Genomic DNA, 72,089 nt, shown 5'->3' on the forward strand with positions numbered 1-72,089 from the left:
CCTTTTCCATTTCATGGAATACTTTGAGGAGTATTGGTGTTGATTCTTTTTTTCAGGTTTTGTAGAACTCAGCTGAGAATCTGTCTGGTTCTGAGGTTTTCTTGGTTGGTAGGTTTTTGATGGCATTTTCTATTTCCTTGCTTGAAATTATCTGTTTAAATTGTGTATGTCTTCCTGATTCAGTTTGGGTAGACTATATGTCTCTAGAAATTTGTCAATATTTTCAAGATTTTCTATTTTGTTGGAGTACAAATTTTCAAAATAGTTTCTAATTATCTTCTGTATTTCAAGTGTCTGCATAATATTTCATTTTTCATCATGAATTTTAGTAATTTGAGTTTTCTCTCTCCTCCTTGTTAGTGTGGCTAAGAGTTTATCAATTTTATTTATTTTTTCAAAGAACCAACTTTTCGTTTTTGTCAATTGTTTCTTTTGTTTCAATTTCATTGATTTCAGCTCTGATTTTAATTATTTCCTGTCTTCTACTCCTTTTGGTGTTGATTTGTTCTTCTTTTCCTAGGGCTTTGAGCTGTAGTGTTAGGTCATTTATTTGTTGACTTTTTATTCTTTTAATGAATGAGTTCAATGCAATGAACTTTCCTTTTAGTACTGCCTTCATAGTATCCCAGAGATTTTGATATGTTGTATTGGTAAACTCATTTATGTCTAAGAATTTTTTATCTTCTCCCTGATGTTATTCATGCATCATTCAATAGCATATTATTTAGTCTTCAGGTTTTGGAGTAGCTTCTACTTTTTATCATTGATATCTAATTCCATTGTGATCTATAGAATGCAGGGTATTATCTCTATTTTTTTGGTATTTGCTCAGAGTTGCCTATTGGCATAACATGGTCTATTTTAGAAAGGGATCCATGTGCTTCTGAGAGAAAAGTGTATTTGTTCGTTGATGGATGGAATATTCTATGTATGTCTGTTAAGTCTAAGTTATTGATTGTATTATTGAGTTCTGTAGTTTCTTTGTTTAGTTTTTGTTTAGAAGATCTGTCCAGTGGTGTGAGAATTATTGTAATCTATTTGATTCTTGAAATGGAGAAGCATTTGTTTGATGTATGTACATGCATTGTTTGGGACACAAATATTTATAATTGTTATGTCTAATTGATATATGATTCCCTTCTAATTTTGGCTTGAAATCCATTTTATCTGATATGAGGATGGAAACCCCTGCTTGTTTACACAGTCTGTGTGAGAGAAATGTTTTTTCCCATCCTTTTACCTTTAGTCTGTAGATGTCTTTTCCTATGAGATGAATCTCCTGAAGGTAGCATATTGTTGGGTCTTTTTATAAAATCCAATCTGCCAGTCTATGTCTTTTGATTAATGAGTTTAGAACATTAACATTCAGGTTATTACTGAGATATAATTGGTATTCCAGGTCTTTTTGGTTCATTTTTGTTTTTTTAACTTGGCTTGGTTTCTCCTTTGATTGACTTTTCCTTTAGTGTAGTTCCTCCCTTTGCTGACTTTCATTGTTATTTTTCATTTCCTCCTCATGGAATATTTTGCTGAGAATGTTCCGTAGAACAGGCTTTCTAGTTGTGAATTCTTTTAACTTTTATCATGGAAGGATTTTATTTCATCATCAAATCCAAAGCTTACTTTTGCTGAATATAAGATTCTTGGTTAGCATCTCTTTCTTTCAAGAGCTTGATATATGTTTTTCTAGGATTTCCTAGTTTTGAGGGTCTGGGTTGAGAAATCTGCTGAGATAAGAATTTCCCTGTATATGTAAGCTGATACTTTTCTCTTGTGACTTTTAAATGTCTCTCCTTATTTTGTATGCTAGGCATTTTCCTTATAATGTGCCTTGGCATGGATCTGTTGTAATTTTGTACATTTGGTGTCCTGTAAGCCTCTTATATTTGGTTTTCCATTTCATTCTTCAGATTTGGGAAATTTTCTGATATTATTTCATTGAAAAGATTGTGTATTTCTTTATCTCTGTGCCTTCCTCTATCCCAGTAATTCTTAAATTTGGTCTTTTCATGTTATCCCATATTTCTTGGAGGTTCTGTTCTGTTCTTACCATCTTCACTGTGTGGTCAACTTTATTTTCAAGATCATTTATTTTGTCTTCATTGTCTGAGGTTCTATCTTCCAAGTGATCTAGTCTGCTTGTGATGCTTTCTGTTGAGTTTTAAATTTGGTGTATTATTTCCTGCATTTCAAGGATTTGCTTTTTTTTTTTCTTTCAGAATCTCTATCTCTTTATTGAAGGAATCTTTTGCTACCTGCATTTTCTCTTATCTTTTTATTGAAGTGATCTTTTGTTGCCTGTATTTACTCTTTTATTTCATCCTTTACTTCACAGATCATTTTAATTATGTACATTCTGAACTGCTTCTCTGATATCTCTTCTACTGTGCTGTCAATGCATTCTATTATTGTATCATCTTGGTTTGTTTGGGGCACTTTCTTCCCTTGTTTTTTCACGTCGTTCATGTGCCTTCCTCTCTAGTAGAGCAGATCCAAGGTATTACATTTTCTACTCTAAAGATTTATAGTGTTCCTGCAGGTTTCCAATACCACACTCTTAAAGGGGATATCAAACCTTGATATTGGGCTTCCAGGCCCCAGCTGGTGTAGCACAATGTACGCTGCCCCCACTAAAGATGGTAGTCATGGCAGTTGAGGTAATTCAAGATGGTGGTAGAGGTATTCCAGGATGGAGGCGACCACTTTCAGAGATGGGGCTGTGAGGGCGGGCCATGCAGTGGCATTGGGCAGCCAGTTTGGAGATGTAGTGCTGCGGCGGGCACTGTTGTGGTGGGCAATTGCCTCCAGGTCCTGTCCATTGTCCTGAGGTGATGGGTACCACATGGAGGATGCTATGGCAGCAGCTAAAGTGTCCCAAACTGGAGGCAGATTGGAGAGACACACGTTGGTTTATGGGGAGCTGCACAGTGGTCAGTCCTCTGTACAGTGTGCTGGGTGGGGTGGTTCCATTATGTTTCTTTGTGTTATTCCTCCTTCTGTGGTGAATCCAGTGCTGCTATTGGTGCTGCTGCCACAACCAGTGTGACTCCAATGTATGATTTTTTTCTTTCTTTAGTGTACTTGGGTACTTGGATACTCAGACATTTCTGAGTCTCTTAGACACTCTGATCGTCCAATATTGAGTTTTTTATAACTACCTAGTTTCACTTACTTTTAGGAGGACTGATGCAAATATACATCACAAGATTGTCATCTTCATGTTGTGATGGCTCCAAAGTAGACTAGAATGAAACACATTTGAGGGTATGTTCCTCCTCAGAATACTTGTAATGGGACCACCATTTGGCCCAGTTAGCCCACTCCTTGGCATATATCCAAAGGACTTAAAATTAGCATACTGTAGTGACACACCACATCAATGTTTATAGCAGCTCAATTCATAATAGCTAAGCTATGGAACCAACCTAGGTGCTCTTCAACAGATGAATGAATACAGAAAATGTGGTATATATATACAATGGAATATCACTCAGCTATAAAGAAGAATGAAATTATGGCATTTGCCAGTAAATGGATGGAACTGGAGATCATCATGCTAAGTAAAATAAGCCAATTCCCCCAAATCTAAGGCTGAATGTTCTCTCTGATGTGCGATGCTAACACACATTAAGGGGCAGAGAGGGAAGAATAGAAGCTCATTGGATTAGACAAAGGGTAATGAAGGGAAGGGAGAAAAGATGGGAATAAGAAAGACAATAGAATGAATGGGATATAACTGTTCCTATGTTCATATATGAATACAAGACCAGTGTAACTCCACATCAAGTACAACTACAAGGATGGAAAGTCATATTCTATGTATGTATAATATGTCCAAATACACTACTGTCATGTATATCTAAAAAGAACAAATAAAAACTAAAAAGGTAAACTCATAAAAAGATAAAGCTATGTTCAGAAGATAGATTTTTGTTGTAAAGATTACTGAGATTTCAAAATAAAAGGGGATATAAAACAAAATTAAGTAAAGGTTTTGGGTAAATTATAAAAGACATGTAAATTTTGTAAAAGTTTTAAAATAAAGAAAAATTTGTAAAGGATTTTATATGTGATTGAGTTGATAAATATATGGATCTTTGCAGAACAAATATATGGGTCTTTATGGAGGCTAAATAGATACCAAAGATACATTTGTGTTTTTATAGAAGTAATGTATCACGTTCCCTCTGCCCGCAGAGAGAGACACGACAAACTGGTTGTTCCTCAGAGCTCTTTATTGTTCTTCTTCCTTGTTCTTCTTGTTCTCCTTGTTCTTCTTTCTCCTTCTCTCCTCAACAAGGAAGTCACGGTCATTATATATGAATCAAGAGCCAATCATGTTACAGAGCATGTGGGGAGAGCATGATTACTAAATAGAATACACTAGGGGCAAGAAGAGAGCACGCAGCGAGCACGAGTCACCTTGTCCAATCAGGTCAGCTTCCTTAAGCAGTGTCAGCTGTTTGTTGCAAACCAGGCCGCCCCGGCTCAGTGCCAGGCGCCATATTGAAGTCCCTGAAAGCCAGGCTAGGGTGGGGTCCGCGGTACCCCGACAGTAATGCTTCTTGGTTCAAAGGTATTATACAACCTTTTTGCTTTTGTTAATTTCATTTTGTATTTTCCTTGTAAAACTTTATAGACATTGTCTGTTAGTGTTTTGCAGAACTACTACTTCTAACAGAACAACCTGAATTAATTTAAGGCAATAAGTCATCACCTACAAGATTGAGAGAATATAATACTGACTTCTAATACTAATAATTACCCTAAATACTGACCCTAAGTAGATGAAAGGGGTAACTGTAAAATTATAGACATTAAAGTTAAAATCCATTATTCCCACTTCAAGTCTTGTGAAACTGGTCTATTAGATATTTAACATCAAAATTTGAAGACCAAAGCCAAGGAAGTAAAAGGGCTAAAGAAAAAGCAGTCACTATTTTGACCCTTGCCTTCCTAGGCCAACCAGGACCCAGGGAATAATGGAACTACTCTAAGGGTCCTCAACTCTGGCAGGTCACCTGAACTCCTGATCAGGGGGATGTGAGAACCCTAGAGAACAAAAACAACCAGTGCACATTCTGCATAGAGGAGGATCATTGGAGAGGGAAATGTCCCTGATGCTTCCAAAGGAAGCCGTGAGCAGTCAGCAAGACTCTGACCCATCCTGGCAGATGACATGACTGGTAGAGGAAAGCTAAAGAAGCCAAGATTCTTCTCACAAGTTCCCAAGAGTGATCCCTGAGGAATCTCAACTGACCCAAAGAGAAGATAAGAACAAGGTCTATTTTGGACCAATCTGATGTTAAAACTCCTGGCAGTCAAGTATAACTAAAGCACAGCCATGCATAGACATTTAAAAGGAAAGACAATCTTGTGATGTATATTTGCATCAGTCCTCCTAAAAGCAAGTGAAACTAGGTGGTTATAAAAAAAAGGGTTCTTGTGCAGGAGAGCCTAATAACTAACACAAAGAACTCTATTGACAGAGTGGCAAGTTTGTCCTGAGTTCATTTGAGCCTAATCTCACAAACCTACAAATCTTCCTCACCTCCTATATAGACTGGCTTGAGCTGTGTTTCTGGCTTTTAATCTAGTCCCAAACATAGCATCCATTAGAGCTAAAAGGGCTATACAACTAATTCCTCTTCTGGTCAGATTGGGAATAACTGCTGGAGCGGATACAGTGATAGGAGGGTTATCCACCGCCCTCTTCTCTCTTCAGGTTTTATCTAAAGTTTTCTCTATTAGTCTAGATGAAATAGCAACAGGCATAATTACCCTCCAGAACCAGGTTAGGGTTAACAGCAGTCACTCTCCAAAACTGGAGATGGTTAGATTTATTTACTACCAAAAGAGGGAACTAAGTCTCTTCCTGGAAGAAAAATGTCATTTTTTGGTAAACCAATCTGGTATCATTAAAGATGCAACAAAGAAATTAGTAGACTGTACCTCCAGGATTAGACAGCAACTGTCAGGTTCATAAGGGATCATGGCCAAAATTTACAGCTGGATGTTTTGGGGCCATCCTTGGTGGGATCCCTTCTGATGCTCCTTTTAGCTCTATTGTTCCTTCCTGTTAAACCTACTATCAAAGTTTATCTCTTCTCATGCAGAGGCTGTCAAACTCCAGCTGGTGATATAAGCAGGGCTTCAAACTAATCCCACAAATGGACCCAAATGCCCCACTGTCTCATCTTGACCAGATAGGGTGAGAGGGTCATGATCCCCAATTGGAATGACCCCTAGCATGCCTGAAGCAACTACAGGAGATGAGACCTCCAGCTCCTCAGTCACCCCAAAAGAATTCTGGGATCATGTCTCTCAGGGGAAAGGGAGGTAGGAGTTTAGGGATGTTAAGATAGTAGAGGCAGGGTACAAGAAAAATGTAGGTTGGAGTACAATGTGGATGAGTTAAGGTAATAAGTCCCATTACCACGACAACTTAACTCCCATCACAGGTTCTGTATTGTAATTAGGTAAAAACAAAGTAATCAGTGGGAACCTACAGGACATGATCTTCAATCAGACCCGGGCAGAGAGGGGACCAAGGCACAGATCAGCACGTGAGAGAAGATTCACCAGACATCAGGACCTTGTGTCACACTCTAGCTTGACCCAACCTGCTCTACTTTAGGGGGATTACTTTTCCTTTCCCTTTCAATAAATCTATGCTCTGCCTGTTATTTCTGTGTGTCTTGCTCACTTGTTTGTTTGGGAAGCCAAGAACCTGGGCCTCAACTGGACATCCCACCAGTAACAGTTTTGAGACATGATTTTTGTCAGTAATAGGAATTCCTGGTCTCCAAGACCATGTTTCTTGCTTTTCAGCATTAATTGATTGACATCATAAGCTGCAAAATGCGTGGATTGACCTAGATCATCTACATTGTCCTTTCTAGCCCTTATGTCCTGTGATTAGATCCATGCAAAGCAGGAGGGCTCTTACATCTTATTGGAATATGTTTAATACTATCAGTATTAAATACATAGTAAATACATATTCAGTATTAAACATAATGAATATTTTATATACTGTCCCTTCATCCTTTCTTAGACAGTTAGCCAGAAGAGAACTGAAGAGGGTATTTTCTTTTTGTTTATGGAAAGGTCTCACTTGAATTATTTATATTTCCTTTCTTCCATCTTGACCATATTCATTAGAGTCCTCTGTCCTTTCCTGTCATCCTGGTGTTTAATACATCACAAGATAGAATAAGATTCTATAAAATGCCCCTGACAGCAAATATTTCACTCAGAATTTGGCTTGAAGGTGCACTTCTGTCATCGTATTTCATCAGAAGGTTTCATTTTCATCATTGTCCCAGGGAGGTGTGGGGACCTCTTGGGTTTCTGACCCAGAATGTGCTGAGGGAGAGGGAAGGTAAGGTGGGAGAGAGACAGTTTCAGGTATTCTGAGGGTGGTGTTTTGCGGGGTATAAAGATCTCATCTCTAGTATCCTTAAATGGGATATGAGCTAAAAGAAGATTGAGTTTTCATTTCATAATGAAGGGCACAGTCAAGATGCTATAGTAAATACTGAATAAAATTCCGGAAGAAAGAAGTTTAGAAACTTTGGTTAGAGGTGTAGCTCAGTGGCAGAGTGCTTGCCCAGCAGGCCTGGGTTGAATCGCCAACTTCCTTAAAAAAAAAAAAAAGTTCAGAAGCTCAATCTTGCACTTGAGTCCCGGTCCGCTATGTAACGTTCCCAGTCATTGCTCCAAGAAACAGTGGGGCACTTCCACCAACAGATGGCGACGGAGACCGAAGTTTAAGTAGTTTTTCCTTGACATTCGCTAGTGGCGAGAGTCCCCGTGGAACCCGACTCTTCATAGGGGCTTTCCGCACGCAGCCTTTGCGTCTCCTCTCTTTCTCAGATTACCTCAACCTGCGAGGTTCCGAAAGCGGCAACGGAGGGTTGTGGAAAACCAGGAACAGGAGAAGGGGTGGTGCGCGGCTTTCCAGACCAGCCCCGAAGCCCTCCTGCTTCCTGTGGACCCGATCAGAGGGCATCAGGGTCTCAGGACAGTGTAGATGATCTGGGTCTATCCGCACAGTTTGCAAGATCCTAATGTAGTCCTGCTAGAGCTGAGCTCCGCCAGGGCGGGAATTCTGCTCCTATCCCCCACCCCACCTTTCCTCCACTAATGTATTCCCACTGCCTAGACAGCTCCACCGAATAAATATTTGTTGAATGAAAAAGTGTAGAAAAATTGAGGCTATGCGCCTCTAAATTGTTTATCTGCGTTCATACAGGCACTTGGTGGCAGGGTCAGGTCTAGAAATCAGGTTTTTTTCATTTGCAGTTTGTTTCGCTTTTCACCAGCTTGTATAATCCCAATCGTATTTCCATTCAAATTCTTTTAGTCCTAATTACTGAGTGAAAGACTTCATCCTCTCTTAGAGCAGTTAGCCAGCTCTTTTTAAAGGTCTCACCTGAATTATATTTATTTCCTTTCCTCCATCTTGACCATATTCCTTAGAATCTTCTCTTTTCCTGTCATCTTCCCCAGATGAAGTATTTAGTTTTTACATCTCATCTGAAGTGTTTATCTATCACTGGTGTGTGTGTGTGTGTGTGTGTGTGTGTGTGTGAGAGAGAGAGAGAGAGAGAGAGAGAGACGTTTTAGTCTTTTCCTAACGTTTTTCTCCCCCTCCTCTTCCTCCTCCTCCTCCTCCTTCTTTTGCACTATAATTTTACATAAAGGTGGAATTCATTGTGATATATTCATACATGCATGTAACATATTTTGGTTGATTCCCTAAGGTTTTTCTTAACTCCTATAGTATGAATCCTACCAATCTGAGGGACAACTAGCATTTGTCTTCTCTGATAACATATAGGTATCACATATTCTGTAGGAAAAGGTGGGGTTGAGGTCAGAACTCTCCATTTCTCTCTGACTCAGGAAATGTTTAGAGCATATGATTTGAGGAACAGGATGGATACCACATAAAGGAAATTTCTTAATGATGTGAAACAGTCTGGGAGATAGTGCTGAAATCAGTTAATACCTATCATTAACTAAATTCATATTTGATATTAATACATGGAGTTTGGTGTTAATTTGCAGAACAATTATAGAGTATTGTGGTTACTATCACTCTTCAAATTAAATTGACAGCCCTAAGGCTTGTTCTTGGTAATGTATTTGATGGATTTACAAAAGCTATATTATTTGAAATTATGTAATTTCATTGTTTCAATATTTTGCTCAAACACTTATTAATATAAATGACTGAAGTATTTATATAAAGCTTAAGACTGGATTACCAAAGGCACATCTTTAAAACAAATGATAAACTGTGACGTTGGGCAAATTACTCAGACTGAAGCATGGCTTCTACATTTGAAAATTTAGATAATAATAATTACTCTATAGTTCATTCAGAAGATTACCTGAGACAACATATTTTAAATGTGCAGTGTCAGGTACATATTAAAATTTTAAAATGGTAACTATGATTGTTACACTAATAGAAACAATTGTGATAACTATAATAATAACTATATGTTTATTCTCTGGATTTGACTTAGATTTCAAAAAACTCCTATTAACTTTCAGTTTAACCTGTTTACTTCCTACTTTTTCACCTTCTGGTGGTTGCTGGAACTGGGGTATCAATAGGCTCAGAGATGTCAAGTCATCCTTGTGAAACTATTTCTTGAAGGGCATCCTCTGAGTGGCTATGTAAGATGCATGTGTTGATAATGAGCACAGCTGATTAAATAACTCAGTGAACCTTTCTCAACTATTTCCTCATCACAGCCTCTGTTTTGTCCCTTTTAAAAATGCATAACATAGCTTTGTCTTGGGATTCTAGCTCTTTGCCAAGATCTGTAATTAATATGTCATAGGTATAAAATTTTATTTTGTCTTACCATCAATGGTATCAAAGAGCAACTGTCTACATGGTAAAGGTAAAATGACTCAGGCTAACAGAGATTATGTAATTTGTCCAGAGTCACAAAGACAATAATTTCTTCAACTGTGATACAAATACATTTTTCTTAAAATCTGTTCCCTTTTATATTGTATCTCAATGCTCATAGTGTTAAGTCTAGGGGGAAAAAATGAAGAGCTCTTAGATAATAATTTTATGTCTCAAGGAATAGCATTCCACTTCTTCCTGCTGCCTGGCATCCTTAACCACCATCAAACCCCAAACATTGGAAACAGAAGTTAAATTAATGTCACAAGAAGAAAAGCCTTGATTCATATTCTGGTTCCTGAATCTTCCTAACATGTCTTCAGCATTTCATAAGTTGAATGATATTTTAAGATGATTTACCACTAGACACCTAGTAGATGATCAATGGATAATTTTTTATGCTTTTTTGTTTTATTTTTTATTTTTTAATTTCTTTTTAGATATGCCTGACAGCAGAGTGTATTTTGACATATTATAGACACATTTAGTATAACTTATTCTACTTAGGATCCCATTCTTGAGGTTGTACGTGATGTGGAGTTTCTCTGGTGATGTATTCAACAATGGATAATTTTTGAGAACTTTCATTTAAAATGTTTACCCAGAGACGAATGAGGACTTAAGCCTAGGGTTGATTGGTTTCTTCCCTAGGAACTGTCCAATCCTAAAATTCATAGGAGATTTCCTAGTTTTCATCTCTGTGAAGTGAAGCATCAGGTCAATTGGTAGCAGCTGTGCTGAATGCCAAGTGCTTTTGTTAAATTGCTTTTGTTCCAAGTTTGGAACGATGACTGTGATGACCCCCAGGAACCCTTGGAGAGAAACTGGAGTTGTGATGGTGGTTTTCATGGTGCTGAGGACTCCCATGGCTCACAGAAGAGATACCCCAAGTAAGTGCAAGACAGTTGCTATTCAGAGGCCAGATTTGGAAACTTTTTCTTGGGGGCTTTGGGGCTTAAGCTTGGGTCTGTTGTATTTTCAACAAACCACAGGTAGAATTTAGAAAGACTCCTACCAGAGTCCAGATTTCTCCTTCTTAGAGTTTTGCTAGATTCCTTTTTCTCAACCTCTGCAGTGGAAGGGAGGCTAATTTCTCTAAAGGACTTTGGGATCTCAGAATTGGAAGAAAAAGACAAAGTACATGTCCACACCCAGTACAAAATGCAAATGAGGTACTTAAGAAGCATCAGGTAAATTAAAAGAACTGGCCACTCTGGGGACTTTCTGGGCCCAAAAGTATTCATCTATTTCGAGGCTTGGGTTTAGAGAAATTCAAGACAGTTATGGTCCCTGGACCTTCAATACCTGAAGAGCACTATTACCCATGCCTTGCGGGTAAGCAGTGGGGTCATGGAGATGACACTGTGGGACTTGGGAGGAAGAATGGGATAAGGATAGGCAGTGATAGTTACTAATTCTGGGTTAATTAGGAACTTCTAGTATTGATGTGAATGGGGGCTATGACAATAGTGAAAGAAAAAGAATTGATATTTATTTTGCACCCACGAAATCCCAAGCCTTGTAGTGATAGTGTTACATCATCTGTCTCACTTAGTCTTTCTAAAATATACACACATACAAATCGAAGACTCTGGGGTAAAAATTATTCTATTTTTACACTAATTATTAGGAAAATCATACAACACAAACATTACAAAACACACACATATAAAAAGAATTACAAAGAAATATCCAAATAGTCACTAGATAGTTTAAACATATGTGAATACTACCAACACCCCAAATGACTCCTGTGTGCTTCTTTCCAATCATACCCATTTTCACTTTCCAGAAATAAGTACTATTATGACTCTTATAATCCTAATTTTTTTGCTTGTTATAGTTAGCATGTATTTGAATGTATCCTTAATCTATAGATTAGTATTTCCCCCTCTAAATGTTCTATAAATGCTGTATTCTTTCTTGCTTCTTTTGCTAAATATTATGTGTGAGAAAACTTGCCACAAATCTTTGATGTAACATTCATCCATTTTGTTGTTGGGTAGTATATTCCATTTTATGAAGGCATAGCAATGTACTTAACCTGTTCTTATGTGAATAGACATTTGGGCTGTTCTTACTTAAAAATGTATCCTGAAACATTTGGGTCTGCATTCCTCTAGACTGGAATATATTCTTAGATTGGAATTAATGGGTCAAAAGGTCTACCTATCTTCAACTTGACAATGTCCAACTATTATTCAAATTAGTTGTTTCATGAGCTGTTCATAGGAAAATCCAATTCTTGATGGCTTTTTGGTATCTTAGACTAGTTAATGTTTCCCTGTCTCTTGAGGGTGTAGTGGTATGTCACTTGAGTGTGTAGTGGTATGTATTTTTGATTTGCATTTCTTTGATTACCAATGAAAACCAGCAAATTTGCAAGTTCATTGTCCACTGGTATTTATTCTGTTTTTAATTTGTTCTTTTTAGATATACATGACAGGAGAGTGTATTTTGACATACATACATGGAGTGTAACTCTAATTAGGATCTAATTAGGATCCCATTCTTGTGGTTGTACACAATGTGGAGTTTCACTGTGGATACCTGAACATAGGAAAGTTATGTTTGATTTATTCTACTGTTTTTCCTATTCCTGTCCCTCCTTCCTTCCATTCATTCCCCTTTGTCTGATCCACTAAACTTCTATTCTTCCCCATATTTATCTTTTTCTTATTTATTTTAAAAAGATAAAAATAGGCTGGGGTTGTGGCTCAGTGATAGAGTGCTTGCCTAGCACTTGGGAGGCACTGGATTTGATCTCCAGCACCACATAAAGAAACAAAATGAACAAAATAAAGGTATTGTGTCCATCTACAACTGAAAACAATTTTTTAAAAAAGATAAAAATATATTTTGAATCAAGCCCATCATTAGTACATGCTTTGCAAATATTTGTACTTTTTGGCTTAACTCTTTTAATGATATCTTTTGTTGAGCAGAAGCTGTTAATTTTAATGAATTGAATTTATCAGTCTTCTTTATGTGCTTTTAATGATTTAAGAAATCTGTCACAACTCCAACATCATGAAGATATTCTCTAATTTTATCTCCTAATAGATTTGTAGCATTTCATTAATACTTTGGTCTATGTTATATGTGGTGCAAAAAATATGCCCAATTTCTACTCCCTCTTCTGATGTACATCCATTTATTAGAACATCATTCATTAACAAAGGTAATCATTCCTCACTAACCTACAGTGTCACCCCTGTTGTAAATTTATTCTAAATAAATGCATGAAACTTATTTTGGAATATATTATGCTGTCTATTTGTCTATGTCTGTGCCAATTACATGGTTTTTAACTACCATCTTTACCTTATATACCTTTATTGCATTTTAGAATCAGCTTGTAAAGTTTTAAGTAATAAAAAAATTGGTAGGAATTTTAAATGATATCCACAGAATCTATAAGATCATTTGGGATAATGTCATCTTCATAATATTGTCTTACAATTCATGTACAGGTGTATCTTTTTATTTATTTAGGACCCTTTTAAAGTATCTCATAAAAGTTCATTATTTCCCTTTTAGAATTCTCATATATTTTTATAAGACCTATTTATAATTTCTCATGCCATTATAAATGGTATAATTAAATTTTTATTTCACATTTGTTACTGATGTATATCTAGAATATTTAAAAATTGATCTTGTACTTAGCCATTTGCTGAACTCTCCCTTACTTTAAATTCTTTTGGTTAGTGTTTAGGATTTTCATTATTTACAGATCCAGCGTTTGAAAATGCTGGCAATTTTGTTTCTACATTGCAAACATTATTCCATGATTTTTCTTGTTTGACAGTTTTATATTCTACTATAAATGCTCAAGGCAGGATTTGAAGTAGAGAAATCACTTCATTCATCCTGGGAATAAAAATTCAGCAGATTTTATTTAGTCACTGGTCTGTGTTGTTATGTTCCTTTATTCCCTGTGTCTCTCCAAACCAAGCACAGGGTTGGTGGGGGTGCAAGCCTGAGCTAAATCTAACGTGTCCTGGTTCTCCTACAGAGGATTTCGTGTACCAGTTTAAGGGCACCTGCTACTTCACCAATGGGACTCAGCGAGTAAGGCTTGTGGCCAGACAAATTTACAACAAGGAGGAGATCCTGCGCTTTGACAGTGATGTGGGGGTGTTCGTAGCTGTAACAGAGCTGGGGCTGTCAAGTGCCAAGAGCTGGAATGCCCAGAAGGACCTCCTTGCTGAGTATCGGGCCCACGTAGACACCTTGTGCAGACACAATTATTACCAGACGGCTTCCTTCACTGTTCAGCGGAGAGGTGAGTTTAGGACCCATAAAGGTGTGCTCACCTCTGAACTAGAGTGGAAGGCCTGTGGGGAAGGCGACTTTTGTAGTTTGTGACTCCTAGGATTTGGGTAAGATTGGGAGGGCATTTGAATTCAAGAAAAAATTGTTGAAAGACTTGGCAGGAGAGAGTTGGGAGAGTGTGTTAATCAGCTTTGAGTTGCTGTAAATAAAATGCTTGAGATGATTAACTTAAATAGAGGAGAGGTTTATTTTGATTCACAGTTTAGTCCATGATTGGTTGATACCACTGTTTTTGAGCCTGTGGTGAAGTAGCACAACATAGTGGGGAAATACGGAAGAGAAAAGAATTGTCAGGTGATTTCATTCTGTGAACATCACAGAGTATATTTAAAGAAAGATAACTAGGACATTACTAGGCAGAATAATCTTAAGGCACCATGGTGGTATGTGCATTGCTGACATATATATTTATAAAGTGGAAAATTTTACTTATTTTTCCATTTAAAAATCAACATATAATATTGATACTTATTATGAGATACAGTGTTGTAATTCAACACAATATGCTATGGTCAAATTGGGGAGATTGGCATTTCCATTTCCTGAATATTATCATTTTTATGTATTGGCAACCCAAACTGTTCTTCTCTAGTTATTACAAAGTGTGTAATTATTGTAGACTAGGGATGGGGTTGTGGCTTAGTGGTAGAGTGCTTGCCCACCATGCCTGAGGCACTGAGTTTGATCCTCAGCAGCACATAAAAATAAATACATAAATGTATTGTGTCCATCTACAACTAAAAAAAAATTAAAAACAAATTACTGTAGACTATACTTGCTATATAATGTTATAAGTTCTCCCCTCCAAGTAGGTTTGGTTTCCATTATCCACCCTCTCACTATTCCTTTCCTAGGCTTCAGTGACCTCTGTTCTACCCTCTAATTCTATGTGATCAACTTTTTTTTTAATCTTCCACAAATGGGTGAAACTTTTGATATTTGTGAACATTAATTAATCTGTGCTACTTTCTCCACTTTAGTATCAAAGGAGGGACTTAAGCCTATGGTGAGACTCTTTGCTGCCTTAACCTCTGACTTTCTTTTTTGTTGTTATTCATCCTAGTGGAGCCTGTTGTCACCATCTCTCCAGCCAGGACAGAGCCCCTGAACCACCACAATCTGCTGATCTGCTCCGTGGCAAATTTTTATCCACGACAAGTTAAAGTCAGATGGTTCCGGAATAAAGAGGAAGAGACTTCTGGAGTTGTGTCCACACCACTTATTCAGAATGGGGATTGGACCTATCAGATTCTGGTGATGCTGGAAGTAATACCCCGGCATGGAGATGTCTACACTTGCCATGTGGAGCACCCCAGCCTCCAGAGCCCCATCACAGTAGAATGGTGTAAGGGTTACTTCATTGATACCAGAAGTTGAAAGCAGCAAGGGCAGGGAGGACTTTGGGCCTTGTGGGCATGGGGTCCCTCCTTTTCTTTGCTGTGTTGTACATGTTCATACCTCCTCTCCTACAAAACTCCTGGTATCATTTCTGTGCTGAGTCATGGAGGCCTGAGATCCTATTGTCTCAAGTCAAAAGGCACGAGATAGTTTTCTTCCCAAGATATTTTTGCCTTATGCAACCTGATCCCCAGGCTGTGGTTCAGCTTGGCAGTGTATCTTCTGAAGTGGTGAAATTCTGGGCTTTGACATTAAGGCTGGTGTTTGGAGATGGTCGGTGGATTTTCAGATAGACCTACCCTGGGGACCCACTTTCTCCTTCCCCAAACCCTCATCCACCTGCACTGTTCCCCTGGGGTCTCTGCATGCCCTTTACCCTCCTCTATTCGGTGATGGAGCACCTCTGTCTCTTATATCCTGGATTGGACTCCAGGCTTCCTGATGAGGACTCTGTGGGATCTGGGGACAGTCACTGATGCACAGGTTTCTACTCCCCAGGGGCACTGTCAGAATCTGCCCAGAGCAAGATGCTGAGTGGAATTGGGAGTTTTGTGCTGGGGCTGATCTTTCTTGGCTTGGGCCTTATTGTCCACCTTTGGAATAAGAAAGGTAAGTCACCTTTGGAGAAAATGGGGAACAGGGATGCTAGGACTAAGTTTTTCTGTTGTAGCTTTTCTTATCTAATCCCAGATAAGAACTCTTGTCCCAGGTTAAGTTTGCTTCATCACAGGGGCCAGTGGTGGAGGGTTATTTTTAGACAGAGAAGAGAAGCTCTCATTCCATCCTTACCTATGCCAGGCAGTGAACATATGACTTCCTTAAAGATGCAGTCTCTGGGGCTGGGGAGATAGCTCAGCTGGTGGAGTGCTTGCCTTGCAAGCATAAGGCCCTGGGTTCGATCCCCAGCAAAAAAGAAAAAAAAAAAAAAAGATGCAGTCTCTGTTCACTACTTGAAGTGACTGACTCAGTGACTTTGGGGTGATCTCCCTTCATGACAGTGAATCCTTGGTGCATATAGACTGGAGTAGAAGAGAGAGCAATCTGAACATTCTTCTCATTTTCTTTTGGAGGTTGAGATAAAGAGACAGAAGCACCTCTTCCTTTGCCCAGGTTAAGGAGCTTTTCTTTACCTTTCTCTTTTCATTCTTGCTAGTGATAGAACAACCCAACTCCACCCACAAGATCCCTATTCCTCTTGCCCAGAACTGTGACACACACATGATAGAAAAAGGAGTTGGCTGGGTTTGACTAGACATCCTAACATGCTTCAGTTACTTTGTTCTTGGCTTCATGCCACACTCCTTCTTATGTGAGTTCATTTGGGGGAAAAGTCTGGAACATTTCTTGTAGTCTCTGCAGGAAACTGCAGGTATTTTTCTCCAGAACAACACCCATCAATTCAGTGAGGTTTGCATGATGCTCCAAGATCCCCAGATTACAGAGTGCTGTTGAGCTTGATGTTAGGCGAGATGACAGGAGGTTATAGTTCTTACCTGTCCAGTTAAGTCTGTGACCTGTACTTCACCAAAGCATTTAGACTGGTGATGGAACCAAGGCTTTCTTCCACATGCCCCTGCAGAAGCTTTGTGTTCACTTGAGCATAGTATTCTCTTTAATCAGATACCAGGAGAGATGGTGAGGAGTTGGTGGGGTACAAGATTAACCTTAGTGTTCTGAGAAAGGCCCCAGTGGGTGGTGGGCAGGGGGGCTGACTTTCTTTAGGGATTTAACTTATGACTGTTTCTTCTCTCTCCTTCAGGGTTCATGCACTGATTCCAAATGTTTTTCTTCCTGTTATCCCTTTTCCTTGGTCTTCTGTTGTCTTCACCCTTGTGCACAGTTCCTAGCCTCCCTTCTCTCAGGCCCACGAGGAAGCCACCTCTACCCTCCCTGTCCCCCATCAAGGCCTGAGTCCTTATGTGCCTGAGCAGCAGATGCCAGGTCTTCTTCTTGTTCTGGTCTTTTTTGAATTTCTGTCTGTGATTGCTTTCCACCCCAACGCTGGAAGCTTTGCTCCCTGTGCTGCCTGCTACATCTGTTTGGGCTATGAGTATTTTCAAAATGTTTCTGATCTTGTTCTCTGTCTGAATTAAATGTTGAACTCTTTTATCTTTCAATTTTTTTTTTCAAAATTAAATAGATTTGTGAGTCCCTTGTGTTTCTGATTCTGATTGAGTAAAAATGGTGGTGGGAGATTCTGATAAAGGATGGACCAGATTCTAGAGGATTAGTTCAAAGGTGAGGAGACTAGAGGAAGTCATGGGTTCCCATAACTGGTCTAATTCAGGTGCCATGTAAGAATGTGAAAAGGTGTGAAAACGTTCAATTGTCCATTATCTGGGGGCTTGGAAGTTGGGATTGTGTGCAGCAGTCTTTCTTGGCTTCTATGCAGTCCAATTAGTTTTACATATTTGAGCTATTGGAATTATTTTTGTGCCAGTCTTGTTACCTAACAATACCTACCACTATAAATTAACCAACCCGGCCCCACAAATATCTTCTGGCATGTTGACTGTGTACATGGAGGCAAAAAGACAATGATCATGGATTGCATCTGAACTACCAGATTATATGTTTGCCAGTGGGGGTTTTATTAGAAAATAATATGTTGACTGCATATGGAAACTCTACTATCTTAAGGAAAAAAATTTTTGGTTTCTAATTAAAAATTTCTTAAGTGAATTTGGCTTCTGAAAAATGCTTAGATCAAGGACTAAAATGAGATTGTTTTCTCCCTTTTCTCTTAGCTCCCTCCTTTCTCTCTGACCTTTTCCTCCCGTCTTCACTCTCTTCTCTCATGTCCTTCTTTTTCTTTCTACTGTCTCATTATCATAGCATTTTTATTTCTATCTGAAGGACCCTCTCTTAATATTAGATGGTTTTTCTAACTTTCTTCCATTTGTATTCCTCCATGAATTTCTCTCTCATGTCTTTTATTTATTGTCTACCTTAGAATGTATGTCTACCTGTTTTTTTTTTTTTTTCCTCAATCCATCCATTGGCCTGTGTGCTCATGGTTATTTCTTTCTGTCATTCTATGGTTGATTATCTTTTTCCTTGTCTGTATTCTCTCTTTGTTTATCTCTCTGCCTCTCTCTCTCCATCTTTGTGTGTGTTTCTTTCTCTCTTGCTTGCGCTCTCTGTGCGTGTCTGAGTTATACTTTTCCTTATTTCGCCTTATTTTCTCCTCTGGAAATATGGCTATATTTCAGCCCATCATTGGAACAGTAAGAGACCAAACACGTCAACTCCAGTTTAACAATCTGGAGAAAGCCCTGATGGACTGACATTCCAATTTCTCAACCAATCATTTTAACCATGGGATGTAGGACTCTAAGTCAGGTCTTAGTTTTGAACCAATTTCTATGGCAGGAAGGCAGATTATTTTTTCTTCAAAAAAAGTATGAAAAAAGAGCAAGGCTGGATAGATAATAACAATAGTAGTTAAGACTAACATTACTATCATAATCCATTATATATATATCTCCTCTGTTTCTTTTTCTACCCATTAAAAATTTGTTCCTGAGGGAACAGCTCAGTGGTAGAGCACTTGCCTAGCATGCATGAGGCCTTGGGTTTGATCCTCAGCCCCCACACCAATGATGCTTCAAGTATAATTTGTGTAGTTCTTATACAACTGAAGTTTCATTTATCTCATTATAGAAAGAGAATTTCAAATCATATCACCCTCCAAATCCAAGTTCTCTGGTTATATGAATTTCTCTTTGTTTGCTCTGGGTGGTTCTTATTGGCCCTGTAAATTATGGTGAGAGGATAAATTCATCTACTTTCAAAACATGAGGAAATAATAACATAACTATAATAAAACTATAATCAGCAATCACTTTTGCTCAGTGTGAAGTGGTGTTTGATAATCTGGGTGAAATTGGGTTGCTTATTTGTGCAACCTCTTACCAGATGGTGGAGGAGGAAAGCCACTAGGACACATGTGAACTACCATACTGGAGTTGTATAATAGAGCACCCTCACACTCATTTCCAACAAATATCTGCTACTCCTATCTCCTCTGGAGTGGTCATTAGGGAAAATGAAGTTGTTAAAGTTAGGGTGGGTATTCACATCATTTGAGATTTGTTATGTTCATAGAAGTTAGATTATAAACACTTTCAAGTATGGATCCCTAGGATGTCCTGCTACTTGGGTTTTTCTAAAAAAAAACATTTGTAGTAGCTTAGCTTCTTGGAGACCTGCCATTTTATTTATGTTTAAATAATCAAATCATATACTTTTGAAATGCTATGTCCTATGGTATACAGTAAGTACTTAGTACATATTTGCTTGTTGCCCCCTGAAGAGCATGTTCCATGCGTTAGCTGGTTCCTGGAATCCTTTTACTTTTCCTTGGTATGTATTTTCTGGACTCCTGTACCAATACCATGTATTTTATCATACACTTTGATGTCTGTAGTGTCTCCTTCCCTCACTCATGATGGCAAAATTGTCACATTGACACATGTAGTGGTAGTGATGGTGGGGTATCTCCATATAGCTGGATTCCATTATTACTTTTCAGTGTTAACTTTTGTGTTTTTATATTTTCCCATTTTGGAATATGCAATAATTTTTTTAATCTACAAAATGTTTTATTTACTACCTCTACTTTTAACATACTTTGTGCACTTCTAAATATCTAGGAAGACTAGATATTTCAAATAAAGACTTAAAGTTTGTTCATTATGTACACAGTAGTGTTGAATAAACTACACACATATAACAATGGTTATATCTGAAAGTGTCTTCTAAGTAGGATTATTCTGGCCTAGAATCCTTCATTTCTTCCACTTCTTTATCCTATGTCACATGTCACATCTGAGTGTCACGTGATGTGATGTTACAATTTCACTTGCAAAAGCCCTTTTCAGAAGACTGCTTTTCTATGAATCTTAACATAAAGTATACAAAATGTGTTAGTTTACTAACTCTACTTTTGTTATACATTGGCAACCTCTTTAATACCTAGAGACTAGATATTATAAAATTAGGACTCCTTTCTCCAGTATATATACAATATATACAGTAGAGTGAAGTTAAATGAAATGCACCCTACAGGGCAATATGTAAGCTGAAACTTTCTAGCACACTCCAACAAAACACTTTTTTTACAACTTCTTCCCTCCCACCTCCCTCAACTTAACGAACAAGACTGTATTCTTTCAGAGACAGTTTAACAATTTCAAACACAGTATTTCCCCTCAGTTTTTTTTTTTTTTTTTTTTTTTTTTTTGCTGTACTGGGGATCAAACTCAGGGCCTTGTGCTTGTGAGGCATGCACTCTACCAGCTGAGCTATCTCCCCAGCCCTCCTCTCAGTTTTTAAAAGCTATTTACAAAAAGTTTTATTCTACTATTTCTACTTTTAAATTTATCAAGCACTTCTAAACATATAAGAGGATTAGATATTCCACATAAGAACTGATCCACTATGCACACAGTACTGGCAAATAAAATTGCACATGTAGCAGTGGTTATAATCTGATGTATCTTCTAATAATCATTTTGTCCTTGAATCTTTCCCTCCTCACTTCTTTTTCTCTACTTTCAATCCAGTGGACAAGTACAGGCATATATAATGCTTAGAGATGGTTGAACAAATTCATATCCAAAAGTCATTTACAGAAGACAAGTTTCCAATGAATTTCAACACAAAACGTACAAAATGTGCTAATTTTACTACTTGGTCATATACTGGCAACCTCTTTAACATTTAGAGACTAGATGTTGCAAAATTTGGACTCATTTGTTCAATATATATACTATATACACAGCAAAACAAAAGGCATGTCTGAAAATGTCCAAGTATGAACACAGTAACCTTTTGCAATTGCTTCCCTCCCACCTTCTCCACATCACTGAACAAGTGCAGACAGTACTATACTGCTCACAGAGGTGGTTTAACAGTTCCATTCCCAAAAGACAATATTTCATATGAATTTTAGCAAAAAGATATTTATAAAGTGATATTTTACTACCTCTATATTTAACATACACTGGACACTTCTAAACATCTGGACAGACTACATGTTTCAAGTAAGGACTTAATTTGTCCACCATGTCCACCATGTACATGACAGTCTTGAATAAACTGCATACATGTAATGATAGTCTAATTTGAAAATGTCTTCAACACATGAGCATTCTGGCCCTTCAATGACCCAGTGGGCTATAATGCTCAATTTTTTAGAAGACAATCCTTCCTAGGAACTTCAAAACAGACAAAATTTGTTTACAAATTCTACTTTTGTCATACAATGGCAACCTCTTTAACATCTAGAAAGACTAACTGCAGATTAGGACTCTTTTTGTCTTTTATACACACTAGATATACAGCAAAACAAAGTAAACAAAACCCACAGACATAAGGAATAACTCTTGCCTCATGGTAACACAGTGGCCTGGTGCTCCTGAGGACCAGCATACATTCTGTACTCCTTAACAGGGGGTTTGGCTATTGCCTTCACCCAAAACATTACATAAGAATTTTAATAAAAAGAAATTTACAAAATGTGTTATATTTTACCACTTCTACTTTTAACATATATCAGGCACTTTAGAAGATCTAGAAAGTCTAGGTATTTCCAAAAAAGTACTTAGCATTTTCAACTATATACACAGTAATGAGGAACAAAATGCACACACAAAACAATGGTTATTATATGTCTTTTAAGTATAACCAGACTGGCACAGGACCTCCTCCTTCTCACCGTTGGTCTTCTCCATGTCCTCTAACCCACTGAACCAACCTGGAAACGCGTCACTCCTAGAGGGGGTCTAACAACTCCATTTCAAAGTCACTTTCAGAAGACATTTCTCATTAAAAAAAAAAAAAAAAATGGGCATTAACGGACGTTATTCGCTAACTCCATCGAATGTCAGGCAACCTTTTACATCTGGAACGTCCAGATGCAGCACACGCTTTGAAAGGTCGCGGGAAACTGAGAGCCGCTTTTTCATGACCTACCCAGACCCTCCGCCAACGCCGGCAAACCCTCCCGCAGGGTGGAGGGCGTTCCCCGGGGTCGCACGCGGCCGGCTCCTCCGCGGGCTCTGGGCAGAAGGAACCCCAGCGCCCGGCCTCCCGTTCCGCCCGTCCGCATCCGGGCACCGCTCTCCGTCCAGGGCGGTTAAGGCCGCTGTTCGCCTGGGCGGACAGGGTGCGGTCTCAGGAGCCGGTGGGTCTCGGAGGGCCCTGGTCTGCCGGCTGCGCTGTGCAACCCGTGGCCAAGCTTCGGGCGTCCTCTCGCCCTCTTGGCCCTGGAAGCCCCCGCGGTCCTCCGAGGCATTCGGGAGCCGCCATTCTTCTCCAATCCCTCCCGCCGCCACCCACGGCGCCACGTCCTCAGCGGCGGCTTCCGCTGAGAAGGGCAGGATTGGGCCAGGAGACCCGGCAGCCCGCGGGGTCCGGGTCCAACAGGTCGCCGCCGCCATCAGGTCGCCCAGGTACCAGGATAGGCTCGCCGGTCCGTCATGGTCTGGGCCAGCCAGTGCGCAGGCGCGGCGGGAGCTCCGAGCTCTGCAGAGCAGAGGCCGCTACCTGGGTTCGGGTCCCCCAGCTCACCAGCAGGCCTGGGGCGGAGGGCCCCAGAGGATCCCGGGGAGCAGGCCGCGCTCTGTTTCTCACCACCCTCTCTGTCGGAACTGACTGCAATAATGTTATTTTAAAAATCTTCAATACTCCTGTAATCCCAGCGATTTGGGAGGCTGAGGCAGGAGGATCGCGCGTTCAAAGCCAGCCTCAGCAATTTAGCAAAGCCCCAAGCAACTTAGTGAGACGCTGTATCTAAAGAAAATATAAAGCTCAGCGGTTAAGTGCCCCTGGGTTCAATCCCGGGTAGGAAGAAAAAACAAACCAACAAAAAACTTAATATCATGTTTTCAACAGAAGTAGAATGCTTCATCATATAAGATCTTGAAGTTAATAATTTTGCTAATCTTATAAATCTCATAAGCCATCTTTAGAATTTTTTGCATTTCCTGTATCACATTTATACTCTCTGTTTAAAAGATAGTTTTGGCGTTCCTTTTCTGCGATTATAGCTTCGTCTCCCTTTTTAACTATGTATCTTTCGGAGGGACATCCAGTAAACTACCAAGAGTATGTTGCTATAGCTGCCATTCTTGTTTCGTTCAAAATTGACCTATTTTGAAGTTCTTACTCCAGGGCTTTTTCTTGATTATGCCAGAGGCAAGAGAAAAATTCCGATTTCTATTAACCAGAGTAAAGATGTTAAGAAGGGGGTTCTCTAAGATATCCTATTCATTACTAAAAATTTAAATTTTATATGGACTCAGAAGATAGCTAATTCTTCAGTGTCGCTCAAGTCTTCCATTCACTGATAGAGACACGAACCTCAAAACCATGTTCTTAAATATGATGCTCAACAAAGGAGTTCAAAGTCATAGGTATTGCAGAAGAGGAAGTTGAATTGTCATCAAGGATTTTCTCTTCTATTCAACTGATAGATATTAATAAAATATTGATAAAAGAATAGCTATAGAGCAAAATTTTCTTTAGCTGATTTTAAGAAGGTAAGAGTTTATTACAAGGCTAAATATAGCTTAAGGAATTACCAGGGGAATAGAAGGAACCGAATAAGGCAAAGGAGGAAGCCACTACCTCTTCTTTAACCAGGGAACCACATTTGTTGGAACAGCCACATGGGGAAGCCCCTCCATTTAGTGAGCTGCTTTGGTCAATTTGCACTGGTAAAGTGGACTCACTCTGTGTTGCCTCTTTACATCCCTAAAGTGAGTTATCAGATATAAAGATCTCTCCTCATTCTGAAAAATAAGGTACCTTTTCAGTTGAAAGAATACTTAATCATGTCCTACTCTCACCAGAATGCTTCTGATTAGTCAAACCTAAATGACATCAAAGGTTACCTAGGAAATGTCCTCTTTAGTGTTGCACTTTCTGAAGTCAGGACCGATGTGCTGGAAGAGGTTGAGAAGTGCATTATGTCAATCCACTACTGTATAGGAATAGGGCACTCTTAAAATTTTTTTCACTTCTATTAGTAACATAAGTAATTTCCAGATTGAATCTTCCTCTATGGAGATTATGAGGGGTGGTATTGTTACAGAATAGATGATGTGCAAATCACTTTTAGGCCCAACAGGCCTTTTCTACTTCATGTAACAGTAATAACTACAACAAAACAAAACAACGAATTCAAGTAAATCTTATCTTTCAAACTCACAGAATATTAACTTAGGTATAATTCTTTATGAGAAATAATTGACTTGCCTGTCTCTTATGCTCTATTTTAAGATATTTTTATGACTTGTTTTCTTTATGGAATGATGGCCTTATTCCTTCTTTATCTCTCAAACCATAAGTTCTGGTTTCGGTGGAGAAAAGTCAGCATTACCATAATGTCCCTTTCAGTCAGCTGTGGCCAGGGAATTTTCAGAAAATAACTGAGAAATCCAAGTAACTTTCCCTTGATATGTCTTTCTCTTCTCTATGATTTTGCTCATTCATGACGTAGCATTCTTTTTGTCTCCCAATTAACTATACTGTCTCCCTCTTTGTAGCTCTCACTTGTGAAAATTGGTCCCGACTTTGGTGATCTGCACTTACTGTTCTTGCTGACTGAAGTGGTTTGCTATAGATTTTGAATAGTTGGATGTTTCTTGTCATTCAAGTCTCAGTTCAGATAGTATGTTTGAAAATGGCCATTCCTAATAACTCTCTCACTTTTTTTTTCCTTTAGGGAGCATTCATTACTATATGATAAATATTAAACATTTATCTGATTTTTTGATAGTGGGGACCTTGTTTATCTTTTAAAACACTACCTCTCTAACTTGGAATATTATCTGGCTCATATTAGGTAATAAAACAAAATCTGTATACATTAATCTAAAGCATTAACCCCAATCTTAGTCAGATGACACCAAACTCAATATAATATATTAGCATACAATAAAACAGCAGAAAACATAAGAGGCAAAGAAAACTATGCCTGGAAACAGCATGAATAATTTGCTGCAAACCAAAGATAAAAGGAAAATCTTTCAATTGACCAAAGAAAAAAGTGCATTATCTTCAAATAAGGATGAGTTAAGGCTAACTTTCAACAGAAAGTATAGAATCCAGAAAACAATGGAAAGATATCTTTAAAATGCACCAAGAACCTCCCCGGCCCCAAGACAAATCTAGAATCCTACAACCATCTAAACCATCTTTTAACAAGAATGCTGAGAATCTTTTTTGTACTGGGTTAAGTTGGAACATAGCCTACTATAGTTTATTTCTCTTAGTAATTAGAATGAGAAATATTGAATAGAATGTGTAAAGCGGCCATCTGTGGACTTTGAAAAGTAAACAGCAGCAGGAGGTAAGTTGAACTTGAATAGGTTTGGGGTTCTTTCCTCTTTTTCTCTCCTGGCTTTGAGGAAACTGTAGTCATGGAGCAGACAGAAGAAACTCCAAGAGGCATTCTCTGTTTGTAGCCAGAAGATTGGAAAGGGGGTTTTTGAAAGCTAGAGAAAGCATTTGGGAGATATACCTTTTTGTTATTTATTTTTTCTATTCTAGCTCTGTCCTAGGCATGGCCAAAATCATGAAGCTGCACTAAGGTGCAATGGTGGAGACATTCAAAATCCTGAGAGAAAAACCCATTTTATGACCATAAGAACTGTGACTTAAGGAGCGTGGGGTTATTTCACATTATTCTTTCTCTATTTTGCCATTTTGCCTCAAAAGCTGCTCTTGTTGTGTGGAATCATATAACAGTACTGGAAACTGCTCTGAGAGAAGCCCATCTTTCTGGACTGAGAAACTGTTAAAGGGACCTATGGGAACTGGAGTGTGTGGGAGAAATCTCACAGAGGAGCCATTCTGTAAGTGCTTCATCATAACTCTTGGGAGTCCCAGATTCCCCAAGCTGCACCTGAGTGGCACAGTCTTCCTCTAGTTCACCAAAGGCATTAGGTGCTGGACTATGTAATAAACCACTGCCCAAGTGCCAGACTGAACATTGGGTGGCACATGCCCAGGGCAGGCACAGAGTAACATTGCAAAGGATTGAGACGCTGTACTGGCATCAGAACTACTGCCCACAGAGGGGAGACAGAGTTTGCCTTCTAAACCTGATGAAGTTAGTTGCCTGCTAAAGCAAAAATTTCAACATTTTTGAGAAGCATTAAGAGAACATATGCCCACAATATATGTTCAAAATGTGCAGAATATAATCTGAATTTATTTGGCACACAATCCTGGGGAAATGTGATCACTTCTCAGCTAGAAGTTTTCAGCAGTGAAACACACCATGTTAAAAAAAAAAATGGAGCTGGGTGTGGTGGCACATGCCTGTAATTCCAGTGGCTTGGGAGGCTGAGACAGGAGGATCATAAGTTCAAAGCAGCCTCAATAATTTAGTGAGGCCCTTAGCAAGTTAACGAGATTCTGTCTCTAAAAAATAAAAAACCGACTGGGGATATGGCTAGTGGTTAAGTGCCCCTGGGTTTAATCCCCAGTACCCTCCAACAAAAGACTTTGGAATTAGAAAAATGACATAAGTGAAATAAGAATTCACTGATGGATTCAATAGCACAATAAAAATGACAGGTGAAAGTGCAAATGAATTTGAAGATGGTTGAATATAGGGTATAAAATTTGAAAAACAAAAGGAATAGTAAAGAAATGAACAGGGATTCAGAGACCTGTGGCACATCAAAGGGTCTAAGGTTCATGTCACTGGCATCCCAAAGAAGAGGAGAGAGATTAGTTTCATCAACTGCACTTGAAAAAGAAATAAATTCATATTCAAATATATAAATTTACAAACTAAAGAAGCTCAGTGAACCCCAGAAATAAAATAAAACCACCACCAGAAACATTTGAATCCAGTTACTGAAGATTAAAGATAAAATGGCTTTAAAAGAGCCAGAAAAATATGATAAACTAGATATAAGAAAACAGTGATCGGAAGGTGAGGCGACTGAGGCCATGACACCTGTGGTTCCCCATCAGGGAACCAACTGGACAGTTTGGATGCTGGCCCAGAGTGAGGGAAGCCCGTACGTGCAGTATAGCGGGGAGAAGATGAATACCAACAAGTTGGGACTATCAGGGATTGGAATATGCTCTAACTGCCTTCTTTATTAGGTCTTTTATAACGATTATAATCATCCATAAGTGTGAAGACTCAATGATACAATAGGTTCAATGAGGTTTGTCATTGGATCTTTGCAATGCAAACTGTGGAATATGGTACCCCCGCCATAGCACTGAGTCCAAATGTGACTTCAGTGGCAGTTGCTGTGGGATGTTATGAGGAAATTCAGACTCCAAGCACATCTTGTTCTGCTACTCAGAGCATCTTCAGTGATAAAGGAGCTTAGAAGGTCTTTGTTAAAGTGTAGCCTAGGAACTCAGGGGTATCAGTGCCCCTGGAGGGAATCCTCAACCAATGGGATAGAAGACAATAACTTTGGCCCTTTAGGTGACAGTTAGGGAGGGTGTTGTGCCTGCTGTGCAGTGAAATCATCTCCATTGCCCAGAGTAGTAATTTTAACCACACATCCCTACTTTGTGTGTTTTTCCCCTTCCTTTATCCTTTCACCATCCTTTTCCATCATTCTTGTTCCCAATTAAGCCACCTCTACCCACTATCTTAGACAGTGGAACCCAGTTTAAGATGAGTTATCTGTGTGTGGTCAGTAAGGGCAGGCTAACTGCAAAAGAGAGATGTGCTGCACTGTGGGGGGCCTCTCTTCTATACCCCGCATGGATGAGAAAAGGGTTTAACTGCTGGAGGATGAGGTTGGCTGTATATCACTCAATTACCCAAAAAACTTATCTGCTCAATATACACACACGAGCCAATATTCTTTTTAAATGAGACGGGGCATGAGGAGTCTGGCCATACCAGCTCTGGCCTCTTATAACAACAGCTTGCCCAACTCTCTTTTATTTATAACATACAGGTAAAGGGGGCAAGGACCGGGAGGAGCTGCTTCTGAGATGGACCCAATAGGGTGGAGTTAGGGGAGCCATTCTCTTAAGGGGGAATATTCCCGAAGGAGACAGGGAACCACTCCCTTGCAGTGCCACATGCTTCCCGGTAGTTCCTAGAAGCCAAGCATCTGCGTCCCATGGTTCAACCTAGTATGATTCTGCTAAATAAGGATGACTTCACACACTGCGCTTCACATTTTACCAAGAATGTGGACCTATACTTAATTTATCCCCTCAACTACACTTTTTTCTAATATAATTTCTTAGCTTAAAAAAGTAATAGGTTTCCAGTAACATTTATTCCTTTGTAAGTTGAGAAAAGCAAGAAATTAATCTAACTTCTGAATATGATGGAGTTGTTAAAACTGTTGTCCTCCATTGCTTATCTGAGAGCCCATGTTGTGTCTTTTACATAGTTAACAGAATCCTTAAACAGAGTCTAGAAGCATAGGAGTAACTGATCAACCCCTTTGGTATTCCTGTCAATACCTGCAAGATACCTTTTATTTTTTCACAATTTTACAACACAAGAGAAGACAATTTATTTAGATCCAAATTATTTGTTTGTTCTTTTTGTCAGTATTTTCAAAAGAAAATGATTCTGGTGAAGTTGCCCAAAATTACAATTTAACATTCATGCTTTTAAAAATGAATATCTGCAGGAATGAAATCAGATCCAAACAGATCAGAAGATACCAAACAGGTCACAGGATACCAAAGTCATATTTATCATTTTTAAATTCTGCTTTCCAACTTTTTAGTAACTTATGATACCACTTCCCTCTTTTTTTGTTTCTTTATAAGTTTTTTGCTTTTCCATGAAGTACTCACCTCTTCCCTCTTGTCTTGATTTGTGTCACATACGAGACCTGCCACTTCCAGTTTCAGGACTAAGTTTGGCATTTGTACCTTAACCTCAAACATCACTGAGGAGACCCATTGAGGATGGAGACTGTGGAACTGGAAACCACCCCTACTTCTAATCCCCTGCCTTCAGAAGAGGAGAAAACAGAATCTCATCAGGAAGCTGCTAACCCAGAATACTATATGAAACATCCTCTACCGAATAGATGGGCACTCTGTTTTTTAAAAATGATAAAAGTAAAACTTGGCAAGCAAACCTTCTACTGATCTCTAGGTTTGATACAGTTGAAGACTTTTGGGCTCTATACACCATAGCCAGTTGTCTAGTAATTTAATGCCTGGTTTTGACTAGTCAATTTTTAAGGATGATATTGAGCCTATATGGGAAGATGAGATAAACAAATTGGGTGGAAGATGGCTCATTACACTGAACAAACAGCAAAGATGAAGTGACCTTGATCACTTTTGGCTAAAGACACTGCTGTGCCTTATTGGAGAATCTTTTGATGACTACAGTGATCATGTATGTAGAGCTGTTGTTAATGTTAGAGCTAAAGGTGATCAGATAGCAACATGGACTACTGAATGTGAAAAGAGAGAGGCTGTTAGACGTATAGGGGAGTGTACAAGGAAAGAGCGATTGGTTATCAGTCTCATGAAGGCACAGCTACTAAGAGCAGCTCTACCATTAAAAAATAGGTTTGTTGTTTAAGAAGACAAGTGTTCTCATAGAAGACTGCCTCAAGCAATCAAGATTTGGGAGCTGAACCAAATCCTCTTCAAAAGCAGAGTGAACTGCATTTAAATTTGATTCCATCTAAATGTTGCTAAGATATAAGAGAAGTCTCATTTGTCTTTGTCTTGTACTCCTATGTTCATTTTTAAAAATTTTTTCTTAGAGTGTCCACTATCCCAATCAAAGAATTACAGTCAATATAATCCTCAGAATCCATAAATGTGTTCCTGGCCCATTTTGTATTAGCTTAGTAGAATTACCATTACAAATATGTTTTACTCATCCACAATATTCAGAACTTGCATTTCTATACCTTTATAGGAAAAAAATTGAGTTTATTTCACTGTATGCAGGGGCATATTTTGCTGGTTTGAAAGAGTATGATGAATACATTTTTTCTAGCAATTTTCTTTGTTTCTTTTGACAGCATTATCTTTGCTGCACTCTTGCTGATGGCCGCTAGATTTTAATTTATTTGTTTCCCTACTTGGTAACACTAATGATTCTGATTCCAGTTTTCCATTTGTTTTACTTTTGTTTTTTTCCTCATGTAACATTGGTGAAGGATCCAGAAATATGACACAAAAGTGGAATAAACATTAATTTTGTGCATTCTTTGATTTTTGTATGTTTTGTAACTGTCGGGGTTTCGGCCGGACCCCTGGCCCTAGGTGTGGCAAGGCTAAGATGGCGCCTGGCAGTGAGCCAGAGCAGTTAACTTTTGCACAAACAACTGACATTATTTTGAGGAAGTTCCAGGGATTGGCTAAGCTCCCTGATGGACAGTACAGGTCCACTGTATGCCTGCCTTTGCTGCCTGTATCTGTTAATGCTCTCCCCTCGTGTGAAAATGCTGATTGGTTACTGTACTATAGATATTGAAGTGTAAGTTCCTCAAAGAGGGGAACAAAGAAAGAACTAGGAGAAAGTAAGCGCGCAAAATAAAGAGCTCATAAGAACCAGGTTTGCGTCTCGTCTCTCTGCGGGCAGGGAGCGCAACAAGTGGTGCCGAAACCCGGGAATTAAAGAACAATAAATTTTCACAGACAAGGGTAAGTTAAGTGGTAAGTAATAAAGTAATAAAATAATAAAGCAATAAAGTAATAAAGTAAGTAAGGCTAGAAAGCCCGGTAACAGAGAAATATTAATAGGCTTTCAGCCCGGTAGCAGAGAAATATTAATAGGCTTTAAGCCCGGTAACAGAGAAATATTAATAGGCTTTAAGCCCGGTAGCAGAGAAATATTAATAGGCTTTAAGCCCGGTAACAGAGAAATATTAATAGGCTTTAAGCCCGGTAGCAGAGAAATATTAATAGGCTTTAAGCCCGGTAACAGAGAAATATTAATAGGCTTTAAGCCCGGTAACAGAGAAATATTAATAGGCTTTAAGCCCGGTAACAGAGAAATATTAATAGGCTTTAAGCCCGGTAGCAGAGAAATATTAATAGGCTTTAAGCCCGGTAGCAGAGAAATATTAATAGGCTTTAAGCCCGGTAACAGAGAAATATTAATAGGCTTTAAGCCCGGTAACAGAGAAATATTAATAGGCTTTAAGCCCGGTAGCAGAGAAATATTAATAGGCTTTAAGCCCGGTAGCAGAGAAATATTAATAGGCTTTAAGCCCGGTAGCAGAGAAATATTAATAGGCTTTAAGCCCGGTAGCAGAGAAATATTAATAGGCTTTAAGCCCGGTAGCAGAGAAATATTAATAGGCTTTAAGCCCGGTAGCAGAGAAATATTAATAGGCTTTAAGCCCGGTAGCAGAGAAATATTAATAGGCTTTAAGCCCGGTAGCAGAGAAATATTAATAGGCTTTAAGCCCGGTAGCAGAGAAATATTAATAGGCTTTAAGCCCGGTAGCAGAGAAATATTAATAGGCTTTAAGCCCAGTAGCAGAGAAATATTAATAGGCTTTAAGCCCGGTAGCAGAGAAAAATTAATAGGCTTTAAGCCCGGTAGCAAAGAAAAATTAATAGGCTTTAAGCCTGGTAGCAGAGAAAAAATTAATAGGCTTTAAGCCCGGTAAAAGTTCACAGAAGGCAGGTTCATTGCCCGGTAAAATTAGTTAGTTTCAATTTATGAAGTGGTACCAAACTGTGTGTGTGGTGTGTTATTTTTGTGTTTGTTGTGTGGCTTGTTTGTGTGCTTGAAGCTCTTAGTGCTGTAAAATTTAATCATAGGAACAAAACTGTCTAAAACTAGAATGCAACAGCCTCTTAGGAAGTTGCTAAAAAGTCATGGAATGTTCCACAGTGGGAACATAAAATAGTAGCCATAGTCCCCACAAGTATTGGGAGATAATTGTTTCATAATTTTCTGCATTCAAACCTAACCTGATTTCTCAACCAGGTAAAAAAGGGTTAAAAAGTCCTGGGTGATCCTCCCTCCCCCTGCCACATTGGAATGTAACTACAGCGTCTCAAGGAGAAAAGGGGGGTAACCTAAAGATAAGAAGAAAAGAAGAAAAAAAGTGTCCGTTTTAAACTCCTGGGCCGCTACACAAAACTAACTTATTCTTCAGGATTCTTGTTTTGTTTTGTTTTTTCTTTAATGCTGTATTTTTGAGCTCATAATTTTGATCCTGCATACCTAGGTTAATGATTTTTTTTTCTTTTTGATCAGTTCTATTTTTTATTCAACTAAAGTTTTTGAACAGCTGTTTCATTGCAATGAACATTTACCTATAAAGTTACAAGGCCTTTGATTTTGTGTTATGTGTTATGTTGTACTGTCTAATGTCATGTTTTGTCTGCGTCAATACTGAGCACTCTTAAAATTAAAATTTAAAAATGGATCCAAATACTTTTATTCACGTGATTTAAAAAGGTTCAATTTAAATTGGGTAAACTAATAAAAGTAAAATGTCTTTAAAAAATAACTCACAACTCTCTAGGTGGTTAAGCTAATAAAATATTGATGTTAATAATATGTCTAATATCAATTGCTTCTAGGACTTTTCTTCAACAGGAAAGAGGCAGCAGATCCTGTTCAGGACACTTGTCTGATATCTTGGTTTTTATAAAATAAATAAATTGGAGTTAACATGTATGGGATTACTCAAATGTGTTTGTAGAGACGTCTAATTAATTTACAAAGTTAAAATGCTAATTGTTAAATAACATCAGGTACTCTTAACTCCTCAAATTCCATGGGGTATCATACTTAAACCTTATTGGTGTTCTCATAGGATGGTAAATAAAAGGGTTTAAACTTGCTTTGTGTCATCACTAAACTAAAAACAAGGTTACTAAGAGTTATGTCCTAACAAGTGAAATTCTATATATAAAGGGTCCCAAAAGTTTCAACTGTGTTTCAATTAAGAGTACTATAAACAACAAAATATTTAATCTTATTAAAATAGAGTGATTTATCTAAATTCAAAAATTTCATAAGAGTTGTTTCAGAATGTGAACAAAAAGGGGTCAACAAATAGAAAAATAAAATAAAAAAATAAATAAATAAAAGGTTCTAAGTATAGAAATATATTTAGTAAAAGGTAAAAGGAAATGTTTCTGGATAAAAAAGTCTGTGTATAACAAAGGACAAGTTTCAACAAGTCTGTGTGTAACTAAGTTGGTTGTATGTATGTAAAACAGCTAAAGCTATTTAAGATTTTTCCTAAGGTGAAATACTAATGTGTTAATATAAACCAAAGTTTAATCTACATGGTAAAAGAACATAATAAAATGGCAAGGATTTCTTAAAAACACTAATTTACTCTTAACTTTGTGTCTATTAAGTTTTATTCTTTAAAACAATTGTCTTAAAAATAGGGGTTTATACAATTATGGTTAAGCAACTGTTAAAGATTGTACTACATTATAAAGTCTAAATTTTTCTTTAAAAACTAAAATTGGTAAGAACCAATTCCTCACTAAAATTAAAATAACTCTAACCACAGATGTACCTTATAACCCACAAAAACAAAGTATTGTTGAACATACACATCTCACCCTCAAAAATACTCTTTATAAACAAAAAGGGGGAATAGAGGAGACCTTCAGGTCCCCTAAAGATAAACTTTCTCTTTGTCTCTTTGTTTGGGGTTTTTTAACTCTGGGTAATAAGGGTAACTCAGTACTTTACTGGAGCTACGGCTCAGTTTGTGTGTTTCCACGAATAAACTAACTTACTACCTCTTTTTAGTCTCTTAGGAGGAACAGTTCAACTATGTAACAAAACAACTGCTTCTCTCAATTGTACTTCAGATTTGTGCTATCTCTCAATGTTAAAATGCTTCTAGGTTCCTGCTGGCAGACTTAATGTGTGTTCCTACTTTCTTGCCCATACCAGTTTCTGTTACAGATGATGAATTGCCAGTATTGCTTTCCAGAAATAGGAGAGATTTTGGAATCACCGCAGCAGTCATTACTGCTATAGTTGCATCAGCGGCAGCTGCCACTGCAGCAGCTGTAGCCTTAACTACATCTGTACTATCTGCAGCCACAATCAATAAGGTGGTTTAACAGACTGCTACTGCCTTATCTACTCAGCAGACAGTGGATCAACACTTAAAAGCAGGGATTCTTTTAGTAAACCAGCGAGTGGACTTGCTTCAGGAACAAATGGACATCTTACAAGAACTGTTAAACGTGGGATGTATTTATCGTCTGACGGGACTGTGCGTTACACCTGTAGCTTACCATAACCTCAGCTATGCAGCAAACTTGTCTAGAATCTTGTCTACTCAGCTACAAACAAATTGGTCTTATACATTTGATAATCTTACTGCTATTCTTAGATCTCAAATTGTTAGTCTCAATGCTACTAGAGTTAATGTAGCCCCTATGTCCGAAGTGCTAAGTTGGCTATCCTCTTCTTTCAGTTTTTTAAAACAATGGGCAGGTATGGAAGCCTTTTGTATGTTCATGGTTGTTGCTGTTGTCTTCCTCACACACTTTATCATGCGCATGCGCCAAAATCAAGCTAGAGATCGTATCATTTTCCATCAGGCCATGGCTGCCCTAGAGGCCGGCAGTTCCCCACAAGTATGGCTCACGATGCTGGATCGCTAGCCAGACGGGTAAGGAAGAAGGTAACCCCCGTACCGACCTAAGACAGGAGCTGTAGCATGCTCTGCAGTTATCCAATAACGAGTAAGGACGGTAGTTGACCACTCCGCCTAAGACAGGCACGATCCCAAGCTTTCCTTTTCTTTTTAAAAGAGAAAAGGGGGAACTGTCGGGGTTTCGGCCGGACCCCTGGCCCTAGGTGTGGCAAGGCTAAGATGGCGCCTGGCAGTGAGCCAGAGCAGTTAACTTTTGCACAAACAACTGACATTATTTTGAGGAAGTTCCAGGGATTGGCTAAGCTCCCTGATGGACAGTACAGGTCCACTGTATGCCTGCCTTTGCTGCCTGTATCTGTTAATGCTCTCCCCTCGTGCGAAAAAGCTGATTGGTTACTGTACTATAGATATTGAAGTGTAAGTTCCTCAAAGAGGGGAACAAAGAAAGAACTAGGAGAAAGTAAGCGCGCAAAATAAAGAGCTCATAAGAACCAGGTTTGCGTCTCGTCTCTCTGCGGGCAGGGAGCGCAACATGTAACTACAAAACTTTGCCACAAATTTATGCATTTCTTTCAAATCAGTGATTTATGTTTGTGGTAAACATAATCATGGATTATAAAAAATGTAACATCATAATTACATTCCTAATTAGAATTAGTATGCCTGTTTTCATATCTTCATTCTGTATTTTAACACTTTGCATTACTTAGGTAATTTTGCTTTGGTTAAACATGGCTCAAGTAGAAAAGCAGTCCCATTCATTTTAAGACAGTATACAAAACCGTAAACAAAACATACAGCATTTTTTCCTTATGCTGCCCATATGCATATACCTCATGAACCTAGATTAGGTCTGTTAGTAAAAATGCTGTGAGTTAGAATCACCATCCCCTCAACGACCTATTTTGAGGTTACTGAAGGGCATACATTTAAAATATTGGGTCATTTACATGTTCAGGAAATTCATAACATTTTGTATAATAAAACAGCCTAAATTATAATGTCAATAATGACAATTTATGAGCTTGAGCATGGAGAGAATTTAAATTGTTTTTATACTATATAAATGGTGGTGTCCATGGGAGAGGAGGCTCGAGCTGCCTCTGCTGTCTACTGCCTCTCTCATTTTTTTTCATTGATGTAACCACAAAAGGAACCATGTATGGGGCACTTTCTAGGACACACCCACAGCATTTTCATGTTTTCTTGTTCGCACTTCTATCTTTTGTCTGGCCAATCCAGAGAGCTTCCATCTCATCTATGGTGAAAAATGGGAGCAGACATCTTGCATCATTCTGCTATCTTCACAAATACAACATTTATGGAAAATGTTTTGATTTTTTGTTCTCAAAAATCCAATTTTTAACTTCAAAAATATTTCAGTTCAGGTTTTTGTTTCTTCCATAGCTTTTAGAATTCTATCTGAAAACTCAAAACTTAAGCTTTGCTTTTTTTTTCACAAAAATATTACATTTAGTTATAAAGTATTCACCAGCTCACTGATACCTAAAAGGGTAAAGAAAGAGTGAGAGCAAAAAGGAACTATAGAATGGAAAAAAAAAACTTTTATTATGCTATAATATCATTTTGATACTTTGGCTGTGGTGTTATTAACATGACCCAAAAAAGAAGCTAATGGTCTGAGAAATCTGCTAAAATTTCAACATAAACTCTTCCATTCTTGTGCATGACTTAAATCAGTTCTAGGAAAAAGACAGAGGGAAAGTATGCTCAAGCAAAGATAGCACAGAAAGATTTATTTATTTAAATTTCACACAGATTTTGGATGAGGGTGAGCAAAAGTCAAGTGGGTAAGTGGGTGGGAACTGTCCCTCTGTGAAAAGGTAGGCAATGAATAGAAGACTAAGTTGGGAGATTTTATAAGAGTAAGTGATCTCTGAGGGAAAATTTTTCATAACTTCCACTCAAGCAGGGCAGGGATGAGGATATGGAAGGAGCCATATGATGAACCAGAACAGGAAGTGGATCTAAGTCATATAACTAGTCCTGCATGAAGAGCTAGAGTCAGTCAGCCATTCCTCTTCTTTCTTGTAAATTTTGGTTACCTGAAACAACAGACGGCATGAGGTTGATGGGGCCTGTGCCCCTGTCCCATGGTCAACTCATTCTTCAATTAGCCCAGAAGTTTTTCAAACACATTTAGGTATACAGGATGCCAACCCTCCACTCCCAGCTTCACGACCTCCAGTGACATTGTTCCAGATATGACATATTTGAGTCCTTACCTGTTTTCTAGGTTGAGGTCCTGTGGTGGCTGGAAATACCACGGAAGTGCAGGACTCGGATGATGAGGATGGTGCCCATCACAACACCCATGAGGCCGAGAGCCAACCCCAGGGCACAGATGACAGTCTCTGTCAGTTCCGACATGGGAGTTGGAACCTCAGGTTCTGAGAAAAAAGAAACATAGTCACAGGACAGTGTGTGTCTGTGGGGAAAATGGTACATGTGTTTGGAAATGCACAAGACACCCAGACTTTGGAAAGAGTGAAGTCAGCATTTAGACAACTTTGCAATTGTGGGAATAAAGTTGAGGCAGTGGGGGTTAAAGGGTTAAGGTGAGACAATGTAGGTCGGAGATAGAATTGGAAGGTAGACAAAGGATGATGGGATTTAAACATACCCCAGTGCTTGAGAAGTGGCTCTTCCAGGCCCCAGTGTTCCACCTTGCAGTCATAGAAATCCTCAGTAGAGGGGAGAAAAGTGAGGTAACTGAACTTGAGGAAGGAGTGGTCACTCTTGGGATAGAAGGTTGTCTCAGAAATACCTTCTGGAACCAAATGTCCATTGCAAAACCAAGTGATATTGATCACAGGAGGAAAGATGTTATCCACTAGACAGATGAGGGTGTTGGGAATGCCCAGGATCACAGGAGATTTGGGAAACACCACCACTTCAGGGATTTCTACAATGAAGACAGCACACTTATTGGCATTTATGATAATTGTGCCTTGAGACTTTTAATCATTTTGGAGGAGCCTAGTATTCCCCAGATACTAATGAGAGATATTTTCTGTCATTTTAGAATAATTTTTATACCAGTTACTGCTTCTATTTGTTCACTATAAAATTTCACTATGCAATGCAGAACACGTCCCTCTCTTTGGGAATCCACAGGACGTGTACATGAACGCGTGTGTGTGTGTGTGTGTGTGTGTATGAGAGAGAGAGAGAGAGAGAGAGAGAGGAGAGAGAACCAGCTTAGAACTTCTTAGGCCAAGAAGTTTGGAATATCCTAATTTAAGGGCCATCTCATGGAATCTAGCAGAGAAATATCTAAAGATTAAATGAATGTGATGTGGATAAGTATTTGCCAATACATGTACTAGAAAGGGGGAAGAATTTATGATGTAATGGAAAGAGCAGCTACCCCTGTGGAAGGAAGAGATCAGGCCTGGAATGTGAGGTAGGTGCAGTGAAGAGAAGCAGAACGTGGACACTCACCATTGGTGGCAGGTGTAAAGTTGGAATTTTTAATCAAGGTGTCCAAATTTTTTTTTACCACAACAAGGTTTCTCAGGGCCTTTTGAACTTCAAATGTCGCAAACTTGCTAAACTCAGGCTGCCTCCACACAGTCTCCTTTTTCTCCAGGTCCACGTAGAACAGCTCGTCTCCATCAAATTCGTACGTAAACTGGCCATAGTCACCATATGTCTGGTAGATATTTGTGCCGTAAGTGCCGACATGGTCAGCTGGGGAATGACCATTCCAGAGTATGAAGATAAGAGTGGGCAGGTGGGATATAGAGAGAGGGAAAAAGTCTTCATAAACAAGAAGGCATAGGAAACTGCTGCAAATATTGCAGTGTACTACTCTGTTTGGCTGCTATAACAAAATATTATAAACAACCTGTATTATTCTACTTCTGGACTCCCAAATTCATGTCTTTCCCAAATGCATTTATTCCATCTCAACAGTCTCAGAGGTCTTGACTTGTTTTGGCATCAACTTAAAAGTCTAAAGTCCAAACTCCCATCCAAATATCTAAATCAGATATCCCTGATTCAAGATATTGAGGAAAGTTGCTCTCCTGTTATGAACCTGTGAAATGAAACATATTGTGTGCTTCCAAAGTTCAAGGGTGGAGCAGGCATGGGATAGACATTCCTGTTCCAAAGTGGAGAGATAGGAAAACAGAAAGGAGTGACAGGTCTTGATCAAGTCCCAAAACTTGCAGCCAGAAAATAATTTTGGTTTTGACCACAAAGTCCTTAGAGGTGGGAGTAGGTGAGTGGGTCTTGCCTAGTAGTATTGAACGGGGTTTCTTCCTTCGAGGGATGAGGGTGACGGCATCACCTACACATAGACACCAGGGACTTGCTTGAGGTGGTGGTGAAGCAAAATCTGTTTATTGTGCACAAAGCTTTTGGTTACATAGATTATGCAGCTGCTTACGTGAGGAGAGGCTCCTTCTGCATCAACCAATGAAAAGGTCATTAACTCCACTTATCACGGATGTTCCCAAGGCTACAGGCAAGCATCACAAGTCCACTGTATGGCAGTTCCAATCCAGCCTGAGTGGTGGGCCTTTGCTCACACCATTGACTCAGTGACTGCTGCCAAGTATGCCTGTTGGTCACCTACATGATAGTATTTGGGCCTACAAAGCTTCAGAAGGTACTGATCCCATGGCTTTGGGAGGCTCCACCCATATGTCAGTTCTGTATGATGGAGCTGCCTAAGTATTGACTCTGTGCCTGGGTGCTGCTCCCCTGGATCTGCTGGGCGTTGCCCTGTTGGGGCTTTCTGCAGAGGCTTCATGGTTTCCAGCGTGCTTGCCCTCTAGGCCTGTGATGGAGGGTAGCAACTCCAATGATCTCAGAAATGCATTTGAGGTCACTCTTCTTGGAATAGGTCCTGGTTTCTGTTTAGATGGCTGACTAATCTTCCCATTGTCTTGAGACTAACACCTGGCTTTGGTTGAGATGACTAATCCACACTAATCTCCTTATCAAATGGTCCCTTGGCTATACCCTGCTCTTTCCCAAAGAGGACTTCTCATTTTTAACAATATGCATAGACTGAGAATTATCCAAAATTTAAAGTTCTGCTTAATTTTTTTTATGATCAACTCCATCTTAAGTCATTTATCATATACTACAGCCAATAAAATCCAAGTTGCACCTCCAACACTATGCTTAGAAATTTCCTTACCCAAATAAACTATTTAATTTTCCACAAGATCTACCTTCCACGAAACACTAGGATACAAACACAATTCAGTCAAATTCTTTGCCATAATAAAGATCACCTTAACCACAGTTTCAAATAACAAACTCTTCATTTCCAACTGAGGCCTCATCAGAATGAACTTTACTTCTGAATATCTACGAGCATTTTGTTCAGGATTACTTTGATATTCTTAGGTATTATTTAGGTATTTTCTTAAAAGATTCAGGCTCTCTTTTTATAGCTTTCTTTTCCTTTTGGGCCTCCACAAGAGGCCCACCATCATTCTGTCCATGATGGTGTAGAGTTTTGATAGCACACAGCAGAAAATCTTTGCAACCTGTATGCATTTTCCAGTTCCAAAGCTGTTTCCATACTGGTTACATCAGTACCCCACTCCAGATGCCTATTTTTCTATCTTAGTTCATTTGGGGTTGTTTTAACAAAATTCCATAAACTGGTTGAATTATAAACAGCAGAAATTTATTTCTTTCAGTCTTTGGGGTTAGGAAAACCCAGATCAAGACACCAGCAGATGTGACTTTCAGAGGGCCCATTTTCTAGAGGTCCGTCTTTTCACTATAATTTCACATAGCAGAAGGGACAAGTAAGGCTGGGTACAAGAGAGTACACCTGTAATACAAGTGACTCAGGAGGCTGAGGTAGGAGGATCACAGGTCCAAAAGCAGCCTCAGCAACTTAGCAAGGCCTAAGCAACTTAGTGAGACCCTGTCTCAAACCAAACCAAACCAAACCAAACCAAACAAACCAAAACAAAACAAAACAAAAAGAAAGAAAAAAAGAAAAGAAAATGTCAGTGAGAATTCTTAGAAATCTTTTATAAGGGCACTAGTCTCAGTCTAATAACCTTTCAAAGTCCCCATCTCCTAAACCATCACTTTGGAAGATAGGATTTCAACATATGAATTTGGGGAGGGGAACAAATAGCACATGGTTTCATATTTTGCATAGTCTGATGTCAAAGTCCGCATTTCTGTCTTTTCCATCTTCAAGTTTGTTGAGAGGTAAGTTTTAAAAATTCACTAGTTTTTATATCTTAATTAACTAAAAATTAAATTTGTTTTCATGCAAATTGTCACGTCTTAGTTATGTTATGTCTTATTCACTTCTGTTCCTCGAGTACTTAGTAGACTTCATGGTACATAGTCAGGAATTCAGTAACATCTGTTAGGTAAATAAATAAATTAATTAAATAATCATGATTAGGAAATATTTTAAAGATTTCATTGCATTCTGTTTTTCTTATACTTTGCTTGGATTTTTGGGGGGTAGGTTAGATTTTAATAATTGTTGTCAATGTCCATGACATAGCAGTGTAAAGGTCTAAAGAGGAGACTGAAGTGTAATGGGTGAGCCATAGATTCAGAAGGTGTTGTAGAAATGGAATGGAAAAGCAGAGAAAGTTAAAGAATGATGTAATTTAATCTGTTTTTGTCCTCCTTCTACTGCTTTGCTGATGAGATGTGATAGGACTTGGAGTTTGGGCTGACCAGCTGAGACTAACCTTAAGTCCCTAGGTTTTCCATCACACATTATCCCAGTTTTCTGAGGCAAACAAACATGATGTTACACTTATGGTAATAATAATACCAAACCTTGGCACTTATAGAACTCTTTACTCTTTAAAATACACATTTGATTGCTTATTTTATTTGATTGTATATTTTCTTAGAATAGTGTATTAATTAATTATACACATGAGAAATGTGAAGATCAGCATAAGGAATTGACTTGCTCAATGTCATTCTACTAACTATTTTAATTTTTCTAATTCTAATGATCTTCAGTCAAATATATTCTCCTTGCCTCTAAAGCCCAAACTTGGAAAATATAAATTATGTTGGAAACAAACAAACAAAAAGTGACATGCTATTTCCCATATGGCACAAAACATTTATGGTCTTAGTTATTCTAAGAAAATGGATAAAATAAGAAATTAACATTCACTTTGAGAAGGAGTTTAAAGTGAGTGAGGAGTAGTAGGCTCATAAATTGCTGTGAAAGGAAAGAAATATATCTGGAGAAAGATCTCTAGGATCTCAGGAGTTAACATAAATTAATGCTGTAACAATGCTCAAGAGTATATTATTTGGTTTTGACGTTAGAAAGAGAATAATGCCCTTCGTGAATAACTTAGTGAGAGGTGGACATTGTAGAATTGGGTTTAGTCTACTAACTAAGATTAGATTTTAGGGGTTTTGGTTTCTTGGAGGGAAAATAAGTATAACAATTCATATTCAGGGGAACTGCGTGCAGTTTCATATACTACTATGGGACAACAAACTCAGTCAGGTTTTGTTTTTCAGTTTTCTTTCACAATCCTAAATCTTCAACCGTGCACTCACCCACAATGTCTTCACCTCCACAGGGACTCATGATGGCCATCAGGGTGAGGGCCCCCAGAATCAGAGCTTTCTTCATGGTCATCCTCCTCCAAGGGTAATCTCAAGAAGTGACTTTTCTGAATGGGGAAGTGATGAGAACTGTGCAAAGAAAGTGAGCTAAAGAGAACTACTGGAAGGAACCATTTAGGAGGAGCCCAGAGCTACCTTTGCTGTCTCAGGTTTCAGCCCTTTAGGGAAATCCCTGGAGCTGACACCTCAGTTGCTGGTTGAAGTAATTTTACCAAGAGACCTGGAGGGAGTCTGTGAACTTCCCTTGTTCTGAATGCTCCAGGGGCACAGATTCACAATGGAGCAGAGGGAACTTTCATCTATAGATGAAGGGAGGAGAGGAACAGACACTCCATGCACTCTGGCAGACCGTGCATATCTAGGGAGGGGCATGGAGGTGGAGGTTGCTGGGAAGCCTCACGGATGGTCATTATTACGGTGTCCATTGAGTCCATAGTGATTATTGCTGCCCCAGGAAATCTTCATTGTGTCATGCCCCACTACACCCCACTCTACATCCCTCCTCATGATGTTTTTGGTGACTGGGACATTAGAGAAACTGAATAAAAACAAAATTTTGGTTTCTATGTGTCTTTCTATGATTTAGGTTAGCCTTATTCTCAAAAAGATCTCAACTAGTAGAAATCAAGTACCATTTTATTTTTTCCTACTTCTGTACTTCCAATTAAGCAAGTTCTTCATTCATAGTCTCAAGAGCTCCAGAGTTTTAAATATCTATATTTTCAAATACTTAAAAAATTTGTAGTAGTATCAAGTGAGAGTATAACATCATATGGAACCACCCACACCAACATGTCCTTTTCGACATCTTCCTGATTTTTTTCTGCCTCATGTGCTCCTTATGGTCTGTCTGGGTATGGTGTTACGTATTTTAAATTGAAATTTGTGGATATGTCCATCAGTGATAATTGTATTCATTAATCATGCCTCCAATAAACTATGAGGGTCTGTGGAGTTTCACATCTATCTAAAGTGAGCCTTAGTATTTTGGGCATAGATTTTTGAAGTTACTAACAGTCTTATGCTTCACTATTCCCACATGTGCCTCTCTAACCAAAAGGTGTTTCTGGTTCCATTCCATTTACTGTGTAGCCTCCAACTTTCTGCATAACAAACTCTAAGTGTTCTTTTTATCATTCTAACTCATATTCTGTCTTCACAAATCTCTTGATTTTCTAGCAATAGATCAAATACTTTTTTTTTTGCAATGACATAATATTTGACCTATTGTTATTTAATTAAAAAAATTCATTTAGTAGCCTGAGATTTTTAATGCACGAGATCTGGACACCATCAAACAAACAGGAAGTGTCTTGTTTCAGAACTCAGATGGGATGAAGGAAAAGTCTGGCAAATTCCTGCTACCAAAGAATTGATGGCAGATTTGTATGTGCATGTGTGTGTGCATGCAAGCATTTGTGTGTGTGTGTGTTGTCCATGCAACTTTGGGGAAGATTGGGGGAGATCAGTTACTTTTTCTGCCTGTTTTTCCTCTATCCATTACACTTTTTTTTTTTTTTTGTACTAGGGATTGAACCCAGGGAGATTCTACCACTGAGCTACACCCCCGAGTCCTTTTTATTTATTTATTTTTTTTTTGTGGTGCTGGGGATTGAACCCAGGGCCTTGTGCTTGGCAAGCACTCTACCAATTGAGCTATATCCTCTGCTCCCCTTTTTAATTTTTATTTTGACACAGTGTATCACTTACTTGCCAAGCCTGACCTTGAACTTGTGATCCTCCTACCTCAGCCTCCCAAGTTACTGCAATTACAGATGTGCACCACTGTGCTCAGGTATTCATTACACTTTTAACCACTTCTTAGTTGTTTTTGAGCCTAACATGGTAGCTCTACATTTAGCAAAGCAAAGTTATTAGCATAATTATCTAAATAAAAAAAATGAATAACATTTTGGTAATTAACACAAAATTTCCTTTTATTTGATGAGGAAATCAAAATGTTTCTCTTGCTAATTTAGTGGAAGGAGATGGAAGGTTAAATCATGTAAATTTTTCTAACAATTTGTTAGTATTCTCAAACATTTAGAAGCATACTTTAGGCAAATATTATTTGATAAAGAATGTTATACTTAAACTGAATAGTATACTTAAACTGAATAGTTCCTGATTTTCTTTAATGCAGGTTTTCTAAGTGATTCCCTGAATGACACTCAAATTAGTATTAGTCAATATGTATAATACAATAAAAATCTGTACTTTTTCAAGTGCTTTAAAATTAAAGTTTTGCTATTAGTTCCATAACCTCTTTGTAGTCACAGCATTCACTGTGGTTGAAGTTCCATCTGGTAGCAGAGCTGTGTGAGACTGAGGATAGTGCATGGACTTCATAATTAAAAAGACAGGAATTTGGGGGCTGGGGCGATAGCTCAGCTGGTAAAGTACTTGCCTCACAAGCACAAGGCCCTGAGTTCAATCCCCAGTACCGCAAAAAAAAAAAAAAAAAAAAAAAAAAAAAAAGACAGGAATTTAAGTTCTCTCAGTTACATGGCTTTGGACAATTGATGTACCTAATTTTAGCCCAGTGTTCTTACCTGTAAAACAGAAATGGTAAGTCATACTTTATAATTAGTTGATGAATAACTTAAATCATATATAAAAATACAGTTGTTGAATTAGTTGGCATAAGCTTTTCGTAAATCTCCTTTCTTTCTTTTGGTGTTTGTAGGATCTGTGATCATAGACCTGCTTTCATTTTTCTTACTGGTAATTTCTGTTTCTCTCTTCTTTCCTGGAAGTTTATAAATTGTTATTAATCATTACAAAGAATCATCTTTAGTTGCTGATATTTCTGTTTGCTAGTTTTATTTTTCATTGATATCTGCTTTTACTTTTACTTATTCTTTCTTTCTATCTTATACTTTCTTTAGGTCTGTGACTTTTTTCTACCTTCTCAAGGTTGAAACTCATATCACTAATTTTAAACTTCTCTTAAGTTCCTGTGTGCATATTTAAAGGGATTAATTTCCCTTCAAGCTCTATTTTAACTGAATCTCATGTTTTGATATATTGTTGGTTCACCTGATGTGTTCACTTTGTTAATAATCTTCTAACTGTCCTCTTCTGATTTATGTTCTAAGGCAGTCAAGAAACTCATATGTTACTTACTGTTACAGTATAACCAAAAGGCAAAAATACTATGATATTTGAATTAATGCATAAGTAGGGAAATAAATACTCAAATCCAGCAAAGTCACACTGAATGCATGTTGAATGACTAATCTAATGGAGACTGACCAGACAAGAAGGTAGTGTGTGTGTGTGTGTGTGTGTGTGTGTGTGTGTGTCTGGGTGGGGAGGTGGTTGCCTCAGGAGAATAGACAGAAAATCATCCTTGCAAAAATCACCTTCTATTCTGAGTGAAGACATTTTGAAAACAAGCCTGGGACCTAGAATACAGGGCACTGTGTTCCACACTTGCTGTGGAATCTAATGAAAGGGGCTTAAGTGTGGAGAGAATCAGAGGAGATAGACTTGGGAAGGTGTTGATCCAGGGAGTACAGTGGGGACTTAAATGGTTCAGGCTCCTCCAAGGGACACAGTAGTAAAGAGAAAAAGGAAGTAAGTGGAGGGAATTGAATTACTTTAGAAACAAAAAGGAATCACAAAACCAGAAGCCCAATTAACTTCTGATGCATTATTGAAGCTGCACTGCACTGTACTAACCCTAGAGGGTGATCTTGAACCAAGAAACTCAGCAATCCACAGAAATTCTTCCCTTAATATACAAAACCTTTGTGCATAGTACAGGAAAATAGACATCACAGAATAAACAAAACTCTGTAGATGTGATCTATTAAAGCCTCTGCTAGCTAGCACATAGTGTGTCCAATACAAGGATAAGGAGAAGAACAAGAACCACAGCAACACCGGTATGAAGCCAAAGGAAACTGTAACACTGGGCCCCAAGTGGTATCAAGCATTCATGAATTGAAGAAAAATTCAAATTAGAAATGAAATGGACAGCATACAGAAAGACAAAGAGTTAACTCAGGGAAAAAAAGACAAAAATCATATTAAAAATGAAGACTATATTACAAATGAATTAAGTTTTGAAAAACATAAAAAAGGGCAATATAAAATGACATGAAGACAGTAAAGAAAATGATAATGGGATAAATAGGTAAATGAGTATCAGTGATTGCCTGGGTTTCCTAATGTTGCAAAACAGATTACCATGAACAGCAGTTAGAAATAATACAAATGTATTTCCTTATAATTCCTGTAGGCCCTAAGTTCAGTTGCAACTTCACTGGGTCCTCTACTTGCGGTCTCACAGGTTGCAATCAAGCTAGGCCAGGTTGCATTCCTAACTGGAGGTTTGACTAGAGAAGAATCCACTTACAAGCTCTTTCAGGTTACTGGCGGGATCCACCTACTTGTCAGTGAAGCACCGAGGGCCCTGTTTTCATGCAGACTGCTGACCAGGGGCCACCTCAGCTCCTATGGGCCACATGGTGCTAACACAACATGGAATTTATTTCAAAGACAGCAAGAGAGAATCTCTCTGGTATGCTAACATAAAGTCTCATGTAACAAAACACAATCATGGAACAATGTTCTATCACCTTTGCCTATAACTTCTAACCAAGGGAATGACATTCTATTATATTTGTCATATAGCAAAGCCTTATCACCTTTGCCACATCATAGTGGTGAGATTCAAGTCATAGGTTCTGTTTGCATTAGAGGGGAGGAGATTATACAAGGGTGACTCATTAGGGGTCACTTTGGTGTGCATCTACCCTCTGGCCCTAATGACTTATATGTCCCCACATGTAAAATACATACATTTTATGCCAAAGTCCAAAAGTCTCATTCTATTTTAACAACATCACAATGTCCAAAATTTTGTGTAAATCAGATCCGGATGAGGATGAGGCTCCTGGGAATAATTCATACAACTCCTGGGATAGAATTCTTCCCCATCTGTGGACCTAGGGACAAATTATCTGCCTCCAAGGTACCCAGTTTATATCTGTGGGTCAGGCATAGGGTAATAGCTATGGGCATTCTTGTTCAAAAGGGGAGAAAGTAGAAGGTAAAAAGGAGTCACTGGTCTATGCCAGTTCTGAATTCCAGATAGGAAAACTCTAGCCAGAGTTCTTTGGCTAGGTTCCAAGGCCTGGGAGTAATTCACACCCTCAATTTCACAGGGGTGGGCGGGAAGGGCCAGCTTTCTTTCTTCCTGAAGGGTGGCAATGTCACTTACTCTTTCAGGCCTCAGTGGTCCCTGGCTGTATTCTCTGGATTTTGGGTCTGCCCTGAATCATCCTTCTCTTTTCTCGGAAGGTGTACGTGTTTGCAACTGAATGGTTTTATCAGTTTGCTTCCTGCTAGTGGAATTTTGGGAGTCCAATGGCCTGCTTTCACCTTATGCTCTCTCCCACTCAGTGCAGATAACAGCATTTCTTAAAAACCTTGTGTATCTTCAGTGGATTTCAGGGGCTTCACTCAAGCAGAGAGAAAAGTCACATCCATCAGTCTTTTTGAGACAGTCTCTCCTCTGTGTGCTCTTTGCTGAGGAGGTTGAGGGACAACAGCTGAGAGTCAGGAGCGAGGATTCTTGTGTGACTGAATTCTCTAACCATTTGATCTTCCTATGGTGCATCTGCCACAGTGATGCAGTTATGGGATGGAAGATAGGCAAAAGAAGGTAAAAATGCACATATCAAAACCCATAAAGAAGAAAGGAAAGAATAAGACAGTGTTAGTTATTTCATTTTTAAATTGTTCTTGAGTATAAGAAGGGGGCATTCTTTAAAGCAGATGCAGAAGTACTAAACAGTTATCAATTTAGAACTTTCAGGTAATGGTGTCACAGTCATGAAAAACCAGAGGATGGGAGAGAAAGAAGAAATAAAAACAGACTCCTTTTTAATCTATCCTGAAACACATAAAATTAAGAAAATTTATTGCTGAGCAACAGGTATTCTAGAAGAAGACACTAGAAAGAAAATGGAAGAAGAAGAAGAAGAAGAAAAAAAGAAATAATAGAAGACCTTTTCCTGAGTAAAGAAAGACATCAGTTTTTGAATGGATAAGATTCATTCATAATTTAAAGGAATTAAACAGCAATAATGAAAATCTACAGATACTTAGGTAGTGATGAAAATTTTTGATTACAAGATCAGAAACAAAAGAAAAAGAAAAACTTATTTAAAATGTTCTGAAAACTTTCAGAAAGGAAATAGGCCAATCAAGAATTAGTTTATATGTAAAAGGATAAGAACCAGACAGAAAACATTTCTTTTCTGAAAGAAGAAAATCTGAGCAACAACCAAGAGAAATAGTGGGGGAAAGGATCACTGATTTCAGAACTTTCCTCGTGTGGCTGATTCAAAATCCTTGTCACACTCTTTCTGAAAGACTTAAATTATAGTAAACATTTTTTGAGTTATGTTTGGTCTTTCTTTTGAAAAACTGTGCTAAAATATTGATATACTGGGAGAAGTTCAGGGTGCCTAGGATATTGACAACTGAAGGGTATGAATTAGGTCATGCATACCAGCAGGTGGAGACTCCACACTTTAGGAACTACAGGCACACTGCTGCTCTCCCTTCCTCTCACAGGCCTCCCTGGGAAAGGCCGGCAATCCTTCCCAGAGCAGGGCAACCAGGTCAGCTCTAATTTCACTGACTCTTTCACCATATTTTTAGTAAATGATGCTATCTGAGATGTGGGTTTGGATATTTGAGAAGCAAAGAAGCATGAAACAAAGCAGTACTTCCATTCTGCTTGTGCTTGAAGACTCAGAAGCTATGAAATTGCTTATATAAAATTAAATACTTAGAAAAGAAACTTCACTGCCTTCACTTTAGGACAAACCACGACCCTTTTCCATGCATAGTTTTCATAGTTCTCTGCCACTGTCAAATTAATTCTTGAGACTTCAACAAGTCATATTTTATTTTATGATTTATGTTTAAAAATTATGAGAATACATCAATATAGTTTAAAAATTAAATAACGGATGTATTTTAGTAAAAATGAGAGAACTTCGTACATATAAAATCATAAAAATATCCATAGATTCTTATTTTCTTGGGTAATTTAAACATGGATGGACTCTGAGTTATGTCAAATGCTTCTTTGGGGATTATCCAAGGATCAATGAATTTTCAAGGATTCAAATTATACAGAGATTGCCTACTGACTAAAGTGAAATAAATTAGAAATAATGCAAAAATGTATTAGCAAATACTTGAAAACTAAAAACCACAGTGCTTTTGAATGAAACATGGGTCAGAGGAGAAAATCAGAAAGGGTAAAAGTTATTTTGAGATGAGTGAAATTAAACACAATGTATTATAATTTATACAATACATCTAAAGTAGTGTTTCAATAAATAATTACAACATTAAAAACACTATAAATTAAGAGGGATCTCAAATCAAGGAACTAAGATTCTTAAGAAATTAGAAAATTGAATATCAATTTAAGCCCCAATTAAGCAGGAAAAAGGAAATAATAAAGATTAGAGTACAAATAATTGGCATGGAAATCAGAGAAATGAGAGAGAAAATAAGTGAAATAAAAATATAATTCTTTTTCTGGAGGTCACTAAAATTGATACACTTACAGTGAGACTAACCAGGAAAGGAAGAGAAAACACAACTTATCAATATTAAGAATGACAGAGCAATAGTAACTAAAACAGCAAGGTGTTAGTACCAAAATAGACATGTAGACCAAAGGTACAAAATAGAAGACACAGAGACAAATCCACAAATACAGTTATCCCATACTGGACAAAAGTGCCAAAAATATAGCCTCTTCAACAAATGGTGCTGGGAAAAGTGGTAATCCATATGTAAGAAAATGAAATTAGACCTCTATCTCTCACCCTGCACAAAAATCAACTCAAAGTGGATCAAAGACTTAGGCACTAGAACAGAGACCCTGCACCTAATAGAAGAAAAATAGGCCCAACTCTTCACTATATAGGCCTAGGATCTGACTTCCTTAACAAGACCCCTAAAGCACAAGAACTAAAATCAAGAATCAATAAACGGGATGGATTTAAGCTAAAAAACTTCTTCTCAGCAAAAGAAACAATCAATTTCAAGCACCGAAATAGAAGAAACCATCAAAAGCCTACAAACCAAGAAAAACCTCAGCCAAATTCTACAAGACCTTTCAAGAAGAGCTTATACCAATACTCCTCAAGGTATTTCAGGAAATAGAAAAGGAGGGAACCCTTTCAAACTCATTCTATGAGGCTAGTATCACTCTGATACCAAAACCAGACAAAGATGCATCAAGGAAAGAAAACTTTAGGCCAATATTCCTGATGAACATAGATGTAAAAATCCTTAACAAAATACTGGCAAATTGCATAGAAAAATATATTAAAAAGATAGTGCACCATGATCAAGTGGGGTTTATCCCAGGGATGTAAGTTGGTTCAACATTCAAAAATCAATAAATGTAATTAATCCATCATATCAAAAAACTTGAGGTTAAGAATCACATGATTATTTCAATAGATGCTAAGAAAGCATTTGATAAAATATGGCACCATTCATGCTTAAAACACTAGAAAAAATAGGAATAGTAGGAACATACCTCAACATTGTAAAGGCTATCTATGCTAAGCCCAAGCCAACATCATTCTTAATGGAGAAAAACTGAAGGCATTTTCTCTAAAAACTGGAATAAGGCAGGTGTGCTTTCTTTCACCACTTCTATTCAACATCGTGCTTAAAACACTAGCCAGAGCAATTAGACAGACCAAAGAAGTTAAAGGGAAACAAATAGGAAAAGAAGATACAAGCTGTCACTATTTGCCAATGACATGGTTCTATAATTAAAGGATCCAAAAAACCCCACCAGAAAACTTCTAGAACTAATAAATGAATTCAGCCAAGTAGCAGGATATAAAATTGATATGCATAAATCTAATGCATTTCTATTCATAAGTGATGAATCCTCTGAAAGAGAAATTAGAAAAACTACTCCATTCACAATAGCCTCAAAAAAAAAAAAAAAACTTGGGAATCAATCTAACAAAACAGGTGAAAGACCTCTACAATGAGAACCACAGAATGCTAAAAGAAAGAAATTGAAGAAAACCTTAGAAGATAGAAAGATCTCCCATGTTCTTGGATAGGCAGAATTAATATTGTCACAATGGCCATTCTACCAAAGGCACTATACAGATTCAATGCAATTCCAATTAAAATTCCAGTGACATTCCTCATAGAAATAGAGAAAGAAATCATGAACTTCATCTGGAAGAATAAGAGACCTCAAATAGTCAAAACAATCCTGAGCAGGAACAGTGAAGCAGGAGATATCACAATACCATACCTTAAACTATACTACAGAGTATTAGTAACAAAAACGGCATGGTATTGGTACCAAAATAGGCAGGTAGACCAGTGGTACAGAATAGAAGACACAGAGATGAACCCACATAAATACAGTCACCTCAGCAAATTTGTATGTATTCTCATAGTCAAAGGGGAAAACGCTTTAAAATCTCCAACTTTTTTTCATGTCATATGATTAGTATAAATAATGATATTCTCATTTCCTGTGTCATGGACTGATTTGGGATTGGACAGGCCTTATACAATTCAGGTCAATGAAATGTGTTGACAGTCTTCTCAAGACTTCTCAGAAAATAAAACTAGCCTCTCCCTACACAGTTCTATGAATAAGAGAGTGTGTTTCCACAGAAGCTGACTGGAGATTGCTTTTATCAGTCAGGACACCAGAAACAGAGTTCTGATTGCCTAATTCAGAATGAAGGAACTTCAAAAATAGAAGGTATAAATGGGGGTAAGGGGGAAAAAAGAGGGTGAAGATGTGGGCCCATCAAGGGATTTTGAAATTCTTGGAGTCCGGCAAGAGTGGGAAGCCTGGAAAGGCAAGGGGAGGTGGCAAAGTTATAGTCCGGGAGGAACAAGTCACTGCCAGAACAATTGTGATCCAAAGCAGAAATGAATGAAGAAGGAACACCATGGTCTTGCTCTTTTCCAGCCTTCTGATCTCCCGCTGGTGCCTCCTGCTGGTGCCTTCCACTGGTTGAATCCAACTAGAGCAAACTGGAAAGTCTGGCCATATGATGCAATCCTTTGAAGCAGAGTATGGAGAACAGCCCAGGTCAGGCAAACTAAGAATAATCATTACATTCCTATTACCACACAGGACATCAACTATAGGGTGAAGCTAATGCTCTAGACAGAAGAACAAAGAGTTAGAAATAATTGGGCTTACATTGATATGAATAAGTACTTAGTCAATCAGCCTTAAAGACTGCTGTGTTCCTGAACTTTCCATTATGAAACACAGTATCTTTAAAGGATGAGTCATTTTTAGTGGGTGCTTTTGTTATGAAAGCAAAAACATTCTAATATTAGAATACTTGACCTCTTGTATAGTGTACATGACCATGGAACACATTCTCTTCTACAATTTCATCCTTCCTCCACCCTGATACACTACAAATACAAGTCTATGGCATGAAACATCTTTTACTGAAGTTTTCAGGCTTATGTAGAGGGTTCACACATCACAATGAAATTTTAAAAAAACATTGAAATTGCATATTAGATATTTTTTGTCTAATTCATTTAAGCTTCTCATTGACTCTCACTTCTTAGAGTCATCACCTTCCCTAAGAAGCACAGCTATAATGCCAGTCTTTCAACCCTGTTATGACTTCTTTTTTTTTTATTTATTGTAAACAAATGGGATACATGTTGTTTCTCTGTTTGTACATGGCGTAAAGGCATACCATTTGTGTAATCATAAATTTACATAGGGTAATGTTGTTTGATTCATTCTGTTATTTTTTCCCTTCTCCCCCACCCCTCCCACCCCTCTTTTCCCTCTATACAGTCCATTCTTCCTCCATTCTTGCCACCCTCCCTAACCCTAACCCTAAACCTAACCCTACCCCTAAGACTAACCCCTCCCACCCCCCATTATGTGTCATCATCCACTTATTAGCGATATCATTCGTCCTTTGGTTTTTTGAGATTGGCTTATCTCACTTAGCATGATATTCTCCAATTTCATCCATTTGCCTGCAAATGCCATAATTTTATCATTCTTTATGGCTGAGTAATATTCCATTGTATATATATACCACAGTTTCTTTATCCATTCATCAATTGAAGGACATCTAGGTTGGTTCCACAATCTGGCTATTGTGAACTGAGCAGCTATGAATATTGATGTGGCTGTATCTCTGTAGTATGCTGATTTTAAGTCCTTTGGGTATAGGCCAAGGAGTGGGATAGCTGGGTCAAATGGTAGTTCCATTCCAAGTTTTCTAAGGAATCTCCACACTGCTTTCCAGAGTGGCTGCACTAATTTGCAGCCCCACCAGCAATGTATGCGTGTACCTTTCTCCCCACATCCTCGCCAACACCTGTTGTTGCTTGTGTTCTTGATAATCGCCATTCTAATTGGGGTGAGATGGAATCTTAGGGTGGTTTTGATTTGCATTTCTCTTATTACTAGAGATGTTGAACATTTTTCCATATGTTTGTTGATTGCTTGTACATCTTCTTCCATGAAGTGTCTATACATTTCCTTAGCCTGTTTGTCGATTGGATTATTTGCATTCTTGGTGTAGAGTTTTTTGAGTTCTTTATAGATTCTGGAGATTAGTGCTCTATCTGAAGTATGATTGGCAAAGATTTTCTCCAACTCTGTGGGCTCTTTCTTCACATTGCTGATAGTTTCCTTTGCTGAGAGAAAGCTTTTTAGTTTGAATCTATCCCAGTTATTGATTCTTGCTTTTATTTCTTGTGCTATGGGAGTCCTGTTGAGGAAGTCTGGTCCTAAGCCGACATGTTGAAGCTCCGGACCTACTTTTTCTTCTATAAGATGCAAGGTCTCTGGTCTGATTCCGAGGTCCTTAATCCATTTTGAGTTGAGTTTCGTGCATGCTGAGAGATATGGGTTTAGTTTCATTCTGTTGCATATGGATTTCCAATTTACCCAGCACCATTTGTTGAAGAGGCTATCTTTTCTCCATTGCATATTTTTGGCCCCTTTGTGTAGTATGAGAAAATTGTATTTATTTGGGTTTGTGTCCGTGTCCTCTATTCTGTACCATTGATCTACCTGTCTATTTTGGTACCAATACCATGCCGTTTTTGTTACTATTGCTTTGTAGTAGAGTTGAAGATCTGGTATTGCTTCACTCTTTCTGCCAAGGATTGCTTTAGCTATTCTGGGTTTTTTATTCTTCCAGATGAATTTCATAATTGCTTGCTCTATTTCTGTAAGGTACATCATTGGGATTTTAATTGGAATTGCATTGAATCTGTATAGCACATTTGGTAGTACAGCCATTTTGACAATATTAATTCTTCCTAAGAACATGGGAGATCGTTCCATCTTCTAAGGTGTTCTTTAATTTCTTTCTTTAGTGTTCTGTAGTTCTCATTGTAGAGGTCTTTCCTCTCTTTTGTGAGAGATTGATTTCCAAGTATTTTATTTTTTTCGATGCTATTGTGAATGGGGTAGTTTTCCTAATTTCTCTTTCTGAAGATTCATCACTTATGTATAAAAATGCATTAGACTTATGTGCATTGATCTTATATCCCACTACTTTACTGAATTCACTTATGAGTTCTAAAAGTTTTCTGGTGGAATTTCCGGGTTCCTCTAAGTATATAATCATATCATCAGCAAATAGGGATAGTTTGAGTTCTTCTTTTCCTATTCGTATCCCTTTAATTTCTTTGGTCTGTCTAATTGCTCTGGCTAGAGTTTCAAGGACGATATTGAAAAGAAGTGGTGAAAGAGGGCATCCCTGCCTTGTTCCAGTTTTTAGGGGGAATACTTTCAGTTTTTCACCATTTAGAATGATATTAGCCATGGGCTTAGCATAGATGGCCTTTACAATGTTAAGGAATGTTCCCACTATCCCTATTTTTTCTAGTGTTTTGAGCATGAAGGGGTGCTGTATTTTATCAAATGCTTTTTCTGCATCTATTGAAATAATCATGTGATTCTTGACTTTAAGTCTATTGATATGGTGAATGACATTTATTGATTTCCTGATGTTGAACCAACCTTGCATCCCTGGGATGAAACCCACTTGATCATGGTGCACTATCTTTTTAATACATACTTGTATGCAATTTGCTAAAATTTTGTTGAGAATTTTTGCGTCGATGTTCATTAAGGATATTGGTCTGAAATTTTCTTTCCTTGATGTGTCTCTGTCTGGTTTAGGTATCAGGGTAATATTGGCTTCATAGAATGAGTTTGGGAGTGTTCCCTCCTCTTCTATTTTATGGAATACTTTGAGAAGTATTGGAATGAGCTTTTCTTTAAAGGTTTTGTAGAACCAGATGGGCTGAAAACCCATCTGGTCCTGGACTTTTCTTTGTTGGTAGGCTTTTTTTTTTTTTTTTTTTTTTTTTTTTAGAGGGACCTTTTTTTTTTTTTTTTTTTACGTTTACATAGGGTAATGATGTTTATTTTTTTCCCTTCCCCCCACCCCTCCCACCCTTTTCCCTTTATACAGTCCTTCTTTCCTTCATTCTTACCGCTCTCCTTAGCCTAACTCTAAACCTAACCCTAAACCTAATGCTAACCCCTCCCACCCCCATTATATGTCCTCATCCGCTTATCAGCGAGATCATTCGTCCTTTAGTTTTTTGAGATTGGCTTATCCCACTTAGCATGATATTCTCCAATTTCGACCATTTGCCTACAAATGCCAAAATTTTATCATTCTTCATTGCGGAGTAATATTCCATTGTATAAATATGCCACAGTTTCTTTATCCATTCATCAACTGAAGGGCATCTAGGTTGGTTCCACAATCTGGCTATGGTGAATTGAGCAGCAATGAACATTGATGTGGCTGTATCTCTATAGTATGCTGATTTTAAGTCCTTTGGGTATAGGCCAAGGAGTGGGATAGCTGGGTCAAATGGTAGTTCCATTCCAAGCTTTCTGAGGAATCTCCACACTGCTTTCCAGAGTGGCTGCACTAATTTGCAACTCCACCAGCAATGTATGAGTGTTCCTTTTTCACCACATCCTCGCCAACACCTATTGTTGCTTGTATTCTTGATAATCGCCATTCTAATTGGGGTGAGATGAAATCTTAGGGTAGTTTTGATTTGCATTTCCCTTATTACTAGGGATGTTGAACATTTTTTCATATATCTGTTGATTACTTGTACATCTTCTTCTGTGAAGTGTCTGTTCATTTCCTTAGCCCATTTGTTGATTGGATTATTTGTATTCTTCGTGTAGAGTTTTTTGAGTTCTTTATAGATTCTGGAAATTAGCGCTCTATCTGAGGTATGGTTGGCAAAAATATTCTCCCACTCTGTAGGCTCTCTCTTCACATTTCTGATAGTTTCCTTTGCTGAGAGAAAGCTTTTTAGTTTGAATCTATCCCAGTTGTTGATTCTTGCTTTTATTTCTTGTGCTATGGGAGTCCTGTTAAGGAAGTCTGATCCTAAGCCAACAAGTTGAAGATTTGGACCTACTTTTTCTTCTATAAGATGCAGGGTCTCTGGTCTGATTCCAAGGTCCTTGATCCATTTTGAGTTGAGTTTTGTGTAGGGTGAGAGATAGGGGTTTAATTTCATTCTATTGCATGGTTTTCCAGTTTTCCCAGCACCATTTGTTGAAGAGGCTATCTTTTCTCCATTGCATATTTTTGGCCCCTTTGTCTAGTATGAGAAAATTGTATTTATTTGGGTTTGTGTCCATGTCCTCTATTCTGTAACATTGATCTACCTGTCTATTTTGGTACCAATACCATGCCGTTTTTGTTACTATTGCTTTGTAGTAGAGTTGAAGATCTGGTATTGCAATACTCCCTGCTTCGTTCTTCCTACTTAGGATTGCTTTAGCTATTCTAGGTTTTTTATTTTTCCAGATGAATTTCATAATTGCTTGCTCTATTTCTGCAAGGTACATCATTGGGATTTTAATTGGAATTGCATTGAATCTGTATAGCACTTTAGGTAGTATAGCCATTTTGACAATATTAATTCTGCCTATCCAGGAACATGGGAGATCTTTCCATCTTCTAAGGTGCTCTTTAATTTCTTTCTTTAGTGTTCTGTAGTTCTCATTGTAGAGGTCTTTCACCTCTTTTGTGAGATTGATTCCCAAGTATTTTATTTTTTTCGATGCTATTGTGAATGGGGTAGTTTTCCTAATTTCTCTTTCTGAAGATTCATCACTTATGTATAAAAATGCATTGGATTTATGAGCATTGATCTTGTAACCTGCTACTTTACTGAATTCACTTATGAGTTCTAAAAGTTTTCTGGTGGAATTTCCAGTTTCCTCTAAATATATAATCATGTCATCAGCGAACAGGGATAGTTTGAGTTCTTCTTTTCCTATTCGTATCCCTTTAATTTCTTTGGTTTGTCTGATTGCTCTGGCTAGAGTCTCAAGGACGATGTTGAATAGAAGTGGTGAAAGAGGGCATCCCTGCCTTGTTCCAGTTTTTAGGGGGAACGCTTTCAGTTTTTCACCATTTAGAATGATATTAGCCATGGGCTTAGCGTAGATTGCCTTTATAATGTTTAGGAATGTTCCCACTATCCCTATTTTTTCTAGTGTTTTGAGCATGAAGGGGTGCTGTATTTTATCGAATGCTTTTTCTGCATCTATTGAAATAATCATGTGATTCTTAACTTTAAGTCTGTTGATATGGTGAATGACATTTATTGATTTCCAGATGTTGAACCAACCTTGCATCCCTGGGATAAAACCCACTTGATCGTGGTGCACTATCTTTTTAATACATATTTGTATGCGATTTGCTAAAATTTTGTTGAGAATTTTTGCGTCGATGTTCATTAAGGATATTGGTCTGAAATTTTCTTTCCTCGATGTGTCTCTGTCTGGTTTAGGTATCAGGGTGATATTGGCTTCATAGAACGAGTTTGGGAGGGTTCCCTCCTCTTCTATTTCATGGAATAGTTTGAGGAGTATTGGAATGAGCTCTTCTTTAAAGGTTTTGTAGAACTCGGCTGAGAACCCATCTGGTCCTGGACTTTTCCTTGTTGGTAGGCTTTTGATGACCTCTTCTATTTCATTGCTTGAAATTGGTTTATTTAAGTTGTGTATGTCCTCCTCGTTCAGTTTAGGTAATTCATATGTCTCTAGAAATTTGTTGATGTCTTCGAGGTTTTCTGTTTTGTTGGAGTATAGATTTTCGAAATAGCTTCTAATTATGTTTTGTATTTCACTTGTGTCTGTTGTGATGTTTCCTTGTTCATTCCGAATTTTAGTAATTTGAGTTTTCTCCCTCTTTCTCTTTGTTAGTGTGGCTAAGGGTTTATCCATTTTGTTTATTTTTTCGAAGAACCAACTATTTATTTTGTTAATTTTTCCAATTGTTTCTTTTGTTTCGATTTCGTTGATTTCAGCTCTGATTTTAACTATTTCCTGTCTTCTACTACTTTTGGTATTGGTCTGCTCTTCTTTTTCTAGTGCTTTGATCTGTAGTGTTAAGTTGTTTATTTGTTGATTTCTACTTCTTTTTTTGAATGCACCCCATGAAATAAATCTTCCTCTAAGTACTGCTTTCATAGTGTCCCAGAGATTTTGATATGATGTGTCTTTGTTCTCGTTTACTTCTAAGAATTTTTTTATTTCCCTCCTGATGTCTTCTGTTATCCATTCATCATATAATAGTGTATTATTTAGTCTCCAAGTATTGGAGAAGTTTCTGTTTTTTATTCTGTCATTTATTTCTAATTTCAATCCATTATGATCTGATAGAGTACAAGGTAGTATCTCTATCTTCTTGTATTTGCTAACAGTAGCTTTGTGGCATAAAATATGGTCTATTTTAGAGAAGGATCCATGTGCTGCTGAGAAGAAAGTGTATTCGTTCTTTGTTGGATGGTATATTCTATATATGTCCGTTAAGTCTAAATTGCTGATTGTGTTGTTGAGATCTATAGTTTCTTTGTTCAATTTTTGTTTGGACGATCTATCCAGTGGTGAGAGAGGTGTGTTAAAATCGCCTAGTATGATTGTGTTGTGGTCTATTTGATTTCTGTAATTGAGAAGGATTTGTTTGACGTACGTGGATGAGCCAATGTTTGGGGCATAGATATTTATGATTGTTATGTCTTGCTGATTTATGCTTCCCTTAAGCAGCATGTAATGTCCTTCTTTATCCCTTCTGACTAGTTTTGGTTTGAAGTCCACATTATCTGAGATGAGGATGGATACTCCAGCTTTTTTGCTGTGTCCGTGTGCATGGTATGTTTTTCCCCATCCTTTCACCTTTAGTCTATGGGTGTCTCTTTCTATGAGATGAGTCTCTTGCAGGCAGCATATTGTTGGATTTTTCTTTTTAATCCAATCTGCCAGTCTGTGTCTTTTGATTGATGAATTCAGGCCATTAACATTCAGGGTTATTATTGTGATATGATTTGTATTCCCAGTCAATTGACTCATATTTGTTTTTGACATGATTTGGTTTCTCCTTTATTTGGCTATTCCTTTAGGCTAGTGCCTCCTGTTGCTGATTTGCATCGTTGTTTTTCATCTCTTCCTCATGGAATATTTTGCTGAGAATGTTCTGTAATGCTGGCTTTCTTTTTGTAAATTCCTTTAGCTTTTGTTTATCATGGAAGGATCTTATTTCATCGTCAAATTTGAAGGTAAGTTTTGCTGGGTATAAGATTCTTGGTTGGCATCCGTTTTCTTTCAGGGCTTGGTAAATGTTGTTCCAGGCCCTTCTGGCTTTTAGGGTCTGGATTGAAAAATCTGCTGATATTCTTATTGGTTTCCCTCTGAATGTAATTTGATTCTTTTCTCTCGCGGCCTTTAAAATTCTGTCTTTATTTGTATGTTAGGTATTTTCATAAAAATGTGCCTTGGTGTGGGTCTGTTGTAATTTTGTATGTTTGGAGTTCTATAAGCCTCTTGTATTTGGTTTTCCATTTCATTCTTCAGATTTGGGAAATTTTCTGATATTATTTCATTGAATAGATTGTTCATTCCTTTGGTTTGTTTCTCTAAGCCTTCCTCAATCCCAATAATTCTTAAATTTGGCCTTTTCATGATATCCCATAATTCTTGTAGATTCTGTTCATGATTTCTTACCATCTTTTCTGTTTGGCCAACTTTGCTTTCAAGATTAAATAATTTGTCTTCAATGTCTGAGGTTCTGTCTTCCAGGTGCTCCATTCTATTGGTTATGCTTTCTATGGAGTTTTTAACTTGGTTTATTGTTTCCTTCATTTCAAGTATTTCAGTTTGTTTTTTTTTCAGTATCTCTAACTCTTTATTGAAATGATCTCTTGCTTCCCGTATTTGCTCTTTTAACTGTTGATTGGTGCGATCATTTAATGCCTGCATTTGCTCTTTCATCTCCTCCTTCAATGCCTGCATTTGCTCTTTCATCTCCTCATTAGCTTCCCTGATCGTTTTAATTACGTACATTCTGAACTCCCTTTCTGACATTTCTTCTGCTGTGCTGTCATTGGGTTTTATTGATGTAGTATCTAGGTTTGTTTGGGACATTTTCTTCCCTTGTTTCTCATATTGGTCAGTTGTCAGTGGGACCCTGAGATATTGCAGTTTTCCGCTATTGTCTTATAGTGTCCCGGTAGATTTCCAGTGTATCACCTCCCAGCCTTCAGTAGCCTGATGTCTTGGAGGAATCTGATAAAGCAGCGTATCCGAAGAAAACTGCCCCTAGCCCCCTACTGGTTCCACAATTTGGAACTGGCTCTGTGCTGAAATGCTCTCACTGTGGGCCTGCACCGTGCAGTTGGCCGTGTGGGAGGAGCTCACTGCCGGAGTGTGGAAGGCTACCTTGGGAAGACTCTAGCTGCCCTGCCCGGCTCCAATAAGCCACCTCTATCTGGGTCTGCCCCCCGGGCCGAGCTTTACCCAGTGGGCAGACTCACCCGTGGCTGTATTTCAGTCCGAGTCTCTCAGTGACTCCCCTTCTTAACTCCTGGGTTCTGGAGCGACAGGGGGTGCAGTCTCCCTCTAGGCCGCCATCTTGGATCACCTCTGTTGGTAGGCTTTTGATGACTTCTTCTATTTCATTACTTGAAATTGGTCTATTTAAATTGTGTATGTCCTCCTTGTTCAGTTTAGGCAATTCATATGTCTCTAGAAACCTGTTGATGTCTTCGAAATTTTCTATTTTGTTGGAGTATAGATTTTCAAAATAGCTTCTAATGATGTTTTGTATTTCAGTCGTGTCTGTTGTGATATTTCCTTGTTCATTCCGAATTTTAGTGATTTGGGTTTTCTCTCGTCTTCTCTTTGTTAGTGTGGCTAAAGGTTTATCAATTTTGTTTATTTTTTCAAAGAACCAACTATTTATTTTGTCAATTTTTTCTATTGTTTCTTTTGTTTTGATTTCGTTGATTTCAGCTCTGAGTTTAACTATTTCCTGTCTTCTACTACTTTTGGTGTTGGTCTGTTCTTCTTTTTCTAGGGCTTTGAGCTGTAGGGTTAGGTTGTTTATTTGTTGATTTTTACTTCTTTTATTAAATGCACTCCATAAAATAAATTTTCCTCTAAGTACTGCTTTCATAGTGTTCCAGAGATTTTGATATGATGTTTCTTTGTTCTCATTTACCTCTAAGAATTTTTTAATTTCCTTCCTAATATCTTCTGTTATCCATTCATCATATAATAGCATATTGTTTAATCTCCAGGTGTTGGAGTAGTTTCTGTTTTTAACTCTTTCATTTATTTCTAACTTCAATCCATTATGATCTGATAGAATACAAGGTAGTGTCTCTGTCTTCTTGTATTTGCTAACATTAGCTTTGTGGCATAATATATGATGTATTTTAGAGAAGGATCCATGTGCTGCTGAGAAGAAAGTGTATTTGCTCTTGGTTGGATAGTATATTCTATAAATGTCTGTTAAGTCTAAATTATTGATTGTGTTATTGAGATCTATGGTTTCTTTGTTCAATTTTTGTTTGGAAGATCTAGCCAGTGGTGAGAGAGGCATGTTAAAATCACCTAGTATTATTGTGTTACAGTCTATTTGGTTTCTAAAATTGAGAAGGATTTGTTTGACATACATGGATGAGCCACGGTTTGGGGTATAGATGTTTATGATTGTTATATCTTGCTGATTTATGCTTCCCTTAAGCAGCATGTAATGTCCTTCTTTATCCCTTCTGACTAACTTTGGCTTGAAGTCCACATTACCTGAAATGAGAATGGATACTCCAGTTTTTTTTGCTGAGTCCATGTGCATGGTATGTTTTTCCCCATCCTTTCACCTTTAGTCTATGGATATCTCTTTCTATGAGGTGAGTCTCTTGCAGGCAACATATTGTTGGATCTTTCTTTTTAATCCAATCTGCCAGTCTATGTCTTTTGATTGATGAATTCAGGCCATTAACATTCAGGGTTATTATTGAGATATGATTTGTATTCCCGGTCATTTGGTTCATATTTAAAATTTTTGACACATCTTGGTTCCTCCTTTATTTGACAGTTCCTTTAGGATAATTCCTCCCTTTGCTGATTTGCTTCTTTGTTTTTATCTCTTCCTCATGGAATATTTTGCTGAGAATGTTCTGTAATGCTGGCTTTCTTTTTGTAAATTCTTTTAGCTTTTGTTTATCATGGAATGATTTTATTTCATCATCAAATTTGAAGGTAAGTTTTGCTGGGTATAAGATTCTTGGTTGGCATCCATTTTCTTTCAGAGCTTGAAAAATGTTGTTCCAGGCCCTTCTAGCTTTTAGGGTCTGGATTGAAAAATCTGCTGATATCCGTATTGGTTTCCCTGTGAATGTAATTTGGTTCTTTTCTCTTACAGCCTTTAAAATTCTGTCTTTATTTTGTATGTTCGGTATTTTCACTATAATGTGCCTTGGTGTGGGTCTGCTGTAATTTTGTGTATTTGGAGTCCTATAAGCCTCTTGAACTTGATTTTCCATTTCATTCTTCAGATTTGTGAAATTTTCGATATTATTTCGTTGAATAGATTGTTCATTCCTTTGGTTTGTTTCTCTAAGCCTTCCTCAATCCCAATTATTCTCAAATTTGGCCTTTTCATGATATCCCATAGTTTTTGGAGATTGTGTTCATGATTTCTTACCATCTTCTCTGTTTGTTCAACTTTGTTTTCAAGGTTAAATATTTTGTCTTCAATATCTGAGGTTCTGTCTTCCAGGTGTTCTATCCTATTGGTTATGCTTTCTTTTTTTTTTTTTTTATTGTGAACAAATGGGATACATGTTCTTTCTCTGTTTGTGCATAGAGTAAATGTCGCTCCCGCCAGCAAGAACGACCCGGAGACGTGATGGGTGGCAAACTTCCCTATTAACAGCTGATTCTTCTTTTTATTTCTTCCCTTTCTGGGAAGTTATTGTCACTTATATAGGTTATATCAACTAATTAGAATATTCACGATATGTGGGGAAAAGATAGACGTATATGGGTATAACTTGAAGCACCTAAGAATCACGCAAGAATCATGCAGAGGCCTTGACCAATTACTGAGACTTCCTCAAGGTGAAGTTAGTTGTACACGTGCAGAATAGCAGTTTTTCAACTGCACTGGCAGCTTGCCAGGCGCCATCTTGGCCAGGCTCCACCTAGGGCCAGGGGTCCGTACGCAACCCCGACAAGTAAAGGCATACCATTTGTGTAATCATATGTTTACATAGGGTGATGTTGGTTGATTCATTCTGTTATTTTTTCCCCTTCCCCCACCCCTCCCATCCCTCCCCTCCCTCTATACAGTCCTTCCTTCCCCCATTCTTGCCCCCCTCCCTAACCCTCACTCTAACCCTAAAACTAACACCTCCCACGCCCCATTATGTATCGTCATCCACTTATCAGCGAGATCATTCTTCCTTTGGCTTTCTGAGATTGGCTTATCTCACTTAGCATGATATTCTCCAATTTCGTCCATTTGCTTGCAAATGCCATAATTTTATCATTCTTTATGGCTGAGTAATATTCCATTGTATATATATATACCACAGTTTCTTTATCCATTCATCAACTGAAGGGCATCTAGGTTGGTTCCACAATCTGGCTATAGTGAATTGAGCAGCAATGAACATTGATGTGGCTGTATCTCTGTAGTATGCTGATTTTAAGTCCTTTGGGTATAGGCCAAGGAGTGGGATAGCTGGGTCAAATGGTAGTTCCATTCCAAGTTTTCTAAGGAATCTCCATACTGCCTTCCAGAGTGGTTGCACTAATTTGCAACCCCACCAGCAATGTATGAGTGTACCTTTTTCCCCACATCCTCGCCAACACCTGTTGTTGCTTGTGTTCTTGATAATCGCCATTCTGATTGGGGTGAGATGGAATCTTAGGGTGGTTTTGATTTGCATTTCTTTTATTACTAGAGATGTTGAACATTTTTCCATATGTTTGTTGATTGTTTGTAGGTCTTCTTCTGTGAAGTGTCTGTTCATTTCCTTAGCCCATTTGTCGATTGGGTTATTTGTAGTCTTGGTGTTGAGTTTTTTGAGTTCTTTATAGATTCTGGAGATTAGTGCTCTATCTGAAGTATGATTGGCAAAGATTTTCTCCAACTCTGTAGGCTCTTTCTTCACATTGCTGATAGTTTCCTTTGCTGAGAGAAAGCTTTTTAGTTTGAATCTATCCCAGTTGTTGATTCTTGCTTTTATTTCTTGTGCTATGGGAGTCCTGTTGAGGAAGTCTGGTCCTATGCCGACATGTTGAAGCTCTGGACCTACTTTTTCTTCTATAAGATGCAGGGTCTCTGGTCTGATTCCGAGGTCCTTAATCCATTTTGAGTTTAGTTTTGTGCACGGTGAGAGATATGGGTTTATTTTCATTTTGTTGCATATGGATTTCCAATTTTCCCAGCACCATTTGTTGAAGAGGCTATCTTTTCTCCATTGCATATTTTTGGCCCCTTTGTCTAGTATGAGGAAATTATATTTATTTGGGTTTGTGTCCGTGTCCTCTATTCTGTACCATTGATCTACCTGTCTATTTTGGTACCAATACCATGCCGTTTTTGTTACTATTGCTTTGTAGTACAGTTGAAGTTCAGGTATTGCAATACCCCCTGCTTCATTTTTCCTGCGAAGGATTGCTTTAGCAATTCTGGGTTTCTTATTCTTCCAGATGAATTTCATGATTGCTTGTTCTACTTCTGTAAGGTACATCGTTGGGATTTTAGTTGGAATTGCATTGAATCTGTATAGCACTTTTGGTAGTATGGCCATTTTGACAATATTAATTCTGCCTATCCAGGAACATGGGAGATCTTTCCATCTTCTAAGGTGTTCTTTAATTTCTTTCTTTAGTGGTTATGCTTTCTATGGAGTTCTTAATTTGGTTTATTGTTTCCTTCATTTCAAGGATTTCTGTTTGGTTTTTTTTTTCAATATCTCTAACTCTTTATTGAAATGATCTTTTGCTTCCTGTATTTGCTCTTTTAACTGTCGATTGGTGCGATCATTCAATGCCTGCATTTGCTCTTTCATCTCATCATTCAATGCCTGCATTTGCTCTTTCATCTCATCGTTTGCTTCCCTGATCATTTTAATTATGTACATTCTGAACTCCCTTTCTGTCATTTCTTCTGCCATGCTCTCGTTGGATTTTATTGATGTAACATCTAGATTTGTTTGGGGCATTTTCTTCCCTTGTTTTCTCATATTGTTCAGGAATCAGTGGATCATTAAGATATTGCAGATTTCCTCTATCGACTTATAATGTCCCTGAAGATTGCTAGTATATCCCCTCTTATCCTTCAGTAGCCTGAAGTCTTGGTGGAAGTTGATAATGCAGTGCTCCACAAGGAAGCTGCCTCTCTAGGGGTGGTGACCCTCAGGTGGGGTATATTCCCTGATAGTGGGCAGAGGTGCCTCCACTTGTTGACCAATGGTCATTCAAAGGGGAACTAGGCTGCGGGCTGAGGCAAGGCCTGTTTGTGACTGTGTCTCTGGTTTTACCGTCCTTGTGGGAAAACCTCACCCGGCAGGGAAGACTCACCCGGTGGGGAGGTCTCGCTGGTCAGTTCCCCTCCTAGAGGTTCCCCTCAATCTACAACTACTGCCTGGGTTGTACTGCCCTCCTCTGCAATGTTCCCAGGGGCCCGGACCCACCTCCTGGGCCTGGAAGCCCCACCCCTCGCAGACGAGTCTCCTTAGGCTGCCTCTCCTCAGAGAATCTGTCCGTAGTACTGGAATCTTCGCTCCGCCCTAAGCATGTCTCTGTGCGGCTCTTCCACCAAGAAGCCGCCTAGGTCCTGGGACCCTGCTGTGCACCTAATCGCCTGGCTATGTGGCCCCTCCTCTGAGCCGCCACCCAGAGCCCCGTACAATAGCTCCGAGACCCAGAGACCCACCACACACCTCTTCCTCCGGACAGCCGCCTGGTTTCCGATGCAGTCACTAGGAGTGCAAGCAACTTGCTTCACGTCTCCTCCTCTTGCCTAACGCCCGTAGCCCTAGGCAGTCACTCCGAGTCCAAGTGACCCACCCTGTTCCTCCTCCTCCTTGGGGTAGTCCCCTGGGTGTTCAGGAGTGGTCGCTCAGAGACCAAGTGACCCACCGCGCTCCTCCTCCAGGCAGGGCCCCGGTGTTCAGGAGCGGTCGCTTTGAGTCCAAACAACTCACAACTCACCTCCTCCTCTGAGCAGCCACCCGGAGCTCTGATGCAGTCACTCGTAGACCAAGCGACCTGCCACGTTCCTCCTCTTCCTCCGGGCAGCCCCCCGGTGTTCAGAAGCAGTCGTTCTGAGTCTAAAGAGCTCACTGCGCCACTCCTCCTCTGGCAGTTGCCTGTAGCTCTGATGCAGTCACTCCTAGACCAAGTGACCCGGCGCGCTCCTCCTCTTCCTCTGGGCAGCCCCCCGGTGTTCAGAAGTGGTCGCTCTGAGTCCAAACAGCTCGCCACGCAGCTCCTCCTCAGGCAGCCACCCAGAGCCCCAGTGGTTGCTCTGAGTCCAAGCGCTGTGCTGAGCAGCCACCTCTACGATGATCCCAGTTGTCCGTGTTCACTGCTCTAGCGGGGGGGGGAGGGGGAGGGGCGTCTCGCCGGGCAACTACTTCACAAAGTTCCCTGCATTCCGGGATTACCGCCCCATCTGGGATGCCTCCCCAACAGGCGGCTTTGAGTTGGTCCCAAGTCTCTCACTATCTCCTCTTTTGAATCCTGCATCCTGGAGCAACATGAAATGCAGCCGCCCTCTAGTCTGCCATCTTGAAAACCCCCTGTTATGACTTCTATACCATCAAGCCTTCCTCCTCCTCCTCATCTTGAAAAATTATTTATTAATTAATCCAACAAATCATTGTCATCTTATAGTATTATAATGCCACTCCTTTTTGAGAGAAAAGTCAGCAAATGGACCAGCGGGCACTGCTGTCATTATGTAATTCTGAGTGTTCCTTGAGCCTTGGACATGCTCCAGTTTTGTCTTTAGTCAATAGTGAAAGCACCCAGAAACCACTTCGGACACCTGAACTCATGCAAGAGATTTAATTAAGCAAACAGGCAAAGTGTCTTCCTGCAAGGTGAGAGAGAGAAAATGAGAGGAAAAGAGAGAGAGAGATTGCACGCACAAGAGAGAGAGTGAAAGCCAGGAGGGGAGAGAGAAAAATGGTGGGGGAGCTATTCTTAAGTAGTTCACAGGCTAATAACAGACCAATGACTGATGAGAATGTTCACAGGCTGACAATCTGGAGCAATGACTGCTGAGAATGTTCACAGGCTGATGAGTGGACTAATAGCTGGCTGGGATGTTCACAGACTGACAATCTGGGTTGTAAAATGGTGTGGGGAAGGGAGAATAATAGCAGATCTGATGCCAAGAAGCAGTACTTGACATTCCCCTTAGTGACTGTTGCAAACTTTTGTTTCTTCTCTTGTCTTCTTCCCTTATCTGTATACTTTCCAACATCTAAACTTCTTAAAGGTAGGAGCTAGGTAATGTATTTTCAGTTTTGAAGTCCAGGACCATAACTACAAAAAATACAGTTAAGTGATGGAACCCACTGAATAGGATCTTGGGTCTTTGGGAAGGGAGGCTGAACTACCAGTTAAAAAAAATATGAATAAAAAAATAAAGATGTGTGAGACACCACGGGACCCATGATCATGAGGTGAGAAATGGAGGGCACTCACACATGTGACACAGTGTGGGCTTGTGGGCAATTGGCAAAAGCTGCTATGGGGAGCAGATTGTCCCTCTTTCTCTAAATCAAATCAAGATAGATGAGATATGATTCTGGACTGCCATTATAACCCACATAGCCCACAAAGTTTCATTCATTTTTTTTGTTCTTCCATCAATTTGATTTAAATTGCTGTTTTACACTCAAGTTTATGTATTACCGGCCCTCAGAAAGGAGAACCAGGTTCTGAGATCTGAAATAATAGTCGAAATGGTAGTTCTGAGTGGGGATGGAGGTGGCAATTCAGAGTGGGAAAATGAAATGGATTCATGATCGAACAGATCGAATATGCCTTCCTGCCTCACTTTCCCTCCATAATAATAAAGTAAAATGTATAACTTTAAGACCATAAAGGCTTCATCCTCTGAGTAGTGATGAGAAATAACAGGGAGGATCCAAGATCACAGACTAGAGGAAGGCTGCATTCCTTGTCCCTCCATGACTTGGGATTCAAGCAGAGGAAATACCATTTTTCTGGGAGGCAGCCATCCCTGTCCACCCATCCCCTACTGTTTACCTTCAATTTGTCTGCTGCGATTGCCCATCATTAGTCAGTGTATTGCCTACCTTTGGAACACAGATTGCTCTCTGTGCTCAGATTTGATGATGAAATAAAAACCTCCCATGATAAAAAGAAAAGTTAAAAGAATTGATAACTAGAAAACATGCACTTTAAAACATTCTCAGTAAAATATTCCATGAGGAGGAACTGAAAAAGAACAATGAAAGACAGCAAAGGGAGGAACTACACTAAAGGAAAAGCCAATCAAAGGAGAAACCAAGTCAAGTTAAAAACCAAAAATAAACCAAAATGACCAAAATGATCAAGAATACAAATCATATCTTAATAATAACACTGAATGTTAATGGCCTAAATTCATCAATCAAAAGACAAAGACTGACAGATTAGATTAAAAAAAAAAAACCCAACAATATGCTGAGCACAACCACAATAATACTGGGTGACTTTAATGCACCTCTCAATTAAACAAAGAAACTATAGAACTCAATAATACAATCAATAATTCAGATTTAATGGACACATATAGAGTATTTCATCCATCATTTAGTGAATATACTTTTTTCTTAGCTGCACATAGATCCTTCTCTAAAATAGATATGTTATGCCACAAAGCAATTCTCAGCAAATACATAAAAATAGAAATAGAAAAATAGAAATACTACCCTGCATTCTATCAGATCATAATGGAATGAAACTAGAAATAAATGATAAAATAAAAAATAGAAGCTACTCCAACACCTGGAGACTAAATAATATGCTATTGAATGATGAATGAATAGCCGAAGAAATCAGGGAGCAGATAAAAAAAATCTTAGAGGTGAATGAGAATACTGATACAACATATCAAAATCTCTGGGACACTATGAAAGCAGTACTAAGAGGAAAGTTTGTTACATTGAGCTTGTACATTAAAAGAATAAAAAGTCAACAAATAAATGATAATATTATATTTCAAAGCCCTAGGAAAAGAAGAACAAGTCAGCACCAAAAGCAGCAGAGGATAAGAAATAATTAAAATCAGGGCTGAAATCAATGAAATTGAAACAAAGGAAACAATTTAAAAAATAGACAAAACAAAAAGTTGGTTCTTTGAAAAAATAAAATTGATTAATCCTTAGCTATACTAATGAAGAGAAGGAGAGAGAAAATTCAAATTACTAAAATTTGTGATGAAAAAGGAAATATCACCATGGACACTACTGAAATACAGAAGATAATTAGAAACTATTGAGAAAATTTATACTCAAATAAAATAGAAAATCTCAAAGACATTGACAAGTTTCTAGAGATGTATGATCTACCCAAACTGGAATCAGGAAGACATACACAATTTAAATAGATCAATTTCAAGCAATGAAATAGAAAATGCCATCAAAAGCCTACCAACCAAGAAAAGTCCTGGACCAGACGAATTCTCAGTCAAGTTCTACAAGATCTTCAAAGAAGAATTAACACAGATACTTCTCAAATTATTCCATGAAATAGAAAAGAAGGGAACCCTTCCAAATTCAATTCTATGAGGCTAGTATCACCATCATACCAAAACCAAAGACACATCAAACAAAAAAACTTCAGACCAATATTCCTGATGAACATAGATGCAAAAATTCTCAATAAAATTCTGGAAAATCACATACAAAAGCATATTAAAAAGATAGTGCACCATGATCAAGCGGGGTTCATCCCAGGGATGCAAGGTTGGTTCAACATCCAGAAATGAATAAATGTTAATTCATCACATCAATAGACTTAAAGTTAAGAATCATGATCATTTCAATAGATGCAGAAAAAGCATATGAACAGCATCCTTCATGTTCAAAATACTAGAAAAAATTAGGATAGTAGGAACATACCTCAACATTGTAAAAGCTATCTATGCTAAACCCAAGGCCAACATCATTCTAAGTGGAGAAAATTGAAAGCATTCCCTCTAAAAACTGCAACAAGTCAGGGATGCCCTCTCTCACCACTTTGACTCAACATCATCCTTGAAATACTAACCAGAGCAATTGGACAGACCAAAGAAATTAAGGGGATACAAATAGGAAAAGAAGAACTCAAACTATCACTATTTGCTGATGACATGATTCTATGGTTAGCAGACTCAAAAAATTCCTCCAGTAAACTTCTAGAACTCATATGTGAATTTAGCAAAGTAGCAGGAAATGAAATCAACACCCATAAGTCAAATGTGTTTCTATACATCAGTGATGAAAAGTTGTGCTCCATTTGTGTACAATGAGTCAAAATGCATTCTGCTCTCATGTATAACTAATTAGAACAAATTAAAAAAAAAGATGTAGAAAAATTTAGGAGTAATTACTTATTAGGTTTTAATTAAAGCGAATAATATTCTATTATCTTACTCTATTACTATTCCATAGTAGTAATATATATTTTATTATATATACTATCATAAGATTATCATATGATATTTATGTATTTAAGTTTAATTATATATTTAATGTTCTACAATAGTTAATAATATATTCAATAACATGTTATAAAATATTTGGTTATATGTTAT

At 38.3% G+C, this 72,089-nt stretch overlaps 2 protein-coding genes and 1 pseudogene across 2 annotated transcripts; 2 read left to right on the forward strand and 1 right to left on the reverse strand.

The window, feature by feature from the left end:
* Positions 1-10,647: 10,647 nt before the first annotated feature.
* On the forward strand, positions 10,648-20,398 carry LOC124988813 (HLA class II histocompatibility antigen, DQ beta 1 chain-like). Its single transcript, XM_047558588.1, has 5 exons — positions 10,648-10,824; positions 13,953-14,222; positions 15,336-15,617; positions 16,169-16,279; positions 17,430-20,398. The coding sequence occupies exons 1-5, from the start codon at positions 10,722-10,724 to the stop codon at positions 17,441-17,443; spliced, it is 780 nt and encodes a 259-aa protein (XP_047414544.1). The 5' UTR covers positions 10,648-10,721; the 3' UTR covers positions 17,444-20,398.
* Positions 20,399-29,599: 9,201 nt separating this feature from the next.
* LOC124989704 (eukaryotic translation initiation factor 4E-like) lies at positions 29,600-30,230 on the forward strand (annotated as a pseudogene).
* A 6,611-nt stretch (positions 30,231-36,841) lies between these two features.
* Positions 36,842-42,947, reverse strand: LOC124988919 (HLA class II histocompatibility antigen, DQ alpha 2 chain-like). Its single transcript, XM_047558748.1, has 5 exons — positions 42,820-42,947; positions 38,728-38,976; positions 37,907-38,188; positions 37,509-37,673; positions 36,842-37,328 (listed from the first exon to the last, which is right to left on the reverse strand). Exons 1-4 carry the CDS (start codon positions 42,899-42,901, stop codon positions 37,516-37,518), a joined length of 771 nt encoding a protein of 256 aa, XP_047414704.1. The 5' UTR covers positions 42,902-42,947; the 3' UTR covers positions 36,842-37,328; positions 37,509-37,515.
* Between the last annotated feature and the right edge of the window lie 29,142 nt (positions 42,948-72,089).

The sequence above is a fragment of the Sciurus carolinensis genome, chromosome 7, assembly GCF_902686445.1.
Source record: "Sciurus carolinensis chromosome 7, mSciCar1.2, whole genome shotgun sequence".
Classification (NCBI taxonomy): Eukaryota; Metazoa; Chordata; class Mammalia; order Rodentia; family Sciuridae; genus Sciurus; species Sciurus carolinensis.

What these genes read in the sequence shown, in the direction of transcription:
- LOC124988919 (XM_047558748.1), bottom strand. Translation starts at nt 42,901, where the DNA reads ATGACCATGAAGAAAGCTCTGATTCTGGGGGCCCTCACCCTGATGGCC. An exon ending in TGGAGGTGAAGACATTGTGG is followed by an intron (nt 38,977 to 42,819) that starts GTGAGTGCACGG and finishes GTCATTCCCCAG; the next exon opens with CTGACCATGTCGGCACTTAC. An exon ending in CTTTACACCTGCCACCAATG is followed by an intron (nt 38,189 to 38,727) that starts GTGAGTGTCCAC and finishes TCTTCATTGTAG; the next exon opens with AAATCCCTGAAGTGGTGGTG.
- LOC124988813 (XM_047558588.1), top strand. Translation starts at nt 10,722, where the DNA reads ATGACTGTGATGACCCCCAGGAACCCTTGGAGAGAAACTGGAGTTGTG. An exon ending in TCACAGAAGAGATACCCCAA is followed by an intron (nt 10,825 to 13,952) that starts GTAAGTGCAAGA and finishes GTTCTCCTACAG; the next exon opens with AGGATTTCGTGTACCAGTTT. An exon ending in CTTCACTGTTCAGCGGAGAG is followed by an intron (nt 14,223 to 15,335) that starts GTGAGTTTAGGA and finishes TATTCATCCTAG; the next exon opens with TGGAGCCTGTTGTCACCATC.